The 72089-nt window shown below is 40.9% G+C and overlaps 1 protein-coding gene and 1 pseudogene across 1 annotated transcript; both read right to left on the reverse strand.

The window, feature by feature from the left end:
- Positions 1 to 3208, reverse strand: part of LOC149015924 (UDP-glycosyltransferase 74E2-like) — a 7351-nt pseudogene extending 4143 nt beyond the window's left edge.
- Positions 3209 to 11714: 8506 nt separating this feature from the next.
- Positions 11715 to 57098, reverse strand: LOC149015925 (WAT1-related protein At5g64700-like). Its single transcript, XM_089156329.1, has 6 exons — positions 56729 to 57098; positions 33479 to 33541; positions 32467 to 32803; positions 12949 to 13110; positions 12647 to 12798; positions 11715 to 12095 (listed from the first exon to the last, which is right to left on the reverse strand). Exons 1-6 carry the CDS (start codon positions 56926 to 56928, stop codon positions 11978 to 11980), a joined length of 1032 nt encoding a protein of 343 aa, XP_089012455.1. The 5' UTR covers positions 56929 to 57098; the 3' UTR covers positions 11715 to 11977.
- Between the last annotated feature and the right edge of the window lie 14991 nt (positions 57099 to 72089).

Raw genomic sequence — 72089 nt, forward strand, 5'->3', positions numbered from 1 at the left:
GTTCATAACCCAATCGGGAAGCTTTCTGATGACTTTAGCCAAATCTGTACGTACATAGAGGCTGGTTGAATGGCTTGGTCACCTTGGGCGACCAGCCCGTGCTCCAGATGATTTCTTTGGTTGCCCTAGCCAACCAGCTGGACCAGTCACACCCTGCTGTGTTGGTTATTTGTTTATCTTTTCAACGTCGTACCCCTAGGATTATTTCTAACTTTGAACCAATATGTGTCATAGGACTTTTTGGAAAGTGTGAACATACTCTTTGACCTTTAACAAGTTTACAAATAAATAGCAAGGTGAGGACGTTCATTTGCAAACAACCACTGTTACATTCTTGATTGTTTTGAAACTTGCTTCTATGTTTACTCGCTATTGTTTTAAGGTTTAGGTATTACTATTTTGACTCTAAAATTTTAGTATAAAGGTGATTAATGATGCTCTATGACTGTATGGACTTAGATTGACTTGTGAATTGAGAATGTGATTGAACCCATATTGTTATGTGAATGTAAGTCATGATTGTGAATTGGGGAATACCTATTTGGGTGTTTTTGACTTGGGACATCAGTGGAGGTGGTATGGGACACAATCCTATGTTGCCCCTTCACACTTTTCACGATTACTTGATGCCATAACTAGGAAGTCAAGTGGAGTTTGGTTAGAAACCCCGTCATATCGCACCCTATCAACGTGGATATTGAAGTTGAGTGTCCCGTGGCAATAATGTGGGGGTGGTGGGCGCCCAAGATCGGTAACCAACCCGTGAGAGGGCACAAACACATTGTGTGGGCCATTTGTTGGGAGGGTTGCATATAATAGACCTAGGCTCATGGGCGCTCAAGACCAATAGCCAACCCATTAGAGGACATGAGAGCTTCTCGTCCATTATATGTGGATGACCAATAGGGTCAAAAGAAGGTGTAGTCCGAGTTGGTTGGTTTATGATACATTGACTCTAGTAGGGGAGGATACTAAACTAAGATTGTGAGATGCATGAGGGGAGGTATCTAAAACTAAGTTGATGTGACTGAGTAGTTGACTTGCACTGGGCAAGGTATGACCCTGACATGCGCCATTACTCATACCATTGGTGTGGTGAGAGAGTGGTGACGTAAACCCTAGCCATGGAGATAGTACGAGAGAGATGCCTTGACCCCTTACCCGGGATCTCAAGATCGGTAACCAACCCGTGAGAGATCAGAGTGACGAGACCTACCTAGAGGAGGGCGGTGTTCTATCTTAATGCGTGTCTACCATTAAAGACTAGAATCCACTAGAGTATAGTTGCATACTTGCATTTTCCTCATGTTATATTGCACTATGTATTATATTGATTTGGACTGTGATATTGGTTAGTTGTTTGCAAACTACTTGTTGAGTTCTTTTGAGCTCACCCTTCGGGGAATTTGTTGCAAATCTTGATGTCACAGAAGTTTAAGAAAATGAGACACTGGAGACTAAAAGATTTTGGAAACAATGACGTTCATAGTGAAGAATGTTTGTGTATCGACTGTGCGTACCAGAATTAGGTCGACTCATGAGCTGATCTATACGGTTCGTGATACAGAGATTTTTGAGTTTCAAAACTATATTTTACTTAAGGACACGTACCTAATGTAGCACTAATGAAATTTTGACTTTTCTTTTCCTTTCCAGTTGTTTACTTTAGTTTTGTCATCACTTTTGCGTTCTTATTTGGTTTTGAGATCCTTCTGAGATCCTTGTTACTTGACTTATTTCTTTATTAATATTATGACATTGATTTATTCTTGCTCATGATTGGAAATTTGTATGGAATGGCTGGTGATTGTCTGAGACCTGATTTGTGGGGTTGTGGATCACTCCCTTAGGTATTCGGGGGAATGGATACCGGTTGGGTGAATGTGACAAATAATGTCTTGGAAGTAGAAGTTGGAGGATCGGACTTCATCTCAGAGATGATTGAGTAGGGGTAATCCAAAGCCAATGCAGGGGTTGGAACTGCTAAGAAAGTCGAGGTTCATTGGTTCCAATAGGTGTTCTTAGGTCTCTCTCACACCCGTTTGGTTCTGAAGCCATTAACCCCAAAATCTACCAAGATTCTGGCTGCTCGAGTCACACCTACACCCACACGCGTGTGCTTGTTCACATTCCTACGACTGAGGTTTACATACTAAGAGATAGACTCTAGAGCAAGTCTCGATTTTCAGGTAGACCGAAAAAGAAGAAAGAGGAAGAAAAAAAAAAAAAAAAAAAAAAAAAAAAGGGAAAAAAAAAAGAAAAAGAAAGAAAGAAAGAAGATAAAGAAGAGGAGATAAGGGAAAGCATAAAGAGAAATAAGAGGAGGTGGAGAGACAGAGGTGGGAGATCATCGAGTTCTCTCCACCTTAAGAGGCTGGTGCTTTAGGGTTTCCTCACTCCTCCGTCCTTTCACTTTAGAGTTTCCTCGCTCCTCCAAACTTAGTGATAAGAAAAAAGGAATATTACAAAGTTCTTATTCAAACATCAATGCTTTCTATGAAAATTAAAATCGCACGCATCCAATATTCTGAAGTCCATAATTTCCAAGAGAGATAGAAATGTTTTTCTGAGAGAGATGGAGAGAGAAAAACATGGGGGAGAGATAGGGTGAGAGGAGTTTGACAAGGGATTGTACCTGGTTCGGTTGATCTTTGCAACCTATGTCCACAAGAATGTGATTTGCTTCCTTAAGATTGACACTAGTACAAATTACATATTTATTGTTACAAGAGTCCTGTTCAACATTAATCTTGAACTCTTACTCTAGAGTTTGGATTACACAAGTTATCTATTTGTGTTTGGTATGAACTATATCTCCTTTGAGTTTGATCCACTTGTAGAAAGATATAATCTACTGGAGTCTCTTAAGTAGTTGAGTTTGAGTTTGATTCTTGGAGCCTTGCACGCATGGAGGAGGTAGTTGAGTTAGAGTGGAGTTCTTGAGGCCTTGCACGCATGGAGCAGGTAGTTGAGTATGAGTGGAGTTCTTAAAGCCTTGCACGCATGGAGTAGTGATGGCAAGGGCAACCCTAGATTTTTCTAAGGTTACTTGTGGTTTTCTTGTTTTGCTTTTAGATTGCGAAAAATCAGTATTATCCTTAACAAGCCCCCTTAAACTCAAGGGTAGAAATGATACCTTGAAGTTGGAAATAAATGTTGAACCGTTGATGAGAGAGAGGCTTAGTGAAGATGTCAGCAAGATGGTCATTGGTGGAGAGAAACTGAACTTGGAGGTCTCCCTTGGCAACCTTATAACAAACAAAATGAAAATCTATCTCAACATGTTTGGTTCGTGCATGGAAGACAGGATTGGCAGTGAGATAGGTGGCCACCCAAACCATCACACCAGAGAATTGGAGTATAAGGTAGATATACCAATAATTCATCCAACAGAGATTGTAACCAAGTAAGTTTGGCAGTGGCATTTGCAAAAGCACGGAATTCGGCCTCAGTGCTTAGAAAACCATATTGTTTTGCCTCTTCGAACTCCAAGAGAAGATTACATCCCAAAAATATAGCATAGCCACAAGTAGACTACCAATCATCACAGCAACCTGCCCAGTTTGCATTCGAAAAGGTAGATAAACTAAGGGCAGAGTCACGATGCATACGAAGTCCTTGGGAAGCGGTTCCTTTTAAGTAGTGGAGACTGCATTTAACTACAGACCAATAATCAACCATAGGAATGGGAATATACTGATAGACTTTATTTAGCACAACTTGAATGTCGGGCCTGGTCATAGTTGCATACTGAAGAGCCCCAATGATACTATGATACATTGTAAGATCAACCATTAGTTACCCTGTAAACTTGCTTAACTTTTCATATTGGAAATTGGTGTAGAGAGGGGATTGTAAACAACCATATTTGCCCATTTGAGAAGACCTTGAATATAGGGACATTGTGACAAATGTAGACCCTTAGAGAATCGAGTAACCGACATGCCCAAAAAATAATGAAGATGACCCAAATCCTGCAATGCAAGTACATAACCAAGATCCTTGAGAAACTGGCCCAAGTGACTATCAGAACTAGCAATTAGGATATTATCTTCAACATAGATCAACATAAAAATAATGCCATGACAACCACGAAATATAAACAAGGATGTGTCAGTTTTGAATTCCACAAAACCATACACAAGAAGGTAAGAGCTAAGCCTATCAAACTAAGCTCGTGGGGCTTGGTTCAAACCATAAAGAGATTGTCGAATTTTGCACACATAACCAAGGTGAAGTGAATCAATGAAGCTAGGGGGTTGCTTCATATATACAGTCTCATTCAAAAAACCATGAAGAAAAGCATTGTGAATATCCAATGGTTTGATAGGCTAATAACGAGAGACCGCTAGAGGTAAGACAAACCGAATGGTGGTGTGTTTCACCATAGGACTAAAGTTTCATGGTAGTCCAAGTCCTCTTGTTGATTGAACCCTTTAGTCACCAGGCAGGCTTTGTACTTATCAATGGATCCATCTGCCTAATGTTTTACCTGAAAAATCCATTTATAGTCATTCGGGTGAATGGATACCAATTGAGTGGATGTGACAGAGTGGTATCAGAGCAAGTTTCATACAATCCTAATCACGAAAAACATAGTAGTAGAAGATCCTTAGGTCATAGATCTAGAAGTGACCCAACTCTCCTAGAGTGAATAACATATAACAGAAAAACTAGATACTTGAATTAAAGAAGCATAATATATCAAGTGTAAATAATACACAATAGTCATGGTTAAACAAACACACATTATATTTAAAGAAAATAAATTCATAATGCCCAATAAACAAAGTAAAAGAGAAATATGTTGAACTTCATTAATTGGTTAGAAATTTTTTACAAGATAAGCTAAATAAATACATTTGAATTCAGCATAAGTCAAAATCCTAGAGCTAATGACCTATCTAGGCGAATGTCGTTGAGATTCGGTATTGTGTCAATCAGTGCAAGCACGAACCTCGTCCTCCATTAAAGATAGTCTCAAATCTATGTTTCTAAAGCAAGTCTCCATCCCCACCTAATGAGCCTCTGTCCTCTTTAGTGTGGTGAAAAGTCTAGACCACTGTGAATCTGCAGGTGGTACCTCTAGAACCTAATGTGAGGGACCACCAACCTCCTTCTGTCAAAGTGGAATATCATCATACTCCTTGCCTTATACCTCAGCATCATCCTTGTCCTCATCATCATCATCCAAATCATCCTCATCCTCCTCATCCTGGACCTCCTCATCTACCCTCTAAGGTGATCTCAAATACCCTGATAGTCCCATTATAGAAATCAGACAACTCCCCATGACGTCACCTAAGCCCCGGTGTTACATCTCGGTGTCCTCCAAGCTGACATCAAAGTAGTGGAAGAGTCAAGTAAGAAGTTGCCCAAATGCAAGGTTCCTGACCCCAAGATACTCGAGCTTGTCGATCATAGCGCACTAAATAATGTAGGGTAGGTCGATTCAGTGACCTACATATAAAGAATAGGTCACGAAGTCCTATATCGTCGTGATCCTACTGTTGTGCCCTCCTTTGGCCACAATGTTCCTGCTGATGATGTGCACAAGAACCCTAGCTGAAGAAAGTATGTGTGTGGCATTACGGATACGGCCGGACACGACTGTTGTCATCCCACAGCACAAAGAAAATACTACTAAGCTTGAAAGGATATAATTAATTGTTGGCCTTTGTAACTGATGGAATCCACCAACATTGGTCCGGTACATGAGGGACATCAAGTATACGAGCTAAGACCCTGGTGGAGAATCAAATGGATGTCTCTCGTATCCTTGTGGCAATCACTAGTCGTGGCCCACCTCGTCCATCATCCTCCGTCATGTGCATCAAGTTACTATAGAAATACATGATGAGCTCAAGGTAGACCACTAGATCGTCATAAAGATGATGGTCCCACCCTAGAGCTTGAAACCTCTTCTAAATACAAAATGCTCTCATTTCATCCACGATAACAAGTCAACCATACTCAATGGGAGAATCCTCGAAGAAGGTATGGAATAGACATTTGGCATGCTAAGTATTGAAGAGATCTAGACGCTCTATGCCATGGTGTGGACCCAAAGCATAACCACGACTCGCATGGGTCTATGACGTCCTCCTCGATGTACCATATCTGTAAATCTGGTGAAGACAACAAAAGAGTTGTAGTGCATTAGTAAAAATTCAGCAAGTCTATATATGGGCAAAAGTAGGTAGAATGGTAAATTTTTGGAAAAATGCAAATTAAGTGTAAAAGTTATGCTAGATGGTTTGGACAATGATTTGGAGTAAGAATAGTGAGTTAAGAGTGGTTGCAAGTGAAAAACTCACAGCAATCCAAATAGAAAGAAAAAAACACAACAAAGTGTATTTTTCGCAAAGGAAGTAAGGTTGTGAATTTGGGGAAAAATTGCAAATATGAAGTATGAACCATATGAAAAGGTTGGAATCATGATTCGGAGTAAATCACATGCAAAAGAAGTAGTTTCAAACAAAAATCTATGTGCATTTAAGTTTTGAGGAAAATTTATTCAAATAAGTACCCAATTTGAGATGAATAATGAAAAATTCACAAAAGAAGTTGTTGTTGAGGCAATGCATTGAGTGTATTATCGTTGGGAAAGAAGAAAAACATTCCTGGACATCTTTTTAACATAAACCCTAGCCTATCTCATGGTTAGAAATAAAAATGCAAATGGATTTGAATTGTCAGAGAGGCAACCACTGACATACTTGTGGTTTGGTGTTCTAGAGTGGCATTGTTGGTGTTGTAGAAGGTCAAGGAAGTCCCAAAATCACCTTTGGTTGCAAGAGGAAACTTTTCTCCAAAGTCTCAAAGTCATAAGGAAGATCAATGATGAGGTTAATAGGAACATGAGATTCGGCCAAGGTAGGAGGTGGTGGAATGGGTTGGCCAAGGGAGAGGAGGAGACTTAAGAAGTCATGGGGCTTGAAGAGGGGGTCCTCGAAGAGTTAGAGGTGGAGTGGGACCCAGTTAGAGGGGGAGGGAATAGGATTCTCTAGGAGAACCCATTCTAGGTGGAGTTCCTGAGATGGTCAATACCATGTTCTTGAAGAAAAGAAAAAACGGTTCGGTATTCACCTCCCCAATTACTATGAAACTTCTTAATACGGTGAGAAAAGAGATTCTCAACAAGTAACTTGAATCTATGAAAAAATACTAACAACCTCAGATTTAACTGTCATGGGATAAAACCAAATAAACTTGCTGAAACCATCTACAAAAATCACATAATAGCAAAAACCTCAATAGACTCCATAGGAGAGGTCCCCAAACATCCAAAAAAATTAAGTCCAAAGGGTCATCAGAAATAGAATTAGAGGAGTGAAAGGGAAGTTTATGACTCTTCCCTTTTTTACAAGCATCACACACATAAACAAAATCATTTGAACTGACTAGTAAACGAAAACTATAAATTAAATTGCATACAACTTTAGAGGTAGGGCGCCCTAATCTTGAGTGCCAATTTTCAAAAGAGATTTTCTCACCAACAAAAGCTTTGGGTTTGGAGCCCAATCAAATCTGGTATAGCGCATCCTTAACGGTGCCCTGAGGAGACACTTCCCCATCGATCGATCCTTCATATAACATACATTTGGATGAAATCCAAACATGACATTATTATCTCGTGAAAATGGGAGACAGATAATAAGTTATTGCAAATAGAGGGTACATGAAGAACGAATTTAAATGAATAACAAAAGATTACCAATATTAATGTTACCAGTATTATTTATGGGAAGACGATTACAATTGCCAATTTGAACCTTATCTGAACCATGGTAGGGTTGAGCAATGTGTAGTTTCTCTAAAGAATTGGTGATATGATGAGTAACACTAGAATTAGGATACCAATTTTCATATGGAATAGAAGCACTTGAAATTTCAGAAATATTCACAAGAGGGGTATGAATGGTACCTTGAATGGCATGGTTGAAATGTTGATAACAATCTTTGGCCTTGTGTCTAGGACAGTAACCATTCTAAGATGAAGGCTGATATGTAGGAGATCTATGATGCAGAGAAGAGAGACCATGACTAGATCTGCCCCTCTGTGAAAAACGACCCCTGAAGAGCTATCTTGGAGGCTGAATGGTGGAGGATTGGGTACTTGTCATATTTGTCATTGGAGAAGGAGCATTAACAGTATTGAGTTCATCACGTAACCTTATCTCATGAGTTAACAACATACCTCATAATTCATCATAAAGGTATGAGAAGGACAAGTGGTAACCGAAGTCACAAAGGGAGAGTATTCAACTCCCAAACCATTTAAAATATGGAGACATAGTTTATCATCATTCACAGGCTTTCCAACAACAACCAATTGGCCAAAAATATTCTTAATATGAAGAAGGTAATCATGGATTGTACTGTCCTTCGAATATTTTGAGGTTGAAGACAAAGTTGCATATATAAGTAGAAGAGAAAATAGAGTAGACCTTCTTATGTTTCGACCAAACTTCTTTGGAGGTTGTACAACCAACAACTTGCACATGAATTGGTTCAGTGAGGGAAGCAATGATCCAACACATTAGTAATTGATCTTGACAGTTCCACTTAGATAGTTTGGATTAGATCTGAAAATCTCAGCATCATCTTCATTAGGGATGGTGGTAGGTGTGCAAGGAGAACAACCATCCACAATACCAAATTAGGTCATATGTTATCAAAAGTGGCAGCAGCTGAGTTCTCCATAATAGATAATTTGTTTCATTCAGCTTCATTAAAAAGAAGCCATTAAGCGTAGAAAAAGGATGATTGAGAACCTAGTGCTTTGATACTATCCTAAAGTCCATAATTTCCAAGAGAGAGAGAGAGAGTTTGACAAGGGATGTATGTGGTTCGGTTGATCTTTGTAGCCTACGTCCACGAAAATGTAATTTGCTTCCTTGTGATTGACTATAGTAAATATTACATATTTATAGTTACAAGAGTCATGTTCAACATTAGTCTTAGAATCTTACTCTAGAGTTTGAATTAAACAAGTTATCTATTTGTGTCTAGTATGAACAATATCTCCTCTTGAGTCTGATCCACTTGTAGATAAGATGTAATCTGCTAGAGTCTCTTAAGTAGTTGAGTTTGAGTCTAATTTTTGAAGCCTTGCACGCATGGAGGAGATAGTTGGGTTTGAGTGGAGTTCTTGAGGCCTTGCACACATGGAGCTAGGCTAGGGTAACCCTAGATTCAACTAGGGTTGCTTGTGGTTTTCCTGTTTTGCCCTCAGATTGCAAAAAAAATGAGTATTATCCTTAACACAATTTGATGTCTAGCTTGTACATGACTGACTTTCGTGCCAACGGAGACAAAGATGATAATGATGCATGTTCTGTTGAAAACTGAGCAAGAATACAAATGTTGTGTTGAAAACTGAGGAAGTATACAAATGTTCTGTTGAAAATTTGAGAAAGAGTACAAGTTTTTTTATAAGTTGTTATCACAATTAGACAAAAAAAATGACCATCAAAGTAGAAACATTTGATTGGTTACGTAATTGATTTTTTCATTTTTAATTTTTGGGAAAAACAATTTTAGGTTGTGTGGTTAGTGTGATCCTCGTGTTTTGTTAAAAATTTATATCTTCGACATGCAAATTAAAAATCCATATCTTTGACATGCAAACTTAACTTTAAAGCCACCGATGGTTAAAGATTGCATGCAAGACAATGCATTTGTAATATGTGCTACATGAATTGATGAGGAGGATCACAGTCACTTATCCCTTACTTGTGAGTGACGATAGAAATATGGAAGAAGGTGGTAAAATGATTTGGCTTTAGATGGGTTGAGAGATCACAGATAGAGGAATGGGCGGGATGCGGGGGGTGGGGGGGGCGCTGGGGGGGGGGGGGGGGAAAAGCAAATTGTTAATTAGGAAAAAAAAAAACACAGGGGGGGGGGGGGGGTGGGGAGGTGGGGGGGGGGGAAGCAGGGGGGGGGGGGGGGGGGGGGGGGGGGGGGGGGGGGGGGGGGGTGAGCTATGGATTAACCTGGTCAAGATGCTATCCTTACTGCTAAAAGGGGGGCGGGGATGGAGGAGGTGTTCTGGTGTCGTCTGCAGGGGTGGTACAAGTCACTGCTGATGGAAGTTCCATTTTTAACCTAGCTAATGGTATATAGCGTGGGAGGGTTAGCTTGGGATGACAATGCACGGATGATGGCTGTTAGTTATCATAGATTCTTGGGGTTCTGAATAAATTGAGTAGGCCATCATGGTACAGGACGCGGAGGCAACTTCAGAGGTTTGAATGACATTGTGACTCAGCGGGAGCGGTACCCAAAAAACAAAATCCCATGGTGTGCTGCAACGCTGGAATGCTTAAGCCTTGAGCCAGCGGAAAAGTCACATTGTTTAGGGACAAATGCTTCAACTGATTATTTAGTTCACTTGGTGTTGGATTTTGTTTCTAAAAAACAAACAACATAATATTAATATAAAAAAAAAAAAAAAAAATATATATATAAAAGTTCCAAAAAAACGGTAAAGCTCTATCTCCCTAATTTTGTTTTAGGACTCTTGTTTGATTCTTACTTATAAGACTCTTCTAGATGGAAAGATTCCGATCCAAGGATTTTGGCAATACGACATATACAAGGTAACCTAATTTACGATATTTATTTTAGTCATACATCAGATGGAGCTAATGATAATACTATTATTTATGTGATAATGGCCCCTAAGTTGGATATGTACCGGTAGAGAGTACTTAAGTATGGATCACCCGCACATGCATCACGCCAGGCTTGCTAGAGGCTGTGATCCATAGACCCTAGTCCAACCAAAACATGGGACATATATAATTAATTAATAAATATTAAATGACTATGATGGGACTTGGGTCTTCATCCAGGAACCCATTTTTTGGGTTTTGTTGTGGGGAGGTGATTGTACGATCAATCACAATTTTTCTTCTTACGGAGGTGGCATTGCGGAATAGATTCCACCCTGCCCTATAGGTGTCCTCACAAATTGGGGTATTGTAATTTTGAATCCCAAATGTGTTTGTTACTATGTTTTTCGTGAGAATCTCGTTTATAGAAAGAAAAGGCTTCTTGTTTGTTTTCTTCCTTTCCATGTGCTACATACTACTTTTGTATATCATTTATAAATAGAATATGTTGGAGTGAAAGCCTTTAGATCTAAAAGAATTGTTGTATCTTAGAATTGAGGACATTAAGATCAAACCTGTTTTTTTTTTTTTTTTTTTTTTTGCCCTTTAGGGGGGGCGTTCAAATACCTTAAGGAAATGTATTATTCTATAAGCCTCAACTCACTATGTTCGAGTTCTGTTGTGATTGTTTTGTTTTTCTGCAACATACAGGTAAATACTTCTAACATAAGATTTTCTTACTTTGTACTTTTCCTTATATTACTGCATGATGTTGGTATATCCTATATAGTGCCTACTATACTTTGGTTCTAACACCTAGTAGCAAAATTTCAAATTTCTACATAGATAATATAATTTCCACATTTGATGCTCATGGAAAAGGGATGAAGGGAACCCCGAGAGGTGGCTCAGTTGGCAAAACACCAGCACTTCTATGCATGAGGTCTGAGTTTGAATCCCCTCGGGCTAGGGGCAAAACCTCACCTATATTAATTATATGAAGCTATCCTGAGGATATAGTCAAGATGTGCATAAACTGACTTGGATGAACCTCAGATCCAAAAAAAGGAAAGAAGAGGAAAAATAGGGTATTATCATATATGAAAAGGATGTAACCATTCAGAATAAAATAACTGGATACATAAGAAAATTTTCAGTTGATATATTAATCAGTATAATAATATACTACAGATAAAATACATTAAAATTCTGAATTAGGAATGCAATTTTAAATCTTCGTGCATCATTTACAAGTGTCACTTGCAATGCTTTACCAAATTATGCCTTATTGTGCTCTATACTGATTCTTTAATCATAGAACTGGTTTATGATAAGCTTTTGATCATCTCTTATGACTATATCAAGGGTGAGTTGATGGATATATCATCACTTATCTCATTCTTCTTCGTATCATCTGCCTTTGCCCATAAAATTAAGTAGAGCCCCACAATTACTAGAAGAGCTCCAACAATGCTGCAAAAGAAGAAGAAAAAAATGGGATATAAGACAGTAATCATAGCTCCCAAGTCTAAACCTCAATGAGGCCAGCAGCATTTTCACCAAACCAACGAATGATATAAGATATACTTGACTCGAACACACAAGCTACTGACTCAAAATGTCATGGAGCAAGGGCTTTCTTCTATTGAGTTAAATGACTCCATTGGTAGCTTTTTGATGTTTTAGTTATATTTTCGGTCTCTTTGAAGAACTCTGTCAATGTTTGCTGTCAGTCCTATGCCCAGATAAAGGAAGAGAGTTGGAGAGACAGATTGCAGCAGGCACTAGAAGAATTAAGAAAAAAAATTAGACAAAACTCTTTTGACATGGATTCGACAACTTTGTATGATGGAGGTTTTAGGCCTCCTTGAAGCATAATGGATTAAGGCATAATGGATTAAGGCTGAGTTCGATTAGTGTCACAAATGAATATGCTTTAAGTTTATCAACCATTATTACCTGGCGTTCCAATCAACATTGAATTGTAGAGTTAGGATTAAGAGTAAGTCAAAGAGTACACTAACCTTCCCAAATGTGCAGTATCACCAAGTACAAATGTGTCCAATAGGAAAGAGAAAACAATGAGAAGTGGTGCAAATGCTGATGTAAAGACTGGACCCCATTTGTGTATGCTCCATGCCATCAAATAGTATGAGAGGCCAGTTATCACAATTCCCTACAAATTCCAAGATAGAATTTCAACACAACACAATCATATTGATGCAGTTACTATGTTCAGATCCTTTAATTTATTAAGCATGTATTTTTTTTCATTTTTTATTTAGTTGATGAATAACCATATATCAAATAATAAAAGAAAAGATACCCCAAAGAGGATGGCCACAAGAACTAAGCCGCCGTCCCATTGAAGTATCCAAGATGAACTAGGGATCACAATTGCTGTTACTATAGACGTTTGGATTGTCCCGAAGAAGATCATCAACGCCATCAATGATAACTCTGCTGGATAGATTCGTGTAACATGACCCTGCAAAGAGTTGTATATGTTTTGGTATTTGAGTTATACCCAACTTATATTATAATATGCGTTATCATATTGGTTACAAACTTACAATATAGTGGTGTAGGAGGTCTTATAGGAGAGTCCATTAACTATGAAATCTAATATTGTTCATAAATGTTAAGTGAAAGCAATGGTCTAGGATATTCCAAACTAGATACTCAAGTCTCAAGGTGTAATGCTTTAAATAAACCTTGTTCTTAAACCATAACCCTACCAATCTTAAAACCTGATAGGATTTTTTTTTGTTGGACAAATGAAGAGTATTTTAGATTATCAAATTGTCGAGGAAACATAAAATAACAATCACTCATCTTGAAACCAAAATGCATGGCTTCTAGCATTAGCAAGGGATGGAGTCTGAAAGCAGGCTGCATTTGGTATGCAATCTTCAAGTGCATTCTAAATCAATATATAATGAATTACCAACTTAAACTATATTCCAAAATAACATACCAGACGTATTATATATTGAGGTAGAATACATTCCAAGAAAACATATTGATATGGTCGACCAATATTGAACCAAACCGATTGAGCTTTGGACTTACCGTCAGACTGACTTGGATGTAAGTTAGCAATGCACTCATATTGGGTCGAAACCGACTTCCCCAAAGATCGGGATAAGGACTCTAGTCAAGAATAAAATTAATCTCAAAGTCCAATTCTAATCCGAGTTGTACTCTTTCAACGGTTATGACTCTTCCTCTCCTTTTGGAAGTTAGCAACAATTATAGAGTTTACATCAAACTCCACAACTAGAGTCTAAGTCAAACTCTACTACCATTAGCCAAGTAACTACCTAAAGTTTATATAAACCTAGTACATGGCCATAGGGAGGCAAGCATTCTAACTCCCACTGGCATTGAGAACTATAGCTCATTTTCTTCATCCAAAGTTGTGTGCTTCACCAACTTGACCGTTGGAGGCATTACATGACCAATCCAGTCGAGCATGTTTTTGTAGGTTAGTTTGCTTGCGCTGTCGAACAAGATTTTGGAGCAACAATTGGTGTCATTTGTAGGAACGGATCGAAAAAGCCATTATGCACACTAGATTAGGAATGCTAGTGGGGGATGACTCGAATGAGGAAGGATTGGAGATCGAGAAAGAAGATGCACCAGAAGGAAGGGGAAGAACCGTTAATAATGATGCCCTAGCAAGTTCATCCAACCGGTTTGCAACCATCAATCAGTTTAATGAATTACAAAGCAAGTAATTTCGCTAGGAATCAGCTATTAGGCTAGTCCTATAAACATTTATGGAGGGCAAGGTGATAGAGCATCAAAACAGCAAGACAGACAAGCACCTCTGCTCGATCAATCACCACAACCTTCTCGGAGAGATCGAGCAAAGGGAAAAGGAAAGGTTGGTGAAAAATCATGAGCAGCATGTGGGGGTGCATCCAAGGACCCTCCCCTAGTGGATGATAATTACGAAGATCAAGAAAGCAACTCTCCTCCAGTCGACCACCGCGAAGTAGGGGAAAACAATGAAGTTACAACCGAAGGAGAAGATTATATCAACAAAACGGTTTGAAGAACTTGATGAAAAATTAGAAAAACTGAAGGATTCAGGTAAGGATACTCTATATTCTATACTGAAAGAAGCTCCCTTTGTTCGGGCTATTTTGGAAGCAGATATGCCTAAGAACTTCAAGTGCTCGTTCTTCACTATGTTAGATAAAACCAAGTGCCCAAGACACCATATCATGCACTATAAGTTGGTAATGTCCTTGTATAGACACAACAAATTAAGTTGCCATGTGCCGAATCTTTCTAGCTTCACTGACTGGAGCAGCATCCAAATGGTTTGTAGGACTCAAGAATGGATCAATCTCGAATTTCAACCAATTAGGTCTAGTTCTCTTATCATGCTTCCAAAGTGGTGTAAATATGAACAAAAGAGAGTATGTCCTATTTTCAATCAAACAAGGTCACTTCGAATCAATCAGACACTTTCTCTAGAGATTCAACAATCTGACTATTCATATTGAAAATCTAGATGAAAAGATCGCTTTCCATGCTCTTTATCAAAGACTTAACCATGAAGGTTTGCTTGAAAGACTTATGTTAGACATGCTTGAAAATTATGCAAACTTGCTTGATCGATGCCATAGGCAAGCTGAGATATCAATAACAAAACAGGAGTTCAAACCTAATCCTGACCAAAGGTGATCGGCAAGAGCCTAAGGAACAATCTGAAGGAACATTTACTCCCTTGAATATTAGTCGATTTGAGATTCTTGTGTAAATCAAAAGCCAAGACTTACTCAAGTGGCCAAACAAACTTCAATCTTGACCAAAGCAGCGTGACAAAAGTAAGTATTATGATTTTCATAAAAATCATGATCATTGGACTAACAATTGCAGGCAGTTAAAGGTAGAGATTGAAAAATTAATCTCTCAAGGGAATTTGAAGAAATATCTTAGAACAAAACAAGAAGTTCCTCAAACGGTAGTCAAAGACAGAAAAAAGGCAGCTAGTAGAAAAAGACGTAGAAGTCCTAGTAGAAGTTGGCCAAGAAATGGAGACGATAATTAGAAGAGAAGACGATACCCAATCTATACAATGCTCAATGGTCCAACTGAAGAATCAGTCAGGCAAGCAAAGGGGAAGGCATGCTATATAGGCAACGCTGAATTGGAGAAACTAAACGCTAGGGTTGCCCTCAGAACCCATTACTTTCTCTTCAAAAGACATGCAAGATGTCAAGACTCCCCAAAATGATGCTCTGGTGAATAAAGTAATTCTGGCTGGCACGGAATACATTGAGTTCTGGTCGATACTGGTTCATCGGCAAATATTCTCTCGTTGGAAGCTTTTAGAAAGCTTAAGTTAGAAGAGAAGATGCTCGTCCCATGTGGTGCTCAAGTATATGGTTTTACAAGATCCTCAACTCGAGCAAAGGGAACAATCAAGCTAGACCTAAGGGTTGGCGAACACCCAAAGACAAGGTCATCCAATCAACCTTTATGGTTGCTAGGGACTTGTCAGTTTACAATGTCATATTAGGTCGACCAACCCTCTATGCCCTAGAATTTGTAGTGTCAATGTTACACATGAAGATGAAGTTCCCAACCATGAATGGAATCGGTTGGAATCAAAGAATGTAGTGCCAACCAAAAATCAAGCAGACAGTGTTATGTAAACTACATGAAGAAAAGAGCAAAAAGAAGTAGCTCAACTATGGAAATGGAAATAAAAGACTAGGATGAAGAAACAATGCAAAGAGACAAACCAATAAAAAAAAACTGGAAAGGATTCAACTAATTTCAAAGCGACTATAATGAGGAACAATGATTGGGGCCAAACAAGATGCAAATTTCAAGTGCAGATTAAACCAATTTCTTGAAGAACACTCAAACGTCTTTGCTTGGTTGATAGATGATATGCCTGGCATTGGCAAATTAGTAGCCAAACATAAACTCTATATTAATCCTCAAGCAATTTCTGGTTGTCGAAAAAGAAGAAACTTCTCTATTGAAAAACATGAGGCAATCCAATAGAGGTCCAGAAGCTAAAGCAATCAGGATTCCTAAATTAATTGATCATCCAACCTGGTTGGCTAACGAGGTCATGGTCAAGAAAGTGAATGGCAAGTGCCAAATGTGCATAGAATATACAGACCTTAATAAAGCATGTCCCAAAGATTGCTATCCACTTACAAGGATTGACCTTCTTATAGAGGCACCTATTGGCCATGAGATGCTCAATTTCATGGATGCCTACTCTAGGTATGACCAGATTTGATGCATCCAAGTGATGAAAAGTACACTTCCTTCATGATCGAGGGACAATTACTACTATAAGGTGATGCCCTTCGCATTAAAGAAAGCTAGAACAACCTGGCATCAAGTAGCAAATAAAAATTTTGCCGACCAAATCTGCCAATATATGGAGGTCTATGTAGATGATATGTTGGTGAAAAGTAGTTCAAAGACCGACCACGTTACTAACCTAGAAGAAGTGTTTGACGTACTCTGAACATACAAAATGAAACTCAATCTAGAGAAGTATGCATTTAGGGTCTCATCGGGAAAAATCCTAGGTTTTATGATATCTCAGAGAGGAATTGAAGCCAATCCATACAAGATTAAGGCAGTTCAAGATATGAAGCCACCTAGGAACATTAGAGAAATTCAATGTTTGACTAGTCGGGTAGCAGCATTGAATAGATTCATTACTCAATTAGGGGTGTTTACCATTCTTCAAAGCCTTGAAGAATGTATCCAGCCATTGTACATGAGTTTGGAATGATTAACTCCAAAGAACTTTCGATGAGTTAAAGGAAAAGTTGTCACATCCTCCATTGCTGGTTCTTCTGAACCCTAAGAAAGAACTGCTTGTTTACCTAATAACCCTACCCATTGTTGTCAACGTTGTGCTCATCCAAGAAGAAGGTGCCATCAAAAGTCCAATATATTATGTAAGAGATGTCTTGATTGATGCTCATACCAAGTACCTAGAAGTGGACAAACAAGCTCTATCCTTGGTTACAATTTTTCGGAAACTCCAATCATATTTTCAATCCCATCCGATAGCAGTTCTGACAAATTTTTCCCTAAAGAAGATACTATACATTGGGCAGACTTGGCTGGTCAACTTTCCACCTAGGCTATTGAGCTCAGCGAACATCAAATAGAGTTTAGACCACAGTCGACCATTAAAGAATAAGCCCAGACGGACTTTATTGTTGAGACTCAACATTCACAAGATGAAATGGAGGAAGATGAATTTATTCTACGTCAAATAAAAAGGTGGGTTTCATCTATTGATGATCTAGTAGAGAACAACCAGGTAGTTGCATTATCTTGCCTAGCCAAGAAGAATTAGAAATTACATACCAATAGTCTACCATATATGCGGTCAACCATATGCGAGAGAATCTCATATTTTTTTCACAAAGGTAATCTAGTCGTTCTTCTGTCATGCTAGAAGGTTGAAATTTAGGCCTGGAAGTGGATTGGTCATAATTGATGTGATCGGGAGTCAAGTCTTTGTTCTATTTGACAGCTTAATCCTCGGGAGTAAGGCTATGCCCCCACTTTTTCCTCTCAACCTTAAACTTAGCCCTAACACTCACTACTGACTTACCCACACCTCAGACTACTAAGGGATGTGGCCTGGACTCGTGTTCTTCACTATTATTACTAGATGACTCTTGATTAGACATAGAAGAGGCATGCTAGACTGAGCGTCCACTCAACGATTGTTCAGTCTCCTTTGAATGATCACTCCCAATTTCACTGATCACATTAGGGATACAATTTGATCTAGGTGGTTTTGAAACCATAGTCTTCACCCTCTTTACCAAAACTATCTGATATGGAGAGTTTATGATCAGACCGGGTTCATACCTAGTCCGACCCTCGACCCCAGTCGAGACGGAGAAAACCGAATCGCTCCCGAGCGAACCGGATCCAGAAGATGGCTTGCTGAAGAAGAAAGATTATTCGGCTGCAAGCGTGCCCTAATCTTACTTATGGATTAGGGTAATCACCCTAATGACAGCAGACTCAAACTGACGGCTGCGGATAATCATCATCAAAGGGATAACTATCGCATAACCTAACGGTTATCTCAGGAGTCCTCTACTAGCCCGAACTAGTAGAAGTCTATCGCTCAACGGATCTTATTGATAAGATCCAACGACTACCCGAAGAAGGCTCGAGTGCATCCAACGAAGGAGATTCGAAGGTACACTCTATATAAACCTCACTACTATACAAGGTGAGGGGAGGATAGACGGATCAATCGATCAAGAAGAATACTATCTGAGACTCAGGTTCAGATACATACTGATAGACCTAAACTATCAGCGTCCTTCTATCTAGATCACCTTTCCCGTTTCTTCATTCATTAGCTCTGTGCTTCTAGCAGAGCCTTTTGTGATTAAGTTCATCAACTGACTTAGCCTTCGGAGGTGAACTCCCGACCCCAGCGGTCGGGCCACATCCGACGCTTTCGCTTTTGCAGACATCACGTGGAGATCCAAGGGCTGAGCAGATTTTGGACGCATCATTTGGCGCCATCTGTGGGAAAGACTTGAAAAAGCCATGGTGACTAGATCGCGCACAGCCGCCGCACAACACAATTCCGGTGTTCGGAGATACCCGGGGTGAATAATCCAGATATTCCCAGGAAATCCAAAATCCTATCGAAGTGGATAAAGGCCAGGGAGGACGTAATCTTCCTCCTGATACAATCCAAGATCAATTGGATCAGGGAGACGTGCATTGCCACGTGACCAAAGAATGGCTGAAGACCGGAATGTTGATCAGAATTTCCGTGAAGGAGACCGAGGACTTCGGAGGATTGATGATCAACCAAGGCGAGGCGATCGGTTCGATAGACCGCAAGAGAGTACAACCGATTCAAATACAAGGTTGGATAACTGGGTAAGAACTCACTCACCCACCGTCGAAGAACCGTTCGTGATGATCGAGCAGTTCGTGACGAGAGAAACGTTCGTGAAGGACGGGCTGTTCGTGATGATCGAGTAGCACGTGATGATCGTGTTAATCGAGGTCGTGATCGTATTGTCGAAGATCACCCGACCCAGATTGGTCGAGAATTGGCCAACATCAATGAGAAGTTAGGGCAATTGGCTAAGGGAAGAATAATCGAGGATATTTACTCGCCATTCGGAAGACTCCTTTTGCCGAGCCAATTGCGGGATATCGATTTCCCCATAACTTCCGTTTGCCTACCTTCTCAACATTCGATGGCTCCGGAGATCCAACAGCTCACATTGGCTATTACCAACTGCACCATGGCGCTTTGTGTAATTTCGATGAAATTTTATGCAGGGTTTTCGGTTCATCTCTAATCGGAGCGGCACAAAAGTGGTTTTCTAACCTCCCCTCGGGAAGGATCGTAGAACTTTGACGAATTGGCACGCCAATTCATAGGGCGATTCCAGAGTGGGATACAGTGTCAAGAAAACGGAAGAAACCATGTTTATCGTCAAACAAGGAAAGAGCGAATCGATCGGAGAGTTTCGAAAAGATTCAACAAAGTGACGATGGAGATAGAAAACTTGGATGAACAGTAGCCGTAACCGCTCTATTCACAGACTCACAAATCGGAAACTCCCGGAGTTGTTACTACAGGATATACCCACGACTTATGCCGAGTTGGTACAGAGATGCCGTATGTGCTGAAGTCATGGAGATTCTAGATGCGCGGCAAGGAGATAATAAAGTCTCCAATAAGGAACAAAAGGCTCCCCGAGCGAAGGTAAGCCAAAGAAGAATGTTCGTGATCGGGTTGGAAGATCCCAACCTTGGCGCCAAAGATCCCCCGGAAGAAGTGAGTACACTCCATTGAATGCTCCTCGGGCCGATATTTTGAATATCCTCAAAAGAAAAAATATTTTGAAGTGGCCGCCTAAAATTCTTTTGAAACCCGGGAGAGCAAGCAGGATCGGGAAAAATATTGCCGATTCCACAAGGACTATGGTCATTACACTAATGACTCGTCGTCATCCGAAGGCGATATTGAGAGATTGATATCTCGGGGACATCTGTCCAGCTTTGTTAGCAGGAGAAGGGAGGAGCCACGTGGCCACACGTGCGGCTGCCCCTAAAAGGAATCGTTCGGTTAGTTCGTAACGATCAAGGGAGGCCCCGAAGTCCAAAAAAGGCAAGGAGGTGATTGAAGCTGCTACTTGGTCACCGATCCTTACCATCTTCGGGGTCCAGAGCCCGAATCATTCCGGAGTTTAAAAACCAAATCCAAATTTGTTGGGGCCGGAGAAGCGCAGAAGCGGAAGAAGCTGAATGGTGAAGATTCTATCACCTTTAGCGAAGAAGACGAAAGAGACGTTTGTTTACCTCATGATGATGTTATAGTCATCAAGGTAGAGATTGCACGGCGGGAAGTGCATAGAGTATTGATTGATACAGTGGTCTGCAGCTGACCTAATTTCTTACGAAGTGTATCAAAAATTGAAGGTGGATCAAGATTTGATGAAACCTTCATCTACACACCTATATGGCTTTGCAGGGTCATCTGCAGAGCGGAAGGATCGGTTCAGTTGGATCTTTCCATTGGAAGTTTTCCCAAAGAAACAACTGTCCGAATCAATTTTCTCGGTGGTTCGAGAACTACCAGCCTATAATATGATTCTTGGGCGACCATCTTTATCCAAAATAGGTGCTATTGTTTCGACAAAGCACTCGAAGATAAAATTCCCGACCGATATGGGAATCGGTCAAGTCTCCTCCGACCGTAAGATCTCTCGGCAGTTGTTATGTTGCCTATTTAAAAGACAAGGAGGGTCCGAAGAAGGTTACCGCCCTCCCCATAGAAGTTCGAGATGATCGGGAAGAGACAGAGATGCAAAGGCCCGAACCAAAGGAGAAACCGGAGCAAATCCAGCCGTGTACCGAGGATGCGAAAAAGATTACTTATGTCGGGTCCGAACAGCTGGAAGAGTTTAAAGATGAATTGAAGTTATTTCTTCAACGGAATAAGGATGTATTCGCATGGTCCGCCGAGGACATGCCGGGGATCGATCGGGCCATTGCAGAGCACAAACTCGGTTAGACCCTAAGGCGAAACCAAGGATACGTAAAAGAAGAAATTTTTCTATTGAAAAGTATGAAGCCATTCGGAACGAGTTGAAAAACTTAAGAATTCTGGTTTCATAGAACCAATCGAGTGCCCAACTTGGTTGGCCAACGTGGTGATGGTGAAAAAGGCGAATGGGAAGTGGAGGATGTGTAAAGACTACACGGATCTAAACAAAGCTTGCCCAAAAGATTGCTACCCGTTGCCTCGGATTGACCTATTGATAGATGCTATCGCAGGGTATGAAACTTTAAGTTTCATGGATGCCTACTCGGGGTATAATCAGATCCTTATGAATAAGGAGGATGAGAAGTATACGGCTTTTATGACTGATCGTGAAAGCTATTATTACAAGGTCATGCCTTTTGGCCTGAAAAATGCAGGAGCAACATATCGTAGGGCCGTCAACAAGATTTTCAAAGAGCCGATAGGAAAGAACGTTGAAGCATATGTTGACGACATGCCGGTGAAAAGCTTTACAAAAGCAAATCACATTGCAGATTTGACCGAGGTTTTCTCAAGACCGAGGAAACATCAAATGAAGTTGAACCCCGAAAAATGTGCCTTTGGAGTCTCCTCGGGCAAATTCTTGGGTTTCATGGTATCACAGAGGGGAATTGAGGCAAATCCAGCCAAAATACAAGCTCTGATTGATATGGAGGCTCCCAAAACCGTTCGGGATGTACAATGTTTGACATGGAGAGTTGCTGCCTTAAATCGATTTATCTCCAAGTCGGGAGAGAAATGTTTGCCTTTCTTCAAGGCACTTAAAGACCCGAAGGGCAGTAAGGAAGCAAAGTGGACCGAAGAGTGCCGTAAAGCTTTCGAGGAATTAAAAGAAGCACTTGGACAACCACCGATCCCGTCCTGTGCCGTAGAAGGGGGAAATATTACAGCTATATCTAGCGACATCCCTTTCCGCGGTCGCGCAAAGACTTGTTCGGGAGAAAGATAAGAAACAAGTGGCCGATTTACTATGTAAGCCACGTGTTGCCGGATGCGGAGACGAGATATTCGCAGATTGAGAAGCGTGCTCTGCTCTCATGATGGCCGCCAGAAGCTAAGGCCATATTTTCAGCAGGGCCCGGCGGCGGAAGGATGGTATCCCGGTCGGTTGAGCTAAGTGAGTTCCAAGTGAGCTTTAAGCCCAGGACTCGCAATCAAGGCTCGTGCATTAGCCGACTTTGTAGTAGAAACTACCGCACCAGTGGAACCCACCATTGAGGATCCCATTATACCAACCACTTGGGAGGTATATGTCGATGGTTCGAGTAATAAAGATGGAGCAAAGCGCTGGAATTCTATTAAAAAGTCCAGCAGATTTATTATTCGATATGCTTTGAGATTCGCATTTGATGCAAGTAATAACGAAGTGGAGTATGAGGCCCTAATAGCAGGACTTCGGTTGTCAAAGGCATTAGATAACCAAGTCCAGGGGGAGTTTGGCATTAAAGAACCACGCTTGCAAAAATATCGGGAGATAGTGCAGGCATTTCAGAACCAATTCCGGAATTTGAAGATATCTCAGATTTCGAGGAATGAAAATTCAAGTGGCAGATGAGCTATCCCGACTAGCCAATGCCAAGGAAAAGAATCTAGACCCTTCGGTCTACATTGAAGAGGTAACTTTTCCAAGTTATCATGAGAAAGAAATTTCTTATATTGAAGCAGAACGTTGCTGGATGGATCCAATAATCGAATATCTGAGAGATGACAAGTTACCTGAGGATCCAGTAGAAGTAAAGTTGATCAAGATTCGATCAGCTAGATTTGTCATTCAGAATGGGAGACTATATAAAAGATCTTATGCTGGACCCCTTATGAGATGTATAGGCCCCTTAGGAGCAAACTCAGCTTTGGCTGAGGTTCATGAAGGAATTTGTGGCGCTCACATGGGTGGCAGAGCCCCGGCCCACAAAATTCTAAGATCGGGGTTATATTGGCCTAAGATCCAAGAAGCTGCTATGGACTACATTCGTCGATGTAGTAACTCACAAATTCATGCTACAAGATTCGAAGCGCCCGGCGGAAATTATGACTTCAATTCTAAATCCTATTCCCTTTGCAATGTGGGGAATTGATATCATGGGCAAATTCACCAAGGCATCGGGCGGACGGGAATATCTGATAGTAGCAATTGATTACTTCACAAAATGGGTAGAAGCTGCACCGGCGACAATTACCGAGAAAAAAGTGGAGAAATTTGTGCTTGAATCAATCATATATCGCTTTGGGATTCCAAAGATAATTGTCACTGACCATGGTACTCAGTTCGACTGTCCACAATTTGAGCAATTCTGTGGAACATATATGATCGAGCATCGTATGTCCTCAGTGGCATACCCCCAAAGCAATGGCCAGGTAGAGGTTACTAACCGAACGCTACTGGAAGGAATAAAGAGAAGACTCAAAGCTGACAAAGCTTCTTGGGTCGAAGAACTATATAATGTACTGTGGGCTTATAGAACTACGGTTCGAACACCTACAGGAGAAACTCCATTCAGGTTGGCATATGGATCCGAAGCATTGGCACCTGTGGAGATAATGGCGGGGACGTTACGGGATCGTGAGTTCGAGGAAAAAGCAAATGAACAAGGACTGCTTGATAGTCTTGATTTGTTGGACGAAGTTCGGGCAAAGGCAATAGCACGAACTCAACATTATCAAAGAAGGATAGCGTCTCATTATAATACTCGAGTGAAAAATCGTCGGTACTTAGCCGGAGATTTGGTGTTGAGAAACACCCTGGCTTCCGACCCGCGTCACCAAAGAAAGTTGGACCCTTCCTGGGAAGGACCTTATATGGTTGTGAAACCGGTCGGTTCAGGAGCTTACAAGCTGAAGAACATTGATTCCCAGAAAGAGTTGGATCGTTCGTGGAATGCTAGGCATCTCAAAAAGTTTTATCCTTGAAGATGATTTCAATTTTGTTCGTGATGTAATCATTTTCAACTCAATCAATGCAATTTTTGGTTTTCAACAAACTATCTTTTGATTGGGGGGCATCATACACCACATTCAAGACCAAGATCCAACAATGAGGCATCGGATGAAAATTCGTGTGGGTCCTTCAACACTTCAACACTTATGGAAAATCTTTCGAACTTTCTTAAGTCGGGGCATCGGATGAAAATCCGAGTGAGTTCCTTTTGCAAGGCGTCGGCTTAATACCCGAGTGAGTTCCTTCGAGACTTATTGAATTTTTGAATTATCCTTAAGTATAAGGCATCGGTTTAAAACCCAAGTGAGTTCCTTCTCAGACTTATTGTATTTCTCCGGAAATCCTTAAGTATAAGGCATCGGTTTAAAACCCGAGTGAGTTCCTTCTCAGACTTATTGTATTTCTCCGGAAATCCTTAAGTAAAGGCATTGTTTCAGACAACTAAGACCTAATGCAACGGCGATTCAAGTGGCTAGCAAAGTTCAAAGATAAAGTAATTTCTTATTTCTTGCGAAGATCCAAGGAGGCCAGATATCAAAACAATTACAAGAGCTGAATACAATCTTTGATCAAAGAAGAAAGTCATTACAGGTGACTGTTAACAAGTTATACAAGATCGACGCGACTTTGCTAGAACAAACATATGAGTCAACCATTGGTGCGAAGTCAAGGAAAAGAAGAGAAGAAATGAGGATTACAAAAATATTTCGATATTCGGAAAATCCTCCGCAATTTCATACTCTTTGCCCAGCTTGTCCAGAGAAGAATGGTCCTCGACCAAACTCGCATTCGGCACAAGCTCGTCATAATTGACTTCTTCCAGCGGAGAATAAACAGGAGAATCTTCCGGATATTGCATAATATCCGGATCGGAAGGTGGAGGATCAATCTTATCCTTGGTCCAGTCGGGAGGAGGAATACCCGAGTCGGTAAATACTTCGAGATGGCAAACAAGATCGTAGGGAGTCGTATCAAAAGGAGGATCTTTCCTTAATATTGATTCCCATACTTCGTTCTCACCATCCCGGTACGCGCTGCAAGTTATAACCATTCAGCATATCAACAAAAGGCATACCGTGTAAATACTTGAAGACGCAGCTCTGCGAACATCGGTTGGAAGGGATTCGGGCAAAGGAACGACAGCTTGCCTTTCGGGTAATGTTTCAGATCCTTTAGCTCCCGACTTTCCAACTGTCCGCTCCAATCGCCGGATCTTCTCCCCGGCATCATCCAAATCTGACCGAAGATGTCCAATCATCGAATTCTTTTCTCCCCGCCACCTCCCAAGCTAGATTCCGAAGGCGAGCAATCTCAACATCTTTAGCTTCAGAGATTCCCCGAAGCCTAGAAACTTCATTGCTCAACCCATCGAGTCTAGTAACTGCTTCCACTTAGTTGTGGAAGTTACAAAGAAGACTCCCGCAAACAACTTTCGAGTTAGCGAGGAGCAGAAAAGTAATTTTTCAAAATCAGAGGATAATGAAGAAAGACTTACATCACCAAAGTGACTTCGTAAAGACTTCATCTGGAAGTTTGGAAAGAACTGCGCTCTCGAAGTCATTCGAGCAGTAGTACACCATTCCAACGCTCTCGTCAAACTCGTTTAACACTAATTCAAGCGAAGGATGAGAAGGACGAACTACACCAAGAGAAGGATGAGCTTCATCACTTGTCATCCGACGGCGCTTCCGGTAGCAAAATCCTCCAACTCGGAAGGAGAGGAGGAGGATGCCAAACAAGCACTGGAGTTAGAAATAGGAGCAGCACTGCCTGGGACCACACCTTCATCGGGACGCCAACATAGTTGCCTCGGATGCCCGAAGAGTCTCCTTCGGGGGTGCACCGACAGGCTCACCAACAAAGCTCGCCAGCAGGATTGCCGGCAGCACCATCGGCAACGGAGTGATCAAGATCTTCCTGGGAAAGACGAGCGGTCACTTCGGGCAAAGGAGGCGCGAGGACGGCATCAACGAAGCTGCAGGAATCGACTTGAAGATTCACCGCCAGCGATCGCCTTGCACTTGGAGGATTCACTAGTTGAAACCACCGCACCGGCCCCAATCACCACCGACGGAACGCTATTCTTGCGAGATTTTGCTCTGATAAAGTCTGGGTTGATCTTGGGAGCCACTATACAAAAAAAAAAAAAAACCAGCCGTATCAATACAGAAATAAACGACAACAACAATGGGGAAACCCTAGTTTTCTAAAGCATCTGACAGACCAACAAACTAAACCCCAAGTATAACTACTGTGCAGTTTACTTCGGGGGGAAGAGGGGAAAGAGATGAGAAATCAAAAAACTCACTTGTTCAGAAATGGATAGAGCTGTCGTTGAAGTATGAGGAATACGGAGGCAGGTGAAGGACGAAAGGTTGCTTTGGCACTTTAGCAAATCTATCTTGCGAAGTCGGGATAGATGGAGAGTACCCACGAAGGCTTTAAATATCCTCAGGTATAAGACGACGGTTGAAGGCTAAGGACAACCGACGACCCGGATCGAAACGACGCTTCGAAATCCGCAAAAAGCAAGATCAACGGTCGAAGGGATGCCACATGGAAACATGTGGAAGCGAGCACCGATGCAGAGAAACCTCCAATCGTCGCACCGCCATTAAAATAATGGATGTATTTCCGATTCATTGGAAACAATGAATGGTACACAAAAGCGAGGAAAACTTTTGAACTTCGCAGAAGGGAAACGTGCGGACTTTGCAATAAATGAAGTAGTGGGGAAGATTAACGCATCTTCCCGAAACCCATCTTCACAATATTTCTACAAGATCATTATTCGGCGAGGAATGAAGAGTTAAGTGATAAGTTTTATCATTAATACTTTGATATTCAAGGCAATACTTCCGCAAGAGACGGGGAAATTTTGATATGGACATGAATAAAGAAATGTCTATTCATTAAAATGAGGGTACATCTTTACAAAGGAACAACTCCCTAAGCCTTTTCTTCATTGTTGCCCGAGGGACCCTGGTCGGGATGACTTTTCTCAGGATCCTGAGAGGAGCCTTCCTCAAGAGTGGCATCGGCTGAATCCTCTACAGCAACAACTTGAGACTCGGCTTGTGATTTCTCCTCCGGAAGTGCCACTCGTCATCTAGATATGCCTCATATTGAGGGTCAGCGGAAAAGGATCATCTACTCCCCGAGCCCGGTCTGGGAGATCCATACCAACTTTCCCGAAGACCTCCGGGTGGCATACCTCACGGGAAAGGAGCAAGATCGAAGTCGGGGATCGTTCCAAGGATCTGCTCCCAAACGTCGTTCTGCCCCATGCGGTAAGCCTGAATGTTGTAGAAACCTGGAAATTCGGAGAAAGGTACGCTGTTCAGGTATTTCCGAATGCCCTCCTTCCGAAGGTCTGGCTTTATATGCTCAGGCTTGTTAGGGATTGCCAACTTCAGATGTTCTTCGAGATCCCAACTCTTGATTTCAAGGCTGTCACCAAACAACGTGGCGGCTGCCTTTTGCTTCCCGGCCTCGCTCGGCGGCGAGAGACACGAATTCTTGAAGCTTCAAGAGTTTCCTTGAGGGAGATCACTTCTTCCTCATGCTTTTTCTGCAGCTCCACGGTAGCTGCAATCACCTGGTCTATTTCAGAATTGGCCTTGGCCAATTTCTCTTCACAAGTTTGCAGCAAGGAGCTGGTGCGACCAACACGGCTCAATGCTTCCATGTGTTGATAAAAGCTCAACACAGCATTCCTAGGAAGACGGAAGATATCAGAAGAAGTCATAAGTTATGAAAACATAAGTAAGCAAGAAGACCGTTACCTTGTAGATTGACTAACAAGGGAGGTGTCATCCAGGGCTTCAAACTCCTGGCGATCAGAAGGAGCAAGACTGAGAGAGCTCCACTCTGCAGCTCTCTCGGGATCCCGAGTGACCCTGTCGGTCATCTTCAGGGTCCACTGGGGGAGGAAGACTTCCTCACCATCCGTCGAAGCTTTGGATTTTTTGTTGGAGGGAGCATCAATTGTGTCATGCCTCCTCTTAGTTCGGACGGAGGAGGAAACGGTGGCCCTCTCTACCATTGGTTTCTTCCCTTTACCCGAAGCATCAGCTACAGGCCTGATATTCCTGATACCCCTGTAAGAGGGGTCGGGAGAGGGAAGAGAAGCCTCTTGATCTGCAGTCAAGACCATGGGCGATCGTTGTTCGACTGTCACAACGGCCCTAGCGGCCTTCACCCGCAGGCTTTCAAGGTTCGTTCTGGGAGGCACTGCAAAGAAGAAGGACAAGAATCAGAATTCAAGACATATCACTTCAGTCAAATCAATGGATGGTGGTTAGAAGCTCACAATGAGCCAAGCCCCAGTACTGAAGGATGGAGTTATATTCCATTTCATATCCATGTATCTCTTGATACCACGGAATGGATTTGATCTTCCTGATGGCCGCCTCGTCTTCTTTGGATAAGGGAAGGCCCCGGTTACTTTCGGACGAAGAAGTAAACCTCCTCCAGGCGGTCGGGAAGTTAAGATCTGATGGAGGCGCCCGACAGAAAAAGTATCGTTCGCGCCATCTTTTGTGGTTAGAAGGGCAAGTTCCTTTGATAAGGATGTTGCCCCTCCAATCAAGTTCAGCCTTATTGCGTTTGGAAAGAAAGACCCATCCAGGAGGATGGGAGATAGAAAGAACATGAAAATGTACAAAAAGAGAAAGAAATGGCGTGATGCCAAGCTCAAAACACAAACCCAAGAAGCCGACGATGAGACGCCAGCTATTGGGGAGGAGCATTCCGGGACAAATGTTCCAGTGATTCAAAACTGCGGAAAATAAAGGATTAAAAAAGGGAAAGCGAACCATGCTTTCCAGTGTATCTATGTACAGAGAAAATTCACCCCGAAAGGGATGAATCAACCCTCTCATCAGGGTGGGGAGCCCTAATCTGATATGAGGAAGGAAGGTCAAAATCTTGGACAGCGGAAAGAAGGGTTTCTCCATTATAAATGGAAGGAACAGAGCCAGGCCCACCATTGGACCCGGAGGTTTGAGGTTGCCTAGAGGAATCAACGATCTTGGAAGATCCAGACTCAACAAGGACAGGAGAAGTTTCGGTTTTTCTTTCAAAACCTTTTTGAGAAACTTCAGCGAACTCCTGCCAAAGGACGGTTAGGGTTTTGTTATCACTATCCGACTGTTCGGGAGTAGGAGAAGCAAAAGCATCACTGCTATTACCAACATGGGGTACTAAAGAAGCCATATCGTCCGCCATTACTTGTTTCAGTAAACTACAAAAAGAAAAGACCAGTAAACTTACTGATTCAGTGAGACGGAAGCTTGAGAGCAGGAAGGAGCGAAGCAGACGACAAAGGTTCAAATTCCAGACAGGAAGAATGAAACCTACGAAGACAACGAACCGCTTTTAAAACTCCCGCACGAGTGTTTGGGAATCTGAACGATCGAGATTGATTCAAAATCAACGATCAAGATTCAAAGACGTTTTGAAAGTTTGAACTCACGAATCCGAAATAGGCGTTCGGAAACCGTCGCTTGGATGACGTGAGCCACGACAGATCAACTACAACGAAGACATGTGGCCTTACACTCACAACGCTCGAGGAAAAGTGATCACCGCATTAAATGTGATATGACATTTAATGAAGCACGCAGAGATCATCACCTGACGACGAACCCAGTTAAAAACCAAGCCCTCGGGATCGACCGAACGCTTGGTCTGGGGGGCTCGTGATATGGAGAGTTTATGATCAGACCGGATTCATACCTGGTCCGACCCTCGACCCCGGTCAAGACGGAGAAAACCGAATCGCTCCCGAGCGAACCGGATCCAAAAGATGGCTTGCTGAAGAAGAAAGATTATTCGGCTGCAAGCGTGCCCTAATCTTACTTATGGATTAGGGTAATCACCCTGATGACAGCAAACTCAAACTGACGGCTGCAGATAATCATCATCAAAGGGATAACTATCGCATAACCTAACGGTTATCTCAGGAGTCCTCTACTAGCCCGAACTAGTAGAAGTCTATCGCTCAACGGATCTTATTGATAAGATCCAACGACTACCCGAAGAAGGCTCGAGTGCATCCAACGAAGGAGATTCGAAGGTACACTCTATATAAACCTCACTACTATACAAGGTGAGGGGGGGATAGACGGATCAATCGATCAAGAAGAATACTATCTGAGACTCAGGTTCAGATACATACTGATAGACCTAAACTATCAGCGTCCTGCTATCTAGATCACCTTTCCCGTTTCTTCATTCATTAGCTCGTGCTTCTAGCGAGCCTTTTGTGATTAAGTTCATCAACTGACTTAGCCTTCGGAGGTGGACTCCCGACCCTAGCGGTCGGGCCACATCTGACGCTTTCGTTTTGCAGGACATCACGTGGAGATCCAAGGGCTGAGCAGATTTTGGACGCATCACTATCCTACCAGAGACTAAAGTCTAAATCCAAGGTTTCTAAATGAAAGGCATGAATGTCTGAGGACAACACGAAATTGAAGAAAAAAGAAATTACACCATAAATTGCAAAAAAAAAACAAAAAAAAAAAAAAAAAAAAAAAAACAAAAAACAAAAATCAAAAACACTTCAAATATTGGATAAATAGGAGAAAGGGAAGAAGATGTAAAGAGGTCACTTACTAGTATAGCCTCAAAAAGGTCAACAACGAAGAAGGAAATGCTTGGGGATGCTTCAAAAAGGCTTGGGATAATTTGGAATGTCTGGACACTGTGCTACTGTGCTGGTTCTCCAAAGCACATGAAGAAGAAGCGAAATGAAATAGAAGAGGCTGAAAGGCGAAGGATATTTAAACCACTCCACGAATTCTCATTTAATGGCTCAGATAAGATGTTCTTAAACAGCCTTGATGCAGCGGCCCTTCAAATCCACATGATACTCATCTGCAATCAAGATTAAAGACACGTGGATGGAGGAGATCATTTGACTTTGAATTTCAAAAATGTGATAAGAGTGCTAAGTGGCACACAACACAACCTTAGAAAAACATGCATGCATCAGTTGGCACGCGTAATGGTCAGGTCGCCATAAATGTGATTGTTCGTACTTTGCCAGTTATTGATGTTTGGTCGACCAAGCCATCAATTAGTTGTCCAGCTTAAAGTCCAGCTCGAACACATGGACGTTATCATCCAACAAAGTAATAGCTTAAATCAACCGAGATTTACTCAAGTAGCATATAGTCCCATGATCTAATCATAAATACATCAAGAGAAAGTGACTTAAGAGAAAGTGACTTAGAGGGCTTATGATATGGTTGAGTAATATTGAACCAAATTGATTGAGCACAGTCAAACTGACCTGGATGTAAGTAAGCATCACACTCATATGAGGTCAAAACTGACTTCCCCAAAGATCGAGATAAGGATTCTAGTCAAGAATAAAATTAATCTCCGAGTTCAAGTCCGTAGTACTCTTTCAATAGTTATGACTCTTCCTCTCCTTTAGGAAGTTAACAACAATTATAAAGTTTAGGTTGAACTCCACAACCAGAGTCTAGATTGAACTCTACTACCTAAAATTCATATAAACCTAGTAGATGGCCATAGGGAGGTAAGTGTTCTTGAGTTACTCCCACTGGCATTGAGAATTGTAGCTCATTTTCGTCATCCAAGTTGTATGTTTCACTAACTTGATTATCAGAGGCGTTATTTGACTAATTCAGTCGAGCATATTTTTGCAAGTTAGTTCACTTGTACTATCAACAAGTTTTTGGAGCGACAGATATACCAAATGTATTTTAAGTTCTGTTTTCGTCCAAAATGAGAAGTTATTTGAGTTCAGTTTTGATCCATATGTTTCTTACCACCAATATGTTCCAGAAGCAGGTGGCAAGTACTCCAACAATGATCATCATAACACCAACAGCGGCCTCATCCGTGGCTACTTGAAGCCCTGAAAATTTTGTTGATTTGAGAACAGTGGGCCCAGTCCAAGTCACAGTTAACAATACACCGGCAGCAGATGCAGTTACACCCCATATCTTCGCCTGCCCATTTCTGCTCCAAAATCTGAACTTTTCCTGCCCAAAAGCCACTGCTAGAACGAAAATCACTGCAGTTTGCGAGTTCAAACCAATGCTTTCATATGAAGACCCAATGTAATCTAGTGCCATTGTCAACAGCATCTGGCAAAGCGTAATCCTATTTCATTTTGAAATGAAAAAAATAAAAATAAAAGAGCAATAGTTAATTAAATTCAACAAATATTGTTGAGTCGATTTTGGGCTTGGTCAACTCATTTTATGAAGCCGGGCCAAATTAGGTAGGTTTTAATACTGGTGACAATATCCGAACTTGCTTCAGTGGTGAGTCATATATTGTGGTGCCTGTGGTGCCCACCGTTGAGTGCACGCCTCGGGTATTCTATTTAATCTCATCCACTCAAAATATGGTTTGGTTCATCTTAGAAAAAATTGGTTTTGTGTAACTTAAGTTGATTGAATGTGTACATGATATTTTGAACGGTTTAGATTTAATGAAATATTCATGAGATGTATTCAATAGTAGACACCACATACACCACCACATCAGATGCATCACTAGAACAAAATCAGACAATACGGCAAAGGTTGTGTATCCAACATGCATCATTGTGTTATGAATGCATCACATCAGCATAGATGTCAATCCAATAGTTGGAAGATGAGTTTTAATTCAGAATCTAAAATTTGGAGTTCAAAATTAACCTCAGCTGCTAACCATTAGATTCATTAGATCAGTATCTCTGCTAATGTGATGTGTATATGGACGCCTGATGAGTGCACAAACAACGAGAGTAAAAGAGTTAAAATTTTGTTAAGAGGATTTCCACTTAACTGTAGGAGTCCCAACAAGAAGGCATAGCATAGTATCTTGATGGTGATAGGTGGCCTCTTCTTTCTGTAAATGAAGAAAATGTATGAAAGTTATGACGAAACTAAATAAATATTAAATATATAAATGTTTTTTAGAAATAATATAAGAGACAAATACCTGACTAATGCTTTAGGGCCTGTTTGGTTACATGAGTCTGGAGATTTCAAATCTATAGATTTCAAACTTATGGAGTTATAATTTATAAAATTAGATGTTTGGTTGTGGAATGAAATCTGTGGATTCATCCTAAAAACTATTTAATCGATGTGATTTTTGTGAATGTGCAAATGTATAGCTTTTTTGAAATCTCTGAATTTCACCCATTACCCATAAATCTACAGATTCACGTTTTTAGTGTAAAAATGTGAATCTCTAGATTTCATGAATCTAGAGATTTTTACAACCAAACGGGTATAATTCTCAAATTCATGAGTCCAGAGATTTGAAATCTCTGGATTCATGTAACCAAACAGGCCCTTAAGTTAGGGGTGTCAATGGCTTGCTTCCAGCCAATTTCGGTTTAGGTTTTTCGGTTTCGAGGTGAAAGAACCGAATGTCAATACCGATCGTTGGCAAACTTTTTGGTCCAGTTTGGTTTCAAACAGATGAGAGGGTTGATTTGAGACCATTACCAATCCGAAGGAAATCCTTTTCAACCCATTTGAAATTAAAAATTAATCTTGGTTCTTGGTGATATGGAGAGTTTATGATCAGACCGGGTTCATACCTGGTCCGACCCCCGACCCCGGTCGAGACGGAGAAAACCGAATCGCTCCCGAGCGAACCGGATCCAGAAGATGGCTTGCTGAAGAAGAAAGATTACTCAACTGCAAGCGTGCCCTAATCTTACTTATGGATTAGGGTAATCACCCTGATGACAGCAGACTCAAACTGACGGCTGCGGATAATCATCATCAAAGGGATAACTATCGCATAACCTAACGGTTATCTCAGGAGTCCTCTACTAGCCCAAACTAGTAGAAGTCTATCGCTCAACGGATCTTACTAATGAGATCCAGCGACTACCCGAAGAAGGCTCGAGTGCATCCAACGAAGGAGATTCGAAGGTACACTCTATATAAACCTCACTACCATACAAGGTGAGGGACGGATCAATCGATCAAGGAGAATACTATCTGATACTCGGGTTCGGATACATACTGATAGACCTAAACTATCAGCGTCCTGCTATCTAGATCACCTTTCCCGTTTCTTCATTCATTAGCTCTATGTTTCTAGCAGAGCCGTTTGTGATTAAGTTCATCAATTGATTTAGCCTTCGGAGGTGGACTCCCGACCCCAGCGGTCGGGCCACATCTGACGCTTTCGTTTTGCAGGACATCACGTGGAGATCCAATGGCTGAGCAGATTTTGGACGCATCATTTGGCGCCGTCTATGGGAAAGACTTGAGAAAGCCATGGTGACTAGATCAGCAGCCGCAGCAGCCGCTGCACAACGCAATTCCGGTGTTCGGATACCCGGGGTGAATAATCCGGATATTCCCCAGGAAAGCCAAAATCCTATCGAAGTGGATAAACGCCAGGGAGGACGTAATCTTCCTCCTGATACAATCCAAGATCAATTGGATCAGGTAAAGATTCAACTCTTGGAGGTGAGCCAAGCACTCCACTTGCTCACCAGATGAGTGGTTTTACCACAAGAACCTGATCAACACGACTCAGGGAGACGTGCATTGCCACGTGACCAAAGAATGGCTGAAGATCGGAATGTCGATCAGAATTTCCGTGAAGGAGACCGAGGACTTCGGAGGACTGATGATCAACCAAGGCGAGGCGATCGGTTCGATAGACCGCAAGAGAGTACAATCGATTCAAATACAAGGTTGGATTCTGGGGTAAGAACTCATTCACCCACTGTCAGAAGAACCGTTCGTGATGATCGAGCAGTTCGTGATGAGAGAAACGTTCGTGAAGGACGGGTTGTTCATGATGATCGAGTAGCACATGATGATCGTGTTAATCGAGGTCGTGATCGTATTGCTGAAGATCACCCGACCCAGTTGGTCAAGAATTGGCCAACATCAATGAGAAGTTAGGGCAATTGGCTAAGGGAAGAATAAGCGAGGATATTTACTCGGTCATTCGGAAGACTCCTTTTGCTTGAGCCAATTGCGGGATATCGGTTTCCCCATAACTTCCGTCTGCCTACCTTCTCAACATTCGATGGCTCCGGAGATCCAACAGCTCACATTGGTTATTACCAACGAGACCATGGCAGTTTCGGGTAATTCGATGAAATTTTATGCGGGGTTTTCGGATCATCTCTAAGCGGAGCGGCACAAAAGTGGTTTTCTAACCTCCCCTTGGGAAGGATCGTAAACTTTGATGAATTGGCGTGCCAATTCATAGGACGATTCCGAAGTGGGATACGAGGTCAAGAAAACGGAAGAAACCTTGTTTCTTGTCAAACGGGGAAAGAGCGAATCGATCGGAGAATTTCGAAAAGATTTAACAAAGTGACGATGGAGATAGAAAACTTGGATGAACAGGTAGCTAGAACCGCTCTATTCACGGGACTCACAAATCGGAAGCTCCTGGAGTTATTACTACGGGATATACCCACGACTTATCCTGAGTTGGTACAGAGATGCCGAAGCGAGGCTGATGTCATGGAGATTCTAGATGCGCGCCAAGGAGATAATAAAGTCTCCAATAAGGAACAAAAGGCTCCTGAGCGAAGCGAAGCCAAAGAAGAATGTTCGTGATCGGGTTGGAAGATCCCAACCTTGGCGCCAAAGATCCCCCGGCGAAGTGAGTACACTCCATTGAATGCTCCTCGGGCTGATATTTTGAATATCCTCAAAAGAAAAAATATTTTGAAGTGGCCGCCTAAAATTCTTTTGAAACCCAGGAGAGCAGCGAGGATCGGGAAAAGTATTGCCGATTCCACAAGGACTATGGTCATTGCACTAATGACTGTCGTCATCGAAGGCGAGATATTGAGAGATTGATATCTCGGGGACATCTGTCCGAGCTTTGTTAGCGGGGAGAAGGGAGGAGCCACGCGGGCCACGTGCGGCTGCTCCTAAAAGGAATCGTTCGGTTAGTTCGGAACGATCAAGGGAGGCCCCGAAGTCCAAAAAAGGCAAGGAGGTGATTGAAGCTGCTACTCGGTCACCGATCCTTACCATCTTCGGGGGTCCAGAGCCCGAATCATTCCGGAGTTTAAAAACCAAATCCAAATTTGTTGGAGCCGGAGAGGCGCGAGAAGCGGAAGAAGCTTAATGGTGAAGATTCTATCACCTTTAGCGAAGAAGATGAGAGAGATGTTTGTTTACCTCATGATGATGCTATAGTCATCAAGGTAGAGATTGCACTACGGGAAGTACATAGAGTATTGATTGATACAGGGTCTGCAGCTGACCTAATTTCTTACGAAGTGTATCAAAAATTGAAGGTGGATCAAGATTTGATGAAACCTTCATCAACACACCTATATGGCTTTGCGGGGTCATCTGCGGTAGCGGAAGGATCGGTTCGGTTGGATCTTTCCATTGGAAGTTTTCCCAAAGAAACAACTGTCCGAATCAATTTTTCTGGTGGTTCGAGAACTACCAGCCTATAATATGACTCTTGGGCGACCATCTTTATCCAAAATAGGTGCTATTGTTTCAACAAAGCACACGAAGATAAAATTCCCGACGATATGGGAATCGGTCAAGTCTCCTCGACCGGAAGATCTTTCGGCGGTGTTATGTTGCCTATTTAAAAGACAAGGAGGGTCCGAAGAAGGTTACTGCCCTCCCCATAGAAGTTCGAGATGATCGGGAAGAGACGGAGATGCAAAGGCCCGAACCAAGTGGAGAAAGCTGGAGCAAATCCAGGCTGTGTACCGAGGATGCGAAAAAGATTACTTATGTCGGGTCGAAGCAGTTGGAAGAGTTTAAAGATGAATTGAAGTTATTTCTTCAACGAGAATAAGGATTTATTCGCATGGTCTGCTGAGGACATGCCGGGGATCGATCGGGCCATTGCAGAGCACAAACTCTGGATAGACCCTAAGGCGAAACCAGTGATACGAGAAAGAAGAAATTTCTCTATTGAAAAGTATGAAGCCATTCGGAACGAAGTTGAAAAACTTAAAAATTCTGGTTTCATAGAACCAATCGAGTGCCCAACTTGGTTGGCCAACGTGGTGATGGTGAAAAAGGCGAATGGGAAGTGGAGGATGTGTACGGACTACACGGATCTAAACAAAGCTTGCCCAAAAGATTGCTACCCGTTGCCTCGGATTGACCTCTTGATAGATGCTCTGCGGGGGTATGAAACTTTAAGTTTCATGGATGCCTACTCGGGGTATAATCGGATCCTTATGAATAAGGAAGATGAGAAGTATACGGCTTTTATGACTGATCGTGAAAGCTATTATTACAAGGTCATGCCTTTTGGCCTGAAGAATGCGGGAGCAACATATCGAGAGGGCCGTCAACAAGATTTTCAAAGAGCTGATAGGAAGAACGTTGAAGCATATGTTGACGACATGCTTGGTGAAAAGCTTTACAAAAGCAAATCACATTGCAGATTTGACTGAGGTTTTCTCGATACTAAGGAAACATCAAATGAAGTTGAACCCCGAAAAATGTGCCTTTGGAGTCTCCTCGGGCAAATTCTTGGGTTTCATGGTATCACGAGAGGGGAATTGAGGCAAATCCTGCCAAAATACAAGCTCGATTGATATGGAGGCTCCCAAAACCGTTCGGGATGTACAATGTTTGACATGGAGAGTTGCTTGCCTTAAATCGATTTATCTCCAAGTGCGGAGAAAAATGTTTGCCTTTCTTCAAGGCACTTAAAGACCTGAAGGGCGATAAGGAAGCAAAGTGGACTGAAGAGTGCGCGAAAGCTTTCGAGGAATTAAAAGAAGCACTTGGACAACCACCGATCCTGTCCGGGCCGAGAGAAGGGGAAATATTACAGCTATATCTAGCGACATCCCTTTCGCGGTCGGTGCGGTACTTGTTCGGGAGAAAGATAAGAAACAGTGGCCGATTTACTATGTAAGCCACGTGTTCTTTGGATGCGGAGACGAGATATTCGCAGATTGAGAAGCGGGCTCTGGCTCTCATGATGGCCGCCGGGAAGCTAAGGCCATATTTTCGAGGCTCATCCAATTGAGGTATTTACAACTTTTCCTCTTAGTAAAGTTCTTAACAAACCTGATTTGTCTGGAAGGATGGTATCCTGGTCGGTTGAGCTAAGTGAGTTCCAAGTGAGCTTTAAGCCCAGGACTGCAATCAAGGCTCAGGCATTAGCCGACTTTGTAGTAGAAACTACTGCACCAGTGGAACCCACTATTGAGGATCCCATTATACCAACCACTTGGGAGGTATATGTCGATGGTTCGAGTAATAAAGATGGAGCAGGCGCTGGAATTCTATTAAAAAGTCCAGCAAGATTTATTATTCGATGTGCTTTGAGATTCGCATTTGATGCAAGTAATAACGAAGCGGAGTATGAGGCCCTAATAGCAGGACTTCGGTTGTCAAAGGCATTAGCTATTGCAGATGTTACTATTTATAGTGATTCTCAGCTTATAGTCAACCAAGTCCAAGGGGAGTATGGCATTAAAGAACCACGCTTGCAAAAATATCGGGAGATAGTGCAGGCATTTCAGAACCAATTCCGAAATTTGAAGATATCTCAGATTTTGAGGAATGAAAATTCAGTGGCAGATGAGCTATCCCGACTAGCCAATGCCAAGGAAAAGAATCTAGACCCTTCGGTCTACATTGAAGAGGTAACTTTTCCAAGTTATCATGAGAAAGAAATTTCTTATATTGAAGCGAACGTTCTTGGATGGATCCAATAATTGAATATCTAAGAGATGACAAGTTACCCGAGGATCCGGTAGAAGCAAGGTTGATCAAGATTCGATCAGCTAGATTTGTCATTCAGAATGGGAGACTATATAAAAGATCTTATGCTGGACCCCTTATGAGATGTATAGGCCCCGAAGGAGCAAACTCAGCTTTGGCTGAGGTTCATGAAGGAATTTGTGGCGCTCACATGGGTGGCAGAGCCCCGGCCCACAAAATTTTAAGATTGGGGTTATATTGGCCTAAGATCCAAGAAGCTGCTATGGACTACGTTCGTCGATGTAGTAACTTGTCAAATTCATGCTACCGATATCGAAGCGCCCGGCAGAAATTATGACTTCAATTCTAAATCCTATTCCCTTTGCAATGTGGGGAATTGATATCATGGGTAAATTCACCAAGGCATTGGGCGGACGGGAATATATCGATAGTAGCAATTGATTACTTCACAAAATGGGTAGAAGCCGAGTGCACTTGGCGACAATTGCGAGAAAAAAGTGGAGAAATTTGTGCTTGAATCAATCATATATCGCTTTGGGATTCCAAAAATAATTGTCACTTGACCATGGTACTCGGTTCGATTGTCCACAATTTGAGCAATTTCGTGGAACATATATGATCGAGCATCGTATGTCCTCGGTGGCATACCCCCAAAGCAATGGCCAGGTAGAGGTTACTAACCGAACGCCTATTGGAAGGAATAAAGAGAAGACTCGAAGTGACAAAGCTTCTTGGGTCGAAGAACTATATAATGTCTTGTGGGCTTATAGAACTACGGTTCGAACACCTACAGGAGAAACTCCATTCAGGTTGGCATATGGATCCGAAGCATTGGCACGGGTGGAGATAATGGCGGGGACGTTACGGGATCGTGAGTTCGAGGAAAAAGCAAATGAACAAGGACTGCTTGATAGTCTTGATTTGTTGGACGAAGTTCGGGCAAAGGCAATAGCACGAACTCAACATTATCAAAGAAGGATAGCGTCTCATTATAATACTCGAGTGAAGAATCGTCGGTACTTAGCCGGAGATTTGGTGTTGAGAAACACCCTAGCTTCCGACCCGCGTCACCAAAGGAAGTTGGACCCTTCCTGGGAAGGACCTTATATGGTTGTGAAACCGGTCGGTTCAGGAGCTTACAAGCTGAAGAACATTGATTCCCAAAAAGAATTGGATCATTCGTGGAATGCTAGGCATCTCAAAAAGTTTTATCCTTGAAGATGATTTCAATTTTGTTCGTGATGTAATCATTTTCAACTCAATCAATGCAATTTTTGGTTTTCAACAAACTATCTTTTGATTGGGGGGCATCATACACCACATTCAAGAACACATTCAAGAACAAGATCCAACTATAAGGCATCGGATGAAAATTCGTGTGGGTCCTTCAACACTTCAACACTTATGGAAAATCTTTCGAACTTTCTTAAGTCGGGGCATTGGATGAAAATCCGAGTGAGTTCCTTTTGCAAGGCGTCGGTTTAATACCCGAGTGAGTTCCTTCGAGACTTATTGAATTTTTGAATTATCCTTAAGTATAAGGCATCGGTTTAAAACCCGAGTGAGTTCCTTCTCAGACTTATTGTATTTCTCCGGAAATCCTTAAGTATAAGGCATCGGTTTAAAACCCGAGTGAGTTCCTTCTCAGACTTATTGTATTTCTCCGGAAATCCTTAAGTATAAGGCATCGGTTTAAAACCCGAGTGAGTTCATTCTCAGACTTATTGTATTTCTCCGGAAATCCTTAAGTGTAGGCATTGTTTCAGACAACTAAGACCTAATGCAACGGCGATTCAAGTGGTTAGCAAAGTTCAAGATACAGTAATTTCTTATTTCTTCAGAAGATCCAAAGAGGCCAGTATCAAAACAATTACAAGAGCTGGATATAATCTCTGATCAAAGAAGAAAGTCATTACAGGTGACTGTTAACAAGTTATACAAGATCGACGCGACTTTGCTAGAACAAACATATGAGTCAACCATTGGTGAGGAAAAGAAGAAATGAGGATTACAAAAATATTTCAATATTCATAAAATCCTCTGCAATTTCATACTCTTTGCCCAGCTTGTCCAGGAGAAGAATGGTCCTCGACCAAACTTGCATTCGGCACGAGCTCGTCATAATTGACTTCTTCCAGCGGAGAATAAACAGGAGAATCTTCCAGATATTGCATAATATCTGGATCGGAAGGTGGAGGATCAATCTTATCCTTGGTCCAGTCGGGAGGAGGAATACCCAGGTTGGTAAATACTTCAGGATGGCAAACAGCATTGTAGGGAGTCGTATCAAAATGAGGATCTTTCCTTAATATTGATTCCCATACTTCGTTCTCACCATCCCGGTACGCTTGCAAGTTATAAGCATTCAGCATATCAACAAAAGGCTTCTTGTGTAAATACTTGAAGACGCAAGCTCTGCGAACATCGGTTGGAAGGGATTCGGGCAAAGGAACGACGACTTGCCTTTCGGGTAATGTTTTAGATCCTTTAGCTCTTGACTTTCCAACTGTCCGTTCCAGTCGCCGGATCTTCTCCCTGGCATCATCCAAATCTGACCGAAGACGACCAATCATCGAATTCTTTTCTCCTGCCACCTCCCAAGCTAGATTCCGAAGGCGAGCAATCTCAACATCTTTAGCTTCAAAGATTCCCGGAAGCCTAGAAACTTCATTGCTCAACCTCACGAGTCTAGTGCTTGCTTCCACTTGGTTGTGGAAGTTACCAGCAAGACTCCTGCAAACAACTTTCGAGTTAGCGAGGAGCGGAAAAGTAATTTTTCAAAATCGGGAGGATAATGAAGAAAGACTTACATCACCGGTGACTTCGTAAAGACTTCATCTGGAAGTTTGGAAAGAAGCTGCGCTCTCGGAAGTCATTCGAGCAGCGGTACACCATTACAACGCTTTGTCAAACTCGTTTGACACTAATTCAGTCGAAGGATGAGAAGGATGAGCTACATCAAGAGAAGGATGAGCTGCATCACTTGTCACCCGACGGCGCTTCCTGGTGGCAAAATCCTCCAACTCAGAAGGAGAGGAGGAGGATGCCAAACAAGCACTAGAGTTAGAAATAGGAGCAGCACCTGCTTTGGGGCCACACCTTCATCGGACGCCAACATAGTTGCCTCGGATGCCCGAAGAGTCTCCTTCGGGGGTGCACCGATAGGCTCCCTGCGAGCTCACCAGCGGGATTGCCGCCAGCACCATCGGCAACGGAGTGATCAAGATCTTCCTGGGAAAGACAAGCGGTCACTTCGGGCAAAGAGGGTGCATGGGCGGCATCAACAGAAGCTGCAGGAATCTGACTTGAAGATTCACCGCCAGCAGTCGCCTTACGCTTGGAGGATTCACCAGCTGAAACCACCGCACTGGCCCCAATCACCATCGACGGAACGCTATTCTTGCGAGATTTTGCTCTGATAAAGTCTGGGTTGATCTTGGGAGCCACTATAAAAAAAAAAAAAAAACAGCCGTATCAGTACAGAAATAAACGACAGCAACAATGGGGAAACCCTAGTTTTCTAAAGCATCTGACAGACCAACAAACTAAACCCCAAGTATAACTACTATGCAGTTTACTTTGGGGAGAAGAGGGGAAAGAGATGAGAAATCAAAAAACTCACTTGTTCAGAAATGGATAGAGCTGTCGTCGAAGTACGAGGAATACAGAGGCAAGCCGAAGGACGAAAGGTTGCTTTGGCACTTTAGCAAATCTATCTTGCAGAAGTCAGGATAGATGGAGAGTACCCACGAAGGCTTTAAATAGCCTCAGGTATAAGACGACGGTTGAAGGCTAAGGACAACTGACGACCCAGATCGAAACGACGCTTCGAAATCCGCAAAAAGCAAGATCAACGGTCGAAGGGATGCCACATGGAAACATGTGGAAGTGAGCACCTGATGCAGAGAAACCTCCAATCGTTGCACTGCCATTAAAATAATGGAGGTATTTCCAATTCATTGGAAACAGTGAATGGTACACAAAAGCAAGAAAACGTTTGAACTTCGCAGAAGGGAAACGTGCGGACTTTGCAATAAATGAAGAAGTGGGGAAGATTAACGCATCTTCCCGAAACGCATCTTCACAATATTTCTACAAGATCATTATTCGGAGAGGAATGAAGAGTTAAGTGATAAGTTTTATCATTAATAATTTGATATTCAAGGCAATACTTCGGCAAGAGATGGGGAAATTTTGAGGTCAACATGAATAAAGAAATGTCTATTCATTAAAATGAGGGTACATCTTTACAAAGGAACAACACCCTAAGCCTTTTCTTCATTGTTGCCCGAGGGACCCTGGTCGGGATGACTTTTCTCAGGATCCTGAGAAGAGCCTTCCTCAAGAATGTCATCGGCTGAATCCTCTACAGCAACAACTTGAGACTCGGCTTGTGATTTCTCCTCTAGAAGTGCCGGCTCGTCATCTAGATATGCCTCATATTGAGGGTCAGCTGGAAAAGGATCATCTACTCCCTGGGCCCAGTCTGGGAGATCCATACCAACTTTCCCGAAGACCTCCGGGTGGCATACCTCACGAAAAGGAGCAGTGTCGAAGTCAGGGATCGTTCCAAGGATCTGCTCCCAAACGTCGTTCTGCCCCATGCGATAAGCCTGAATGTTGTAGAAACCTAGCAATTCGAAGAAAGGTACGCTGTTCAGGTATTTCCGAATGCACTCCTTCCGAAGGTTTGGCTTTATATGCTCAGGCTTGCTAGGGATTGCCAACTTCAGATGTTCTTCGAGATCCCTACTCTTAATTTCAAGGCTGTCACCAAACAACGTGGCAGCTGCCTTTTGCTTCTACGGCCTCGCTCGGCAGCGAGAGACACGAATTCTTGAAGCTTCAAGGGCTTCCTTGAGGGAGGTCACTTCTTCCTCATGCTTTTTCTGCAGCTCCACGGTGGCTGCGAGTCAGCTGGTCTATTTCAGAATTGGCCTTGGCCAATTTCTCTTCACAAGTTTGCAGCAAGGAGCTGGTGCGACCAACACGGCTCAATGCTTCCATGTGTTGATAAAAACTCAACACAGCATTCCTGGGAAGATGGAAGACATCAGAAGAAGTCATAAGAAATTATGAAAACATAAATAAGCAAGAAGACCGTTACCTTGTAGATTGACTCACAAGGGAGGTGTCATCCAGGGCTTCAAACTCCCGGCGATCGAAGGAGCAAGGCGAGAGAGCTCCACTCTGCAGCTCTCTCGGGATCCCGAGTGACCCTGTCGGTCATCTTCAGGGTCCACTGGGGGAGGAAGACTTCCTCACCATCCGTCGAAGCTTTGGATTTTTTGTTGGAGGGAGCATCAATTGTGTCATGCCTCCTCTTGGTTCGGACGGAGGAGGAGACGGTGGCCCTCTCCACCATTGGTTTCTTCCCTTTACCCGAAGCATCAGCTGCAGGCCTGATATTCCTGATACCCCTGTAAGAGGGGTCGGGAGAGGGAAGAGAAGCCTCTTGATCTACAGTCAAGACCTTGGGCGATCGTTGCTCGGCTGTCACAACGGCTCTAGCGGCCTTCACCCGCAGGCTTTCAGGGTTCGTTCTGGGAGGCACTGCAAAGAAGAAGGACAAGAATCAGAATTCAAGACATATCACTTCAGTCAAATCAAAGGATGATGGTTAGAAGCTCACAATGAGCCAAGCCCCAGTACTGAAGGATGGAGTTATACTCCATTTCATATCCATTAATCTCTTGATACCACGGAATGGATTTGATCTTCCTGATGGCCGCCTCGTCTTCTTTGGATAAGGGAAGGCCCCGGTTACTTTCGGACGAAGAAGTAAACCTCCTCCAGGTGGTCGGGAAGTTAAGATCTGATGGAGGCGCTCGACAGAAAAAATATCGTTCGCGCCATCTTTTGTGGTTAGAAGGGCAAGTTCCTTTGGCAAGGATGCTGCCCCTCCAATCAAGTTCAGCCCTATTGCGTTTGGAAAGAAAGACCCATCCGGGAGGATGGGAGATAGAAAGAACATGAAAATGTACAAAAAGAGAAAGAGATGGCGTGATGCCAAGCTCAAAACACAAGCCCAAGAAGCCGACGATGAGACGCCAGCTATTGGGGAGGAGCATTCCGGGACAAATGTTCCAGTGATTCAAAAGCTGCGGAAAATAAAGGATTAAAAAAGGGAAAGCGAACCCCGCTTTCCGGTGTATCTATGTACACGAGAAAATTCACCCGGAAGGGATGAATCAACCCTCTCATCAGGGTGGGGAGCCTAACCTGATATGAGGAAGGAAGGTCAAAATCTTGGACAGTGGAAAGAAGAGTTTCTCCATTATAAATGGAGGGAACAGAGCCGAGCCCACCATTGGACCCGGAGGTTTGAGGTTGCCTAGAGGAATCAACGATCTTGGAAGATCCGGACTCCACAAGGACGGGGAGAAGTTTCGGTTTTTCTTTCAAAACCTTTTTGAGAAACTTCAGCGAACTCCTCCCGAGAGGACGGTTAGGGTTTTGTTATCACTATCCGACTGTTCGGGAGTAGGAGAAGCAAAAGCATCACTTGCTATCACCAACATGGGGTACTAAAGAAGCCCTATCGTCCGCCATTACTTGTTTCGATAAACTACAAAAAGAAAAGACCAGTAAACTTACCGATTCGGTGAGACGGAAGCTTGAGAGCGGGAAGGCGTGAAAGCGGGACGACAAAGGTTCAAATTCCAGACGGGAAGAATGAAACCTACGAAGACAACGAACCGCTTTTAAAACTCCCGCACGAGTGTTCGGGAATCCGAACGATCGAGATTGATTCAAAATTGACGATCAAGATTCGGAGACGTTTTGAAAGTTTGAACTCACGAATCCGAAATAGGCGTTCGGAAACCGTCGCTTGGATGACGTGAGCCACGACAGATCAAGCGCAACAAAGACATGTGGCCTTACATTCACAACGCTCGAGGAAAAGTGACCACCGCATTAAATGTGATATGACATTTAATGAAGCACGCAGAGATCATCACCTGACGACAAACCCAGTTAAAAACCAAGCCCTCGAGATCGACCGAACGCTTGGGTCCGGGGGCTCGTGATATGGAGAGTTTATGATCGGACCGGGTTCATACCTGGTCCGACCCCCGACCCCGTCGAGACGGAGAAAACCGAATCGCTCCCGAGCGAACCGGATCAGAAGATGGCTCTCTTGAAGAAGAAAGATTATTCAGCTGCAAGCGTGCCCTAATCTTACTTATGGATTAGGGTAATCACCACGATGATGAAGCAGACTCAAAGCGACGGCTGCGGATAATCATCATCAAAGGGATAACTATCGCATAACCTAACGGTTATCTCAGGAGTCCTCTTCTAGCCCAAACTAGTAGAAGTCTATCGCTCAACGGATCTTACTAATGAGATCCAGCGACTACCCGAAGAAGGCTCGAGTGCATCCAACGAAGGAGATTCGAAGGTACACTCTATATAAACCTCACTACCATACAAGGTGAGGGACGGATCAATCGATCAAGGAGAATACTATCTGATACTCAGGTTCAGATACATACTGATAGACCTAAACTATCAGCGTCCTGCTATCTAGATCACCTTTCCCGTTTCTTCATTCATTAGCTCTGTGTTTCTAGCAGAGCCGTTTGTGATTAAGTTCATCAACTGATTTAGCCTTCGGAGGTGGACTCCCGACCCCAGCGGTCGGGCCACATCTGACGCTTTCGTTTTGCAGGACATCACGTGGAGATCCAAGGGCTGAGCAGATTTTGGACGCATCACTTGGACACAAGGTATGATAGATAAAAGAGTTTTGTATCGGACACTCACTATTTTTGGGTAAAACTAGTGACCATTTAGTATATTATATCCAAAATTACGTGTCACCACATGTATAATTAAAAGTTACCTCAAATTAAATTTTACTATTAAATACAGATAAAATTACCTAAATGCCTTTACCCCATTTAACATGTTTAAAATGATCTTACTAAACCCTTAGGTGGGTGAAGGAAGAATCCCATCACCCATCTTCTATCTCTCTCTAAAAATGGCATGTCTCTAAGTTTTTTTGTTTCATATTAAGTGATTCATATCGGTTTTAAATTTTATAGATTCCAATAGAATGAATGATATGAACAAAGAATATACAAATTATAAAATCTACATGAACAAATACTTGAAAGGTATGTCATGAAAGATTTTAAACATAAAGACTATAAAATAACTAGTTTTTTTTTATGATCCTAAATAAGCACTTAAATTATGGCACAAAAAATTTGACAAAATAAGTAAAAAGGTAAACTCTGATAAATGTCTTTACTATAAGATGAATAAACTCTGATAAATGCTTTTACTATACGTCTGCGTCGAATAAGATCATAATTATATATTTACTTATATTTAGACGATATGTTTATTCTTGGTTATGATCATTCTGTAGTGAGTGACATCAAAGAAAACTTAGCTAAAAAATTGGACATGATGGATCTTGGTGTTGTAAACACCATTCTTGACATGAAAATAAGTTTTTCTAGGCAAAGAATTATCCTTAGCCAATCTAGCTATATTGAAAAACTACTTTTTAGATGGGGATATAGTGGATGTAAACTGATAGAGACATCATATGATTATAACAAAAGCTTGTGCCGAATGATGGTAAAATTGTGAATTAATCAGATCATTCTAAACTGATTGGTAGTCTCTTGTATGCAATAAATTGTATTAAGTCGGACATAGCCTATACAGTAAGTATGCTGAATTGATTCACTAGTAATCCTAGTATAAAACATTGGTTTGTTTTTACAAGACTAATGAGATACCTTAAGGGTACTTTAAACTATGTTTTTCTCTAAATTGGACATCCTCAAGTTTTGGAAAGATAATTATGATGCATCTTATTGCTCAAAAATAGAAACAACAAATCTACTAGTAATTATTTTTACACTATGTGAAGTGGTTGTTGAAAGAAAATCCAAGATATAAACTTGTATTGTTTTGAATTCTATCTTTTATGGAATTAGAATTATATTCTCTAGCCTCAAGAGGAGATAAGACAAATAGTGGATAAAAAATCTGATCATGGATATTCTTTTGATTAACTTAAAAATTTATTTTGTAATAATTAAGCAACAACAATGATAGCTAATATCTCACTCTTTAATGGTAAGAGGAGATAAATTAAGTTAATGTAGGTTGTGTTGAATTATCTAATAGAACAAGAAGTGATTACTTTAGTTGATGTCTGATCGATATAGAACATGGCAGATGCCCTTACAAAGGCATTGAAATACGAATCAAACATTCAAAATTGTGGGGGAGATGGGGTTAAAGACCATATGAATAGATAAGTCTTAATCCAATTTTATGTTTGTTGAAAACATGGACTGATGTTTCCTAATTAGAATAGGATTATGTTTCCTCATAAATCTAGAGTTTTATTTCTATATTTCCTTTTCCTACTTAGTATAGGACTTAACTAGGTTGTAATTATAAATACCCTATTAGGGTCTTGTGAATAATATACTTTTAGAGGAGCAATTCCTCACATTACAACATGGTATTAGAGTAAGGTTTTGTTTTTATCCTACAGAGGTACTGTAGAAAAAAAAATTTTAAGTCGCTATTCACGTGTTTGTTTTCTTTTTCTGGTATCCTGGAACTGTATATTGGGTGATTAAGTGCATGTCTAGGAAAATTTTGTCTAAGGAGTATGTTATTTAAGCGGACCGATTGTGTCCCTCCAGTCTTTCCTGGAAATTTCCTAGCGTACTTTGACTCAACAATATACCAATTGGAGGTAACCTGAGGAGATACTTTTCACGTGAATTAGTGGGAATAATTTTGAAAATATTTTAGGGGTTTTTTGTAATTTTGAAAAAAATTCAGGGATTTTTTTTGCAATTTGCAACAATTTTAGGGGACTTTTGTGTAAATTTTGAAAAAGTTCAAGGACTTTTTGAATAATTTCTCCTTGTAATTATGGCTGATCCCATATCTCCTTTATCTGGTACATCTGAAGAATCTCCCATGTCTTCCATTCATAAGGATCGTGTGTTTTCTCCGCTTCAGATAACCACTGTGAAACTTAATGGGACAAATTATCTTAGATGGTCTCGTTCAGTTTCCCTAGCTGTTGGTGCTCGTGGTCTTACTGGCCATCTTGATGGGACTTTTACACAACCTTCCAAACCTGGTTTGCAACTTTCCGAGTGGTATATAGATGAATGCTTGGTTATGGGTTTTCTCATCAACTCCATTGAATCTACCATAGTAGAGAGTTATCTTCTCCTTCCTGATGCGACAACTATTTGGAAAGTTACTAAAGATATATACTCCATAGTTGGCAATGATGCACAGTGCTTTGAAATTTGACGGAAAATCAATCAGTTATAGCGGAAGGACCTTCCTCTTTCTCAGTACTATAACACTCTTTGGGGATATTACCAGACTTTAGATTTCTATGGGAAGTTTACACTGAAGAATGCTGAAGATGCTATCACCTATCAACAATGGGAAGATAAATAGAGAGTTTATGATTTTTTGGCAGGATTGAATATAGAATTTGATCAAATTCGCAGACAAATCCTTTTGAGAGAGACTCTCTTCTTTGGCTCAAGCTTATGCCATGGTAGATATCAAGGACAGTCGAAGGACAGCTATGGTACACACTCAAACATATGATAGATCTGCATTGGTGGTTGGTTATGGCAATAATAAATCTAGTTCTGGTAATTTTCGCCCCCTAGTAAAGTGCGAGTATTGTGGAAAAGAGCGTCATACAAAGGACAAGTGTTGGAAGTTGCATGGACGTCCAACAAATTTCCGTGGAGGAGTTAGAAATGGAATCAAGGGCAGCAATCAAACATCTGCAAATCAAGCCAGTTCTGACACCCTGAGTACTCCAACACCTCTTTCCTCAGATGAGCTCCAACACCTTCGCCAATTGATGTCCAGACTTGACTCATCTTCTCCCATATAGACTTCCAGTACGATTATAGTCTCTGTCATTGATCCCTCTATTGATCCACAAATCCCCACAGGTATTTTTGGTTGTCACAATGTCAATTTGACTTATCCCTCCTGGGTAATCGACTTTGGGGCAACCGACCATATGATAGGCTCTTCTACTTTGTTTCATACTTATTCATCTGTCCCTATTGCTCAGGATGTTCGAACGACTGATGGGTCTTCTCCCCTATCTCTGAGAAAGGATCTATTATTTGTTTGTCTTCTCTTACCTTATCTAATGTCATGCATGTTCCTAAGTTTTCGGCTAATCTTTTATCTATTAGTAGCCTTACTCGTGATATGAACTGCAAAATAACTTTCTTTCCTTCTCATTGTGTGTTTCAGGACCTGGAAACAGGGCTTACGATTCGCAGTGGTAGACAGAAATGGGGGCTCTACTTAATGGATGGGTCCCCATCAGCTCTTTCTACGGTCTTTAGTTCCACCTCCCCTGTACTTTTTACCTTATTACAGTGGCATAGTCGTCTTGGCCACGTTCCTTTACCTATTTTGTCCAAATTATTTTCTGATATGATTAAAAGGTGCAATTTAAATGATTTTTATTGTGAGGCATATATTTTGGCCAAACAGACCAGGCATGTTTACCTAATTTAGATAATCGTAGTAAAATTCCTTTCTGATGTGTGGGGTCCTTCTCGGATCGTGTCTGTATCTGGTCATAGATGGTTTGTTACCTTTATTGACTGTTGTACTAGAACCACATGTGTTTACTTACTTCACCAAAAAAGTGACGTTTTCTCGTGCTTTCAAAATTTTCATAATATGATTAGGACTCAGTTTTGGGAGATAGTCAAAATCCTTCGTATGGATAGCGGAACTGAGTACTTGAGTGGCCCATTCCCTTCCTACTTAGCAAACCATGTCATCATACACCAATCTAGTTGCGTCGACACTTCACCTCAAAATGGGGTTGCCGAACGCAAGAATAGACATCTACTTGAGGTAGCACGTTCCCTCATGTTTTCTATGCATGTGCCTCTACGGTTTTGGGGTGAAGCTGTTCTTACTGCGGCATATCTAATTAATCGAATGCCTTCCCGAGTCTTAGACCAATATTGTCCCCTTGAGGTTCTTTTAGGTACAACAGTCTTTACAGTCTCACCTAAGGTTCTTAGATGTGTTGCCTTTGTCCGGAACCACCATGTTCATGGAAAGTTAGATCCTCATGGGTTAAAGTGCATTTTCTTGTGTTATCCTCCTACACAGAAGGGGTATAAGTGTTTCATCCTAGTTCTCGTTGTTTTTTCGTCTCTATGGATGTTGTGTTCCAGGATCAAATTCCTTTTTTTCCCCTACACCTTTTCAGGGGGAGAGTTTTAGTGAGGATGTTCCAATGTTAATTCCTCCTTTTGATATTTCTCCTGAGATTCCTACAGATGATCCTCCTTTGGAAGATGGAATGACCAGACATGAACAGTTGGTGGATGATATACAGGGGAAGACTAGACCTTTGAAGACCTATCAAAAAAAGCAACAAGTGACCCCTTCTAAACCAAGCCAGTCAAAAGCTTTGGTTCCTAGCCCTGAACAATCCGTTCCTCCAGGTGAGTCTGTCTTTGACCCTTCTTCTAATCCTACTTTAGACTTACCAATTGCATTAAGAAAGCAGCATCGAACTTGCACCAAACATCCTATTTCCAATTATGTTTCATATCAGTCTCTATCTCCAAAATTTCAAAGTTTTATTTCCTCTTTGTCCTCTACTTCTATTCCTAACACTTGGCAGGAAGCATTATCTCACTCAAACTAGAAAGAAGCTATGGATGAGGAAATGCAAGCTCTGGAAAAAAAAAAAAACAAAACATGGGACTTGGTGACTTTGCCCATAGGAAAGCAGACTATTGGGTGCAAATGGGTGTTTGTGATCAAATACAAGGTAGATGGAACTGTTGAAAGGTACAAGGCAAGATTGGTTGCCAAAGGTTTCACTCAGACTTATGGCGTTGACTACCAGGAGACATTTTCCCCTGTTGCCAAGATGAACACAATTCGTACTATTATTTCATGTGCAATTAATAAAGGGTGGAGTTTACAAAAATTAGATGTGAAGAATGCCTTTTTGCATGGAGAACTCCAAGAAGAGGTATATATGGATATACCACCTGGGTATTCTACTACAGAGACTTATAGGAAAATATGCAAGTTAAAGAGGGCTTTATATGGGCTGAAGCAATCTCCAAGAGCGTGGTTTGGAAGGTTCCATAAGGCAAAGATATCTAATGGCTATAAGCAGAGCAATGTAGACCACACTTTGTTTATTAAAAGAGATGGTTGCCACACTACTATACTTTTAGTATATGTGGATGATATTGTGATCATAGGCAGTAGTGAGGATGAGATTTCAGCATTAAAGACTTTTTTGGGAACTGATTTTGAGATCAAAGATATGGGAAAACTAAGATATTTCCTAGGTTTAGAGTTGGCATATTCTACTAGCAGTATATCTCTATCCCAGAGGAAGTATACATTGGATCTTCTCGAGGAAACTGGAATGTTAGGATGTAACCCTGCTGAGACTCCTATTGAGCCTAACCTACACTTGAAGGCAAAGGTAGGAGAACCAATTGACAAGATAAGGTATCAAAAATTAGTGAGAAAGTTGATCTATCACATTTGCAGTTAGTCTTGTTAGCCAGTATATGCAAGATCCCTATTCCTGACATTTGGATGCAGTATATAGGATCTTGAGATACTTGAAGACTACTCCAGGAAAAGGAATTTTAATTTCAGCTCATGAACATTTGAAGATTTGGGCATATACAGATGCAGATTGGGCAGGATGTCTAGATGATAGGAGGTCTACCTATGGGTATTGTGTATACATGGGAGGTAACCTTGTGACTTGGAGAAGCAAGAAACAGGCTGTAGTTGCATGGTCCAGTGTCGAGGCCAAGTTTAGGGCAATTGCTCAAGGCATTTGTGAGGTACTATGGCTTAAAGGACTGCTTCAAGAGGTTGGGACAGATATGGAGGTTCCTATACAGTTATACTCAGATAGCAAGTCAGCAATCAGCATAGCTCATAACCCAGTACAGCATGATAGGACTAAGCATGTGGAGATTGACAGACATTTAATGAAAGAGAAGCTTGAGGCTGGGCTGATCCATATCACTTTTGTTACTTCAAAAGAGCAACGAGCTGATGTGCTCATAAAGAGCTTGAGCAAGAAGATATTCAATTACATTATGAGCAAGTTAGGCATGATAAATATCTATGCTCAAACTTGAGGGAGAGTGTTGAAAACATGGATTGAGGTTTCCTAATTAGAATAAGATTATATTTCCTCATAAGTCTAGAGTTTTATTTCTATATTTCATTTCCTACTTATTATAGGACTTAACTAGGTTGTAACTATAAATATCCTACTGGGATCTTGTGAATAATATACTTTTAGATGAGCAATTCCTCACATTACAACAATGTTATTTTGAATTGTTCAAATTTCATCTAGTCATAGTTAGCATTCATAAAAAATTTACATATTTCAGATAATTTGGCAAGATTGTGAAATATAAAGGTTTGTGAAATCATTATACATTGATGATATACCAACCTTTGTTTGAAGCTTGATTACCTTATTATTCCAAACAAGGAATATGGAAATTGTTGATATGTTTCGATGATACTATTATTATCTTTGTATCTTTCCACATCTGATGATATGTTTTCCATAGAAATGTTTATCATTTCAAATTTGATGATATAACCAATAATTATGTTGGACATGATAACTCTAACATTCCAAATAGAACATGGAATGGTTCTTTGTAAAAGAGACCATTAGATCTTGTTCTTGTATAAAAACTTGATGAGAATGCGAATGATTTTCAGTCATCATGTGAGTTGTACTAAGTTCTTTTGATTGAACTAGATACTTAAACAAATAATTGAATTCATATTTTGATAAATTTGCAATGGATGGTGAAAATGGAGGAACGAATCCAATCCTCTAGCTTGGTGGAAAGATTTACTTGACAAGTAAAATCAATCAAAGCTGTCAGGATGGATCTTGATGGGGATGATTCACTTTATGAGTAAATCATTCAAGGATGCTAGGAACAGTTATATTGTTCTTTGTGAGAATAAGTAATTCACTTCCAAGAAGAACTTCTAATTAGATTGGGTTTAGATTTGTTCTAAAATTCATGTTTTGATTCAAAGTGTTCTTTTGGATTGTATTGAAAATTATCCTCTTTTGGAAAGTTATGAATGATTTTGTATTGAGTTTGAACATTACATTTTTGGGACTGATGCTAGAGCCATATGTAGAACATAGGAGGAGATTGTTGAGGTATCTAAGTCATACTCAAATATGGTTGATGTATTTTAGTTATACCCAACGTATGTTCTAATATAGGCCATTGGATCAGTTATGATCCAATGGTGTAATGGGCCTTTATGAGAGAGTCCAACTAACCGTAGAATCTAGTGTTGGTCTATAAATATTAGCTGGAAGCAACGGTCTGAGTTTTCCAATCTAGATACTTAGGGTGTAATACTTTAAGCAACATTGTGCTTAAGCCCTAACCCTTAAATTGCAATGGGTCAATCCAAAGTGGAGTTCTATTGCGATGTGTTCAATTGGGGTCCGATGGGTATGGAGTGTTCATGTTTCAAGTAGGGAATGGTGGGGTTTGGCCTGAAATGCCTATAAAACAAAACCCATTCTTCCATTACTTTGAGAAAAATTTATAAACAAGGGAGAAGGTTAGAGCAAATTACAAAATTTAAACTTCCATGGTCTCTGTTTTTGAAGTCAAAACCTGAAAATTCCGAAAGATAACTAAAATGTTATAGTGACAAAAGCAGAGGCAAGATGCAATGCATTGGTCCTATTTCGATTCCTACGGAACAATCTCCGTTAAGGGTTTGATAGCTCCGATATAAATGCTGGATATGGTACAAGCAAAGAGAAGTTTCTTTACTCAAGTTTCTTTGGGAGTTTGCTTGTTCGGACATTGGGTCATCCTTCACAGCGAATTAAGAGGTGGAGAGAGAAAGTTGCCGAAGGAAGATATTCCAAGGGTTGTTGCAGTATATAGAACTTGGTTTCAAGATAATTATGATTACCTATTTAATGTAAATTTCATCAAATGATGGATCCATCCAATTATAGAAATTTAGTCGATCAAGCTCCAATGGGAAGAATGAATAGAAATTTGGTTCTTCTCTGGGTTTCCTTTTTCATTCTTTTCATCTTCTCCTTTGAGAACTCAACAAATGATTGACCCAAAGAAGAGATTCATGAGGAAAAGCTTGTCATTGTCATCATTGGCGATATCTCTATCTTCATCTTCATCATACTACTGCTTTGTCGTGGGCGGAGGAAAGCAGTGATGGAGGTTGGAGTTCTTCTTGTTCTTCTACGAGGTCTAGTGGGAGTAATGTTGGTTATCCAAAAAAAAAATAAAAAAATTGCAGAGTTCAAAACTAAAAGACCTGGGGGTAGGGTGGTTGCCAGTAGGAAAAGGTGAAGGCAGTTAGTCGCCAATAGGGGGAGGCGGTGGGGTTGTAGGTAGTTCTCCCTTCACCCACTTAAGGGTTGGGTATGGAAGGTATTAAATTGGGGGCAGTATGTCATTTTCTTGTCTAGAGGGCATTTGGATAAATTTTAAATATTTTAAATAAGGGTAAGGGCATTTATGTAATTTTACCCCATTTAACTTATAACTATTCATGTGGGTGCCATGTAAAAAACTCTAGAAAAATGATTATAAGTTATTAAATCTCATGAGCCAAACCCACAAAACAATTCATGCAATAATGGCACTAGAATTTGTAAGTTATCCAACCTACAATAAATAACAAAGCAAGGTTAGAAATTAGTTGGGTTAACCGTTTTGACTGGAGGTTGGGTTTTCTATTCCTAACTCCATTTGCGGCCGATGTAAAATTTTACCTACGTCATTTTCCACCCAAAAAAAGAAGAGCCACGTTTCTCTTATCTGTGCAAGTAGAGGACTATGCTCTACTTACACTCTTCAACAACATATTTAGGAATGGACCCACTTCTGGCCCACCATGTCAATTTTTAGAGATCCGCCCTTCATGGAAAGGTATGAGGGACCCAAGATCCAGACTACTAAAAAACCAAGGTGAAATTTTGGCTATTAATTTCCAATATGTTGAAAATGCTTATACTTATAGTGGGAGCAAAAAAAAAATTTTCTAAGAAACAAAATTCTGCATTTGCAATGTAAATTTTATTGTGAACACTAAAACCCATTTCCGTCCTTACCTGCCTGTTTCTGCCTACTTCAATTTGGCTTACTATTAAGGAAATGCATTTCTGAAATAAAGCACTTTGCAAATATTCTAAGATTGCATAAACCGGGAGGATAAGTCTTACTAGCAGAATGAATGTAAAGAAAGATGTTGACCACCAAGTGTTCGAAGAAAGTACCTTTCAACTAAGAAGGCAAGAACAGATATAACCATGGTTGCAATAATGTGCTCATAGACGACAATAGGGAGGGCGCTAACACCTTTAGAGAGAACGGATTGGATGAGAATCATGTACAGTGCGATGCATAGTCCATTTAAAGTAAGAAAGACGTAAGGCTTGCACATATCAAACCATAACCAAGCCCCTCTAAGCTCCATCTTTCTGCTTACTTCTTCTATCTCAAAACCTTCACTTGCAGGTATTCCGTTAGTCCATGAGAGAAGATAGCTTGATCAGCCTTGGACCACAGAAGGGTTGCTAAACACTCGAAAACATTATAAACACCAGGGGAAGTATTACTGATAAGGAGTTTAGCAGACTTTAAGACGAGCACGTGGTAGAAGGGTTGCTAAACACTCGATCGATGACAATGTAAACTAATGATACTGGGTGGGCAAGTCAAGTACTTCTTTTGAGTAAACACTATAATAATGCCATATAAGTAGTATTTCTTTTGAGTAAACACTATAATAATGCCATATAAGGACGGGGTTGCTGAACACCCTGTAAATTTCTTGGCTGAACGCTCCAAGAAATCTTATTATACAATTTAGCAGGTGATAAGTTGATTTCATGCATATTATATTAGACGATTAATTTACTATATTTTCATGTGTTTACAATTGTTTTATATCAATTTACCCTAATATGATATGAAAATGAAAATGTTGCACCCTTTCATTTCTATAATTTTGGTGATTATATATAATTCCTAACAAATTCTAATTAAGATTTATTACTTTTACATGTAGGAAATTATCAAACAAATCTGCAAGGGTATTATTGAGAAATTTTGTAAAGAGAGTCGTAATGGAACCCAACTGGATTTTATTCCACTCCAAAAAAGGAAAGTATTGTACATCAAGTTACAGTGCACTCTGGAAGCTTCCTTAAGTAAAAACATGGAGAGAATGAGTCGTTGCATGCTTTTATATTTTATTTCCTATTTGGGATTTGATCAAAGAAGGGAAAAGAGGAAAAAGAATCCAATTTAAGGAAGATAGAAAATCTCGTTTTTGAACGTCTCTGTCCAGTTTCGATCAAGCCCTTCATCAGGTGATCATCCGGTGTCCGATCGAGCCTATTTTTGGAAGAGAGCTTCACGACTTCTTGGTCTTCAAATCCAACGGTGGATTTGTGCATTTGATCTCTCTACGTTAGTCCGATTTGTACATCAAAACACTCCTTGGTTAAATCAAGATAGGAACTCGAGTTTGATTCAAACTCTGAGTTTAATTTAAGAAATTACTCTATAAAAGGAGAGCATACTCCAGCAAGAGGGGAAGACGTTTTTGGGAACTTTGGAAGAGCATAGAGAACCTTCTTGGAGCTTTGGAGGAGCGTAAATGACAAAATTTGGAGACGTTGGTTGGCTTTGGAGATCTGAAGTTTGGGAATAAGTTTTTCTTCATCTTCTTTCAATTTTCTCGAACTCTTCTATAATGTTTTTAATTTCTAGTATGAACTAATTTAATTTTTCTTGGGATCAAATGTAACCTATCTTCGAATTTCCACTCTTGAATTCATCAATATAATTTTTAATATTGTTTCATTTGATTGAGTTTTTACTTCTATTCTTCATGCTTTTGATTAATTGGTCAGTAATTAACTGATTTGTTAATCATAATGAACTGAGAGGGGATTTATGTGTTTAGTTCATTGGAGTAAAAGCCATGAATTACATGTAGGATAGAGATATACTTACATGGTTTGTGTAATTGTTACATGGGAATTAATAGAATTTAATGAATTCGTAGTTTTTTTAACCCATATAGAAATATAGTGGGTTAGCAATTGAGGGAATTTTATTAGTACTCGAGAGAGACTAGTAGATAATGAAGGGAATCTCGACTATCAATCAGAAAAATATTTGTCAAATTATAAAGAGGGATAAAAGGGTGGGAATGCTTAGTTATGGTGAAATCTGACCCCTATATTTTTAGCTATTAATAAATATCAATAAGTTCAGATCATACTTGATTGGTTCCAAAGTTATTGTTTATACAGATCATTCTGCTACCAAGTATTTGATAGAAAAGAAAAATGCTAAACCGAGGCTCATTAGATGGGTGCTATTATTGCAAGAATTTGATCTAGAGATTGAGATAAAAAGGAAACTGAAAATGTTGTTGCTGATCACTTGTCCAAATTAGCACCTCTTGAGAATAATTCAGAAGATGATCACTCTCCTATTTCAGAAACTTTTCTAGATGAGCAACTCTATGTTGTTACTAATGATGATAAGTTGCCTTGGTTTGCTGGCTTTGTAAATTACTTAGCAACTAATATCTTGCCTCCAGAGCTAACTCGATCGGCAACAACGAAAGAAGTTTCTATCTGATGTCAAATATTACTATTGGGATGAGCCACTCTTATACAAGCTATGCTCAGATCAAATGTTGAGGCGTTGTATCCCTGAAGATGCGAAATTTCTAGCATTCTTCATCACTGTCATTCTTCAACATATGGTGGTCATTTTGGAGGGAATTGAACTGTAGCAAAGGTACTTCAATCAGGTTTCTATTGGCCTACCTTATTTAAAGATGCTAAATCTTTTGTTGCAAGCTATGATAGATGTCAGAGGATTGGAAATATCTCAAATCACCATGAAATGCCTTTACAAAATATTTTGGAAGTTGAGCTTTTTCGATATGTGGGGCATTGACTTTATGGGACCTTTTCCTCCATCTCATAAAAACCTCTATACTTTGTTGTTGTTGATTACATATCCAAATGGGTGGAAGCAGTAGTGCTCCCAACTAATGATGCACGGGTTGTGCTGAACTTCTTAAAGAAAAATATTTTTACCTGTTTTGACACTCTTAGAGCTATTATCAATAATGAAGGGAAGCATTTTTGCAACAACCAAATATCTTCTCTATTAGCAAAATTTGGGGTTACTCTCAAAATTGCTACAACATACCACCCTCAAACAAATGGCCAAGCTGAAATTTTCAATAGAAAATTGAAGAGGATCTTAGAGAAAATAGTGAGTTTGAATAGAAAGGATTGGTCTCGGAAACTTGATGATGCACTTTGGGCCTACCGGATAGCATTTAAAACTCCAATAGGTATGTCTCCCTATAAATTGGTGTTTGGAAAGGCATGTCATTTACCAGTGGAGTTGGAGCATAAAGCATATTGGGTAACAAAATTGCTTAATTTTGATCTTCAAGCAGCTGGAGAGAAACGTTTTTTACAGCTGAATGAATTAGATGAATTCGCCTTGAAGCTTATGAGAATATGAAGATCTACAAGGAGAAGACAAAGCAATGGCATGACAAAAATATTTTGCAGCGGACATTGAATTCAGGTGACAAAGTGTTACTTTTCAACTCAAGACTTTGACTTTTCCCAAGTAAACTTCAATTGAGGTGGTCATGACCATTCACAGTTGTTCTAGCCTTCCCATATGGCGTTGTGGAAGTTGAACGAGACAATGCATGCTTTAAAGTCAATGGACAACGACTCAAGGTGTACCAGGATGGAGTGTTAGACTTCCCAAAGTCTAATATCACTTTGATAGATCCCAAATGATGCATAGAGATAGTCTAGTTGAAGACTATAAAACAAGCGCAGAGAATTGTGCTTATTGATTTAGCTATGAATCAAGGGAATCTTCTTCACCTTACTTTACATCTGATTACTTTTCTTCCCCGTTGCATGCGTTTAACATTTATTTATTTATTTATTTATTTTTGTTGCATTGAGGACAATGATTATTTTAAAAGTTGGGGGTGGATGACTAAGATTCCTTTATATGGTATTTCATGTTTTAGTTGTGTTCCTCTATAATTCTTTGAATATGATGACTTCGTTAAATATCAGATGAGTATGTGAATCACTTTAACCTTGATTATGCGACCCACCCTTTGAGCATTAAACATTGCTATTGAGCTATTGTATTTAGGGGTTTTCAAATGAGACTATAATTTTTTTTTGTTCAGTCAACATATTAGAATCCACCAAAATTTCCACTTGTTTAAAGATATTATAGAGGTCATTCTTCTTTCATTTAAAAAAAAATAAAAATAAAAAATGAAAACTCTTCTAATTTGTTCCATCTCTACTATACCATGATTCACTTCGTGGAGATGTATATGGTTTATATGCTAATATTTCATTGGTGACTCTCCCAAGTCATGTGATTCTTTGAATAGACCAAAGATGATATGGATTGTTAAAAGCATGGTGAGGGTTAAAAGCATTATGAGTAGATCTTCCTTGCAACTAGGGTCTTCGTAGTTAATGCCACTGAGTGAGCCTTTTGGATTCTCACTGGGTTAACATTGCACAATTGGTGCTTAGGGATAAAGGCGACCACAACATTTGGATAGATAGTTATTTGAGATCCATGTTACGAGTGTAGGATATGTCTTGGGCTACTTTTTGGGAGTTGTTGTTGCCTTAAGATTGAAAAAAAAAAATATGATGCTTTAATGTTATCATCCCCATATATGTATTTTATCTATTTTAGCCATATTCTACATTTCTTCCACCTTTAAAAGTCCTCTTTGACCTTGGATAAATGATTGCTCTTCATTAGTGGAGAGAGGGATGATAGGCTAGACATATAAGAATTGACCTTGAAACTAGGGAGTTGTCGGTTGAATTTGGGATCTCAAACATGCATACACTTGATTGGTTAAGGTATACACACATATACGGGTCAAAGTTTTGATTTTGTGATCTATATACTCATCTCTTATTTAGCTTATTTTATACATTCCTTTGAATTATGGTTGAACTTGACTAAGATTGAATATTCAATCAAAATGAGAGTTTGTTTGATCTTGATGTTTGCTCGAAGACTAGCAAATGTTAAAGTTGAGGGTAATTTGATAAGTTGATTTCATGCATATTATTTTAGACTATTAATTTACTATATTTCCATGTGTTTATAATTGTTTTATATCAATTTACCCTAATATGATATGAAAATGAATATGTTGAACCCTTTCCTTTAATTTCTATAATTTTGGTGATTTTATATATTTCCTAACAAATTCTAATTAAGATTTATTACTTCTACATGTAGGAAATTATCAACCAAATTTGCAAGGGTATTATTGAGAAATTCTATAAAGAGAGTCCTAATAGAACCCAACTGGATTTTATTCCACTCCATAAAGGAAAGTCTTGTACATCAAGTTACAGTGCACTCTAGAAGCTTCCTCAAGTCAAAAACATGGAGAGAATGAGTCCTTGCATTCTTCTATATTTTATTTCCTATTTGGGATTCGATCAAAGAAGGGAAAAGAGGAAAAAGAATCCAATTCAAAGAAGGAAGACAACAAAATTCCGTTTTTTGAGTGTCTCTGTCCAGTTTCGATCAAGCCCTTCATCAGATAGTCATCCGGTGTCCGATCGAGCCGATTTTTGGAGGATGGTTTCATGACTTCTTGGTCTTCAAATCCAACGGTGGAGTTCGGCATTTGATCTCTCTAATTTAACCCAATTTGTACGTTAAAATACTCCTTGGTTAAGTCAGATAGGAACTCTGAGTTTGATTCAAATTTTGAGTTTAATCTAAGAAATTACTCTATAAAAGGGGATCATACTCCAGCAAGAGGGGAGGGCGTTTTTGGGAGCTTTGGAAGAGCATAGAAAACCTTCTTGGAGCTTTGGAGGAGCGTAGATGACGAATTTTGGAGACGTTGGTTGGCTTTGGAGATCTGAAGTTTGGGAATAAGTTTTTCTTCATTTTCTTACAATGTTCTTGAACTCTTCTATGATGTTTTTAATTTCTAGTGTGAACTAATTTAATTATTCTAGGGATCAGATGTAGCCTATCTTTGAATTTCCACTCTTGAATTCATCAATATAATTTTGAATATTGTTTCCTTTGATTAAGTTTTTACTTCTATTCTTCATGCTTTTGATTAATTAGCCAGTAATTAACAGATTTGTTAATCATAATGAACTGAGAGGGGATTTATGTGTTTAGTTCATTGAAGTAAAAGCCATGAATTACATGTAGGATAGAGATATTGTCACATCCACCCAGCCGGTACCCTATTTGGCATACCCGGGTATGTGATCCAAAGTCCAAGGATCAAGCATTGAGGGACCATGCCTCCCACATACGTGATAACACAATCATGAACAATGATAATCAAGGTAAAAGCAATAAATAACAGATATCATGAATAAGATATGAACAGATAATCAGAATGCGGAAATAAATGATACCAAGTGTATAAGTATGATTATAAGAAAGATAAAATGAGCGGAAGTCACTCTCTCAATGGCAGTGGAAAAGTAGTAAAATCAAGTTAAGTTACAAACCAAAGTTTAAAGTGTAACGCAGTGAAAGTTAATTACATATCCCAGTGTTTAACAAAAAAATCCAGGGCAATGGGGCACTAAGAAAGGTTTCTTCTATCTTAATAATTATATCTTCATAAGTGTGGATGAAGAAAGCCCAGCATGGCCGCTCCCTCACCACAGTGGGGCTAACCTTGGTACGCAGTGTAATCCTTCTCGGCACCATATGTGAAACCCAGCCCTGACCCTAATCCGGAAATTTTGTTATTTGTGGGTCCAGTGACCCAAAGTAAGGCAAGAAGTCATCTTTGGGCCATCTCTGTGGAAGACTTGATGGCTAGATTGGAATCCATGAGTGTTGATGCTAGTGTCCCAATGGTGGAAACTGCACCCGGATGAAGATTGGATTAGTTGATGGTCTTGGAGTGGCTCGGATTGATTTGAAGGCATTCAACCCTAAGTATGCACCTAGGTGTGTGCAAAACCCCTGTGTTTGGACTTGATCGAGCCTTCAACCTTGTTTGAAGTTGTTGTCTTGATTGGTCGACTCATGGCGAGGACCAACGACAACAACGACAATGATCTGTTTGAAATTTGAACGATCTTCTATTTAAGTGTAATCTTGGGAATACCGCCTCGCTCCAAGCCTCGGAATGAGTTAGAACCCAATCAACCCATTCCCTGCAGGTGATTTCTGAAAGACGAAGAATCTTCACTTCACGGCAAAGGTATGATTCACCACGACTCTATCTCTAATTTCTTTTTATTATGTTCTTCATTGAGATCGGAAAGATGATGAAGCATTCTTGTAATCATCAACGATCTCACATACAAGACTATGATCATCATCATGATCTAAACGGTGAATTCTGAAAACAACCCAATGAAACCCAACGGGATGGGAGAACTTGGTAAACTACCGTGAAAGGGAAATTTGGGTAACATGTGTTAACCTAAAACTAATCACTATATGTTTGATTGTCTTTGTCATCGGATCTCACAATTATTTCGAGGGAACCAAAAAGGGGAAACCAATTTCGGATCAAAGGAACCTTGTTGACAGTTAACCCAATTATTATGTTTTCTTTACTAGATCTGAATTTCATATCCTAGTTCATTATCTTAATTTTCTATTTTCCCCAACCTATGTTCAACAATTAGGTAAAGATTTCTAGGTTGTAACTGAGAACGTTTGATTTATGATTGATATCCATACCAGAATACACCATGATAAGAGACCGAAAGAAGGGGATTCTCAAAATGGATTCTTGAGGAGGAGGGATCATTGGTGAGGTAGAAACCAACAAGAAATGAGTAAAGAACCCAACTGGGTTGATTGATTTATGATCTTCCCTTTATGCATCTTTCCTAACATGTTGTGTGCACTGTTTAGGATTGTCTTCAGGTTTAGTCAAGATCATACTGATCTTTAGATCCCATCAAGTTAGAAGGTAAGGATAGTTAATCCAACACATAGATTACTTGTCGGTTCACATGAAACTATGAGATTACAGGATTGTATTTTAATGATCCCAACCGTGGGAACAGAGCACATGTTTATATCATCTTTTCATTATTATGTTATATGAATTACTATAGCTAATGATGTTGCTTTACATTCCTTTATATGATGAACAGGTTGTGTATGTCAGACGATCCGGAATGTGTTTGATTAAGTTTGGTTTGGGATTGGGAGGTGTCCTTGACACTCGTCCTTGGACATACGGAAATAGTATGGGATGTTCCGGGGTGAGACACGAATCAATGGTTGTCATACCTAGGGAGTCAGCGGCTTGGCTAGGATACACGATATGACGATTCGGAAGGGTATGAGACGAAGACCCGTGGTAGCAATGGGGATTCACGGGCACCAAGACCGGGAGTTATATCCGTGAGAGGACGGGAATACATTGTGGGGACATTTATTGGAGGGTTGCATATGGCTAGACTTGGGCCATGGGCGCGAGACCGGTGAGTTATATCCGTGAGGGGACAGAGAGCTCCGTACCAATGTGGATAACAATAGGGTTGATGAGTTCGGTGAGTAATATCCGGACTCTAGTGTGAAGGATACGGAAAGGATCCGAGAGGGGAGGAATGGAAGACTGGAACTGACTTGATGTAACTAACTAGATGACTTGCATTGGGTAGGTTTTCCCGACATGCGCCAGACTTATGCCAAATGGTTGTGAGAGAGTGTTGACTTAACCCCTACCATGGTTTGTCCGAGAGGGATGCAGGACCCATTACCAACCGGCTACCCAAGATATCTTAAATGGTTGAGGGAACCCAAGATATCTTATATGGTTGAGGGTGTGAGCGGACTTTCCTTAAGAAGTACGGTGCATGACTTAAAGCATGTCTACCATAGAGACCAGCATACATAGAGTTAGATGCATTCATACTTTATCTGTTTCATCTGCATTGCATCATGTTATGTTTTGCCACATGTTATCTATGATGTTATGGATTAACTACCTTACGAGTTTCTTCGAAACTCATTCCTTTGTATATTTCTTTTTGTTAGATTATCCGCATATATAGATTATCATGACGAGCAGACAACGAAGGACAAGTTGATGAAGCGTATACACGCAAAGTGCGGCAACGATCAAGATTACTTTGATGATCCCCGGGGATCAAGCGGTACTACTTTTGAAAACAACATAGAGTTAGAACGGATTTATTGGATTGATGAAGTCCATACTATGAAGACGTTATCTATAAACTGAAACGCTTGATCCGGTTTATTTCTTAGTACATTTGTTTCAGTTGTAATTCCTTTTGATTTTCATACTACGTTCGCTATTTTTGGTGAAGTGAGTTTCCGCCTCACTTTACTCCTTTTGATATCATTGGATATCTGGTATCTTTCCGCACTCGATTATACTGATTATTCATTTTTGTTTTGAACCTTGTTTATAATATTAAAACTTGATTTATTTCCTGTTTAGGATTATGTTATTGTATATGTGGGAGGATGATTTCCTCGATACTTGATCTTCGGGGTTGTGGATCACACTCTCGGGTATGCCAGTTAGGGTACCGGCTGGGAGGATGTGACAGAATGGTATCAGAGCCCAAAGTTCAAGGAAATCCTAACCACGAAAACAAGAAAGGAACATTCCCGAGTCATAGATCCGAAGTGACTCATCTACTCTTAGAAGTGAATAATAAAACACTTGGACTAGAAACTATTAATGAAGCATAACAGAATACTTCTGAATAATGCACAATAATTATATTTAAACAATTGTCACTTAATGCAATAAAAGAAAAACGCATAATACACAATAATAAAGTGAAACAAAGAGAACTTCATTAACTTTAAGAAAAGTTTTACAACTACTACATCTGAAAAGCATAAAAGAAAATCCTAGTACAGTCTATCTAGGTGATCTCCCTCGATCTCTGTAAGCTGGAACTCCTCCGAAAGCTGAGTCACCTGATACTCTATCCTATCCTGTCGTGACTCCATCCTCTCATATAGCTACTCCTGTCTGACCTCCATCCTCTCTAGCATGGAAGTCATCGATCTCATCTGTGCACTGAGATCCGAAGTCTCTGAAACCGCATGAGAAGGACCACCTGTCTCGAAGTGCGAGGAAGGGAAATCGTGATGCTCCGGCACTGTCTCGTGCATCTCAGGATCATCTCCAACCTGATCATCATCACTGTCAGGACCGATATCCTCTCCACCATCCTCTGACTCCTGCTCATCCTCTGTCTCATCATCCTCCTCACCCTCTGGACCAGGAGATCTCACTGTGTGTGTCAGTCCCATCTGACGTACCATCCTAGTCCCCATGACATATCCTCGTGGACCAGTGTCCACTGGTGTATCCTCGAAATTGACCCCAAAATGCCTGAAGATCAAAGTCAGTAACCTCCCATAGCAAAGATTCCGCATGCTAGGCCGCAAAACCAGATCCAGCATGACCTGTTGTATGATGTATGAAAGGTCAATCTCGAAGCCCATGTAAATCCGGTAGATGACTATGGCCTCCATCACTATAATCCTATGGTGATGACCAGCCTTAGGCATGATGTTTCGACCGACGATGCGACCGATAACTCGTGCAGAATCTATCATCTGTCCACTGTTCCTAGGAGTGAAGCATCGGCGGCTGTCCCACAGTGTGTTGCATATCTCGCGCAACTTGTATGGCATCAAGTAGCTATCTATATCTGCTCCTGCAGGTATCCATACTGATCTGGGTAGTGAGGGACCCACAAGATCTCGGCTAGTGATCGGTGGAAAAGCGAACGAGTCCAAGGACCCCCGCTCCCAAGGACAAGTCTAAGTGGATGCCCTGGACCTCTAGCCTCCTCGGTGTAAGTAAGGTTGCTGAAGAACAACCTCACTAGCTCAGGATATACAGGCAGATCCTCTGTGAAGAGATGAGTCCATTGCAAGGTGTCAAACCTCTGCTGTATCCTAAAGACTCGGAGCTGGAGAAGGTGTAATAGACGTCCTAGCTCGATCTGGCAGTAGCTGAAGTAGGCCTCATACAGGAACTCGGCATGTGGAGTGTCAAAGCGCTCTGGTCTCCGGACATACTGTCTAGGCTCTGAAGGAACTTGACCTCTACCCTTGAGTGCCCCTACTATGCGACCTCTACCTCGTCCGCATACTCCTCTCGGCATAGTGAATATCTGTGGAAGAGACAATGACATTGTTGGTTAAGTGCTATTTCAAGATTTAAGCCAAAAGGGTATTTTCGTAATTTTTTGGAAAATTTCAAATTTGGGGGAAATTTGATTTGAAGATACTAGCATGTGCATAATACTTGGAATTGCATGTCTATGAAATTTATTTGATGAAATTCGATCGAAAAATTGATCTAAAGCGAAAAATTCAGCAAGAAGAAATTTGGGGATTTTGCATTCTAGGTCAAAATTGAAATTTTTGAAAAGTTGAAATTGGTTAAATCAAACTATATGGACATATATATAGTATCATTTTGAGCATGTAGCAATTGATTTCATGCAAAAACTCCAAGCGGTTTGTGAGAAATCGAGATTTTTCTAAAGATAACGATTTCGGGACGAAAACCTTGCGAGAAGTGCAAAGAGGTGTTAGAACTTGTTATCTATGCATGGCATTGTGTTTAAAACCTAGGGAATATGTTTCTAAGTATTCCTAAACATGATTTCTATCAATGGATACAAGTAAAACATAGTTTTGATTGAAATGCAAGCATGAGAAGATGAAAGTAAAAGAGAAAATGTTAGTCTTACCTTGTGTTTGATGAATGTGAGTTGTGGTGTTGTTGTTAAAGCACTTGAATCACCCAAAGATGCTTGGAAGAACCTTAGAAGATGTTTCCCTAGAGCTCTCTCACTTGTGGAAGAAGTTAAAATGAAGTTTAAATGTGAAAATGAGGCTTATAATGCGAACAGATTCGTGAGCATTGGTCGACTCATTGGTCGATTGGGTCAATCGACCAATCAACCTACCAATGGACCCAGTAGCTCCAATTTTGGTTGAAATGTTGGAAAATGTGATTTTTGTCCTATGAATTGTTGTTGGATGACTAAATAGATGTATTTGAGCATGATTTAAAATTTTCAAATCATTCGGACATGTTGATTTCATTGAAACTTCGAAATTTGGTATTTTGACGTTTCCGATTCTTGCAGAATGGTTACTCTAAGAAGTGGGCGTGGCGAATCCAGTGGTCATGGAAGTGGTCGTGGTGAGATACCCGAAGGTGGTCATGATCAGCAGACGGTGACCAAAGTACCAGACATACCGGTGCCCCAAGTGTCGAAGCTTCATGATATTGCCAACATCATGGGCAATATGATGCAACAACAAGCAGCCAGCTTAATCAGATGTTGACGGGTTTCATGACACCGCATAATGAGACTCGTGCGGTGTTAATGTGAACCTCATGCCGCAGTCGAATGCGGGTGGCCTTGCTGAACTCCTCAACTCGCCTGATGGAGAGTTTTCAAGATGCAGTGCCCAACTACTGGTGTTACCAAGGATCTCTTGTTCCCTAACAAGTGAATTCGTGAGTTGGAAAAGACTTTTCGTCACCGCAATGCTCCGAAGCTCAAAAGATTTTGTTTGCCGAGCAGAAGTTGTAGCATGAAGCCGATGCTTGGTGGACTTCCACTCGGCCTATTTTGAAAGGTTTACATCAGGTGTTGTAACTTAGGATTTATCAAAGAGGCTTTTGCATGAATTATTCCCCGAGGCGGTAAAGGATGCGAAGGAAGATGAGTTCATGGTTCTCGCACAAGGATCCTTGTCCGTGTTAGAGTACCAATAGAAGTTTGAGGAACTTCATTCTTTGCTCTTGATTCCCGAAGCCCGATATTGCTAAGGCGAAGAAGTTCTAAGGGATTGCGCCGCCATAAAGGCATCTCACCGTCCAACCTATAGTGAGCTATGCCCAAGTGGTCAGAACTCAAGAAGTTGGAAGAAAATGAAAAGGAGAATGCTGAGTGCAAAGGCCGGCAGTCAGAAACCCGGTTTGGTGGACGAAGATCGGCGCGGAGACCACACCCTACCCACTCCTACTCAGCCTAGGAGATAGGTCAAAGCCCCGGTTGACACGGCGGCAAGATGCGGAATCGACCACCTGAATGCAAGTGCAGGACAAGTGAATGCGAACCTAAGCCTTTGTTCGAAGCCTCCCGTGCAGCGCTCCGGAGGACCAACAACCGCTGCTCTACCGAAGCCTCGGTCAGCGCGATTGTCCGAAGAAGCCCGCCCAGCAGCCACCCCAGGGTGAAGAGTGCTCCGCTCCTCCCTCGGTAGAGTGTTCAGATTCTAGTACCGAGCAAGATGGAAGCCATAATGTGATCACAAGACATGACGCCTTTTCCCGCATTTGTTTTATTTGATACGGGTGCATCTCATCCGCTCATATCATCGCATTCATTAAGAAGACCGACCAATCCCCGAGAAATTGTCTAGTTGTTTATTGATAGACGCCACTGGTCTATTGTGAAACTAGATAAAGGATTAGTTAAATGTCCCGTGTTGGTTGGTAAGATGAACTTGGAAGCTAATTTGGTACTCTTGATATGAAAGACTGATGTTATTTTGGGAATTGACGTAACAGCCCACAAAGCGTATTTTTGCTCCTCAGAAAGATTCAATCCATACTTCGAGGTTCAGTTTTTGAATTCAAGGTGAGAAAAGAAGGGTTTGTAAAAAGATATTGTCCGCACCGATGCAAATCTACACCATAGTAGATGATGCTTCTTCTGAAGGCAAGAGAAAAGTGGAGAAAAGAGTTGATGAAGTCAAGGTTGTCTGTGACTTTGTTGATGTCTTCCCTGATGATCTATCGGGAGTGCCTCCAGATAGGGATGTTGAGTTTTCTATTGATCTCGTCCCTGGTGCCGCTCCGATATCTAAGGCTCCGTATAGGATGGCTCCTACTCAGTTAAAAGAGTTGCAAAACCAGTTAAATGAGCTCATTGAAAGAGGTTTCATACAACCTAGTGTGTCACCTTGGGGAGCTCTGGTCTTGTTTGTCAAGAAGAAGGATGGTAGTATGCATCTGTGCATTGATTAAGGTAAAGCCTAGCCCAATGTAAGTCATCTACTCAGTCATATCAAGTCAGATTCGGATACTTCCATTCCTTCCATCCCGGGATCCTTTCCGGTATCCTTCACACTAAAGTCACGGATATTACCCACCGGACTCATCAACCCTATTGGTCATCCCCAAATAGTAGACGGGAAGCTCTCACGTCCTCTCACGGATATGACTCACCGATCTTCGAGCGCCCATGAGCCCAAGTCTAGCTATTTGCAACCTTACCAATAAATGGCCCCTTTCGGGTATCCGTAGCATGGTCTATGTCCTCTCCCGGGTTGGTTACTGGTCTTGAGCGCCCATCAAACCATACACTACCACAGGTCGTTTGGTCTCAATGCCCTTCCGATTCGGGTCTGACACGACAAGGACAATCCTAGCCACACAACTAGACAATCCTATGTATGTCATCCAACAACCCGAGAAAGTGTCGATAGGCACCTTCGGAGAACATCCCATACTATTCCCTCCGATGCCCAAGGACAGAAGCGTCAATAGGACACTCCCCAATCCCAAGTTATACCTAAGCAATCACATACTCAAGTCCATCATATCGCATACATTTGAAACATCATCATGATAGAAGTTAATTCATAACATCGAAATGATCCATCATATATACAAGTAACAAGAATAATAAATCATTATAACAAGAGTATATAAAATCACAATACTACTGTTCTAAAATATGTATAGCAGTCCTATGATATTCAAAAGCAATTAAGACGCTATGTTCATTAAGTTATGAGCATCAAGACATAAGTACATAGCCTATGTATTTATGGCAATAACCATCCTTACCTTAAGTTGAGTTGATGATGATCCAAGAGTTACAAAGGAATGATCCAATAATAGTGTTAAGACCCTAAACAAACACAAATGAGAGATTAGAGAAGAAATCAAGAAAATCGGAGGTCGAACGGGTCAAAACTGGGTGAAGTTGCAGTCAACAACATGTTTGGTTGATGCTCTTGGTCGATGGTATCGACCAAGGAGGATCGACCAAAACAGTCTCGGGTTGCATATTGGATTTTGGGGGTTTTGGTGCGAATTCGGTCTTCCGGGGCTCAGATCAATCCGGAACTTGGAGGGATGCTTAAGAACAGTATAAGAACACTACAAATAAAGAAATTAACACAATCCAATGGTCTAAATAGAAAGCCCCAAATTAGCATGGATCGAAATCAATTGCATTTGCAATGGAAGTCATGAATTAGCTAGGGAACTTATAGGAATTTGATTAGGATCATATGCTAGTAATAAACATATACATAGCACACTATATACCTCAGTTTGTGATAAGAATGCATGAAGTTAAGAAGAAAATCAAGGAATGCATATGCTAGGCTTGAAATGAGAACATAGCATTAATGGACATGGGAGAGGATCATAGGTTAAGCAAGAGTGAACACTTGGAGTGATGGTTGCAAGGTTGCAACTTCAACTCCAAGGTTTCAACAACAAGAAAAGGAATAGGAGAGTAGAAAAGA

Source organism: Hakea prostrata, chromosome 5 (genome assembly GCF_041222555.1).
Source record: "Hakea prostrata isolate BN-2017 chromosome 5, UWA_Hpros_2, whole genome shotgun sequence".
Lineage (NCBI taxonomy): Eukaryota > Viridiplantae > Streptophyta > Magnoliopsida > Proteales > Proteaceae > Hakea > Hakea prostrata.

Bases quoted from the DNA above. Each gene is read 5' to 3' on its own strand.
- LOC149015925 (XM_089156329.1), bottom strand. From the start codon at position 56,928: ATGGAGCTTAGAGGGGCTTGGTTATGGTTTGATATGTGCAAGCCTTAC. The intron at 33,542-56,728 runs GTACTTTCTTCG...CTTCATTTACAG, and splicing joins CTTGCCTTCTTAGTTGAAAG to AAAGAAGAGGCCACCTATCA. The intron at 12,096-12,646 runs GTTAGTGTACTC...CTTCTTTTGCAG, and splicing joins GATACTGCACATTTGGGAAG to CATTGTTGGAGCTCTTCTAG.